The sequence below is a fragment of the Podarcis muralis genome, chromosome 8 (assembly GCF_964188315.1).
Source record: "Podarcis muralis chromosome 8, rPodMur119.hap1.1, whole genome shotgun sequence".
Taxonomy (NCBI): Eukaryota; Metazoa; Chordata; class Lepidosauria; order Squamata; family Lacertidae; genus Podarcis; species Podarcis muralis.
In genome coordinates this window covers 54,040,507-54,112,595 of record NC_135662.1, presented here as the reverse complement: position 1 = coordinate 54,112,595, position 72,089 = coordinate 54,040,507, and the positions used below count along the sequence as shown (strand labels likewise).

At 43.0% G+C, this 72,089-nt stretch overlaps 1 long non-coding RNA gene across 1 annotated transcript; it reads right to left on the bottom strand.

Annotated features, from left to right (window-relative positions):
- Nucleotides 1–60,578: 60,578 nt before the first annotated feature.
- On the bottom strand, nucleotides 60,579–69,064 carry LOC114592456 (uncharacterized). Its single transcript, XR_013393964.1, has 2 exons — nucleotides 68,103–69,064; nucleotides 60,579–60,939 (listed from the first exon to the last, which is right to left on the bottom strand). It is a non-coding gene; the product is annotated as an uncharacterized LOC114592456 (long non-coding RNA).
- Between the last annotated feature and the right edge of the window lie 3,025 nt (nucleotides 69,065–72,089).

Below are 72,089 nucleotides of genomic sequence, written 5' to 3'. Positions count from 1 at the left end.
GGCTTTGATCTACAGGGGCACTACAGTGAGATGAGATTTAGACTTAAACCTCTGTGTGGAAAGAAGGAAGGTTGTTCACCCTTTTGTTTGTCCATCTGAGGGTGTGTCTTGCGGTTCCCCTTTTTTGGTCTGCGATCTAGAGTCACTAGTTTGTCTCCAGCCACCTTCCACCAATCCTACAGAAAATGAGTTTTTTAAAAAACAAACAAAAACCAAACAGCTTTTCTTACCACCATGACTTCTGGGACTCTGCTGGAAGAGCTGGCTTCAATTGATGGTTGGGAGCTCTTTGGAGAGACCTGTGAAGAGACCAGCAGAAAAGAAAATGAGAAAAAGGAGAGACCAATATGGAAAACATTGTCTTGAACAAAGACCACTGAGTGGCGGAATGTCAACTTACCTAAAGCAGCATAGTCAAAATGCAGGTGACTCTCACCTCAGGTACAGTGAACTCTGGGAAACCTGGAGAAAAGAGGAGCTGGAACAAAATAAGAAGTGTTCTCCTACCTGCAAGTGAGCCTCATTGTGGTGACACAGAATAGGGGCTCTTCTGACAACTGAGTCACCACAGAGTCTAAGAAAGAGTCTAAGCACAAATTGTTGCAGAAGGAACACAACATAAATTTTCTTCCCAGCCAAGCAAGGGATACTCACTAAGATGTCCTTCAGGCATAATGTATACAACTATATTGCTGCTATCATTGTGATGTAGCGTTTAGGGTTTACTTGTGAGGTATCTGAGCCTGTCATTGCCTCTGAAAATACAAGAGTACTTGATAGTTACCTTCCTTCAGCTGCGATGGTCACTTCAAAGTGAGAAGTTTGTATATTTTTGTTTGTATAAAGTCAATGCTTTGTGCTGTCTGAGCTGTATGCTAAATAGCTGTTCCAAGAAGACACTTAGCAAAAATCAAATAAAATCCCAAAACCTTGGTTATTACCACCAGAGAGTCACATTACACATCATGGGTAATTTTGCCTGGCCTGTTCCATAGTTACCTTTTGAGCTGTATTTCCCATATCTTTTCATAATCTTGCTGGTTCTGTTGGAAAGGCTTAGTGGAGTTGATGTTCTAGTCTGCTTCCTCATTTGATCTTCACAACAACTCTGTGAGGTAGGTTAGGCTGAGAGATAGAGAGTTTAATGGCAGAGTGAGGATTTGAACTCTAGTCTCCCAGTTCCTAATGCATCACTCTAGCCATTCCACTCTTTCAGGAACTTCCCTCAGAGAAAGCACTTTCCCACAGGATCCTGGACTTGCCATGTCCCTGAGCAGTCACTCTTCAGCCGCCACCAGCAGGTTCATCCTCAAAATACTTTATTTGCCTTTTCAGCAAGTTTTTATCTTACCTGTCTCTCTCTCCTTCCAAGGCATCCTGAGCCAACATGAAAGTAGAAGGAGCGGTTTTGTCCTCTCCCTTATTTTTTGCTTCCTGCCCTCTCCACTTGCACATTTCTAGCTTCAGCAACAAAACCCCCCAACTTGCCTTTTAAAGGAAATGCCTTCTATTTTCCCTACTCATTTTCTCTCTGCTTTAAGCAGGCTTCATATCCATGTGCTCCTTCTTTTCATCCGAAGACTAATTAGTTTGAAAGGTAAATAAAACTTGATTTCCCCCACTTCACATTCCTTCATTTAGCCTCATTTTCTCTTGGCTTTTCCAGTTAAGTTTTTTCAAAAAAATTTTTTCTTGATTCTCTTTAACATCTCAATCTTGGTATTTTTCTGAGTTTTCAGTTTAAATTTTGCTTGGCTAAACTCTTTTTGGGGGGACTTTCTCAAGGTCCACCATCTGTCTACAATTTACTGTCCCTGTGTTATTAAGATTAAGTCTTCTTTGATCTTCTATTTTCCTTCGGTTTCCTTTTAATTTAAAATTTAATGCCTCTCCTAACACTTTTTAGGGACAAATACCTGATTAAGATATATGTGCATGGTATTTGAAATCAACCACAGCAGAGATCACAGGTGAAAATTACCTGTGTCCCTTTTTAAAGTTGTAAATGATGAATTTCAGCAGAGTGAAATCTCTTCATTTACTCTAAAAAAAATTAAAAATCCCAATAGTTTTGAAAAACAATCTAACCTAAGCTGGTTTGTTGCCTTTTCAAACCTGTTTCATCTTCCCCAGCCTCCCTCTCCTAATCCCCCTGCCCATTATATCCTTCTGCTCTGACTAGTGAGAGGGTTAAAACCAGTACTATAGCCAGGGACAGGCTCACTCACTGGAATGCGGCTCGCTCCTTCCACCACCTGTTGGTCATAAGAACACATAAAAAAGTCCCTTGCAGCATTAATACAGTGGTTGTAAATGTCTTTTTTTTCTTTTTAAAATAATTTTTATTAAGTTTTGAAGTTTTATGTTCATCACAATAACATTGTCTCAAACAGAAAAATAAATAAAGTTCCCTGCCCGCCCCCCGCCCTGCAACTTCCCTCAACTTCCTCTTCTGGTTTGTTACGCAATAACATCTCCTGCTTATTTTCATACTTTACATTCTTCCAATTGAATATCTTATATTCTTATGTTTCTTTTTCCCCGTACTTCTTTTTAAATTACTTCTAATATTTTTTCTATTTTCCAATTCTTACATCTTATTCTCTATTTTTGTTTTGTTGATTGTAAGTGTTTACTCAAACCGTGCTAGTGAGTCCACTTCTTTATAATGTTTCTGTAGATACAACATAAATGGCTCCCAATCTTTTAAAAAGTCTCTATTGTCCTTATCTCTCAGTTTTCCAGTTAGCTTCGCCATTTCAGCATACTCCATCAGTTTTTCTTGCCATTCTTTAGTTGGTACCTTATTGTCTTTCCATTTTTTGGGCTAGTAATATCCTAGCCGCTGTTGTGGCATACATGAATTATAATTTCTTCTGATCTTTTGGCAAGTCTTGACCTGTGTAGTCTAGCAGAAAAGCTTCTGGTCTCTTAACAAAAGTTATCTTAAACATTCATTTCATCTAATTATAAATCATTTCCCAATTTTTTTTTTATTATTTTACAATTCCACCACATATCTTCTTTTTCTTTACATTTCCAACACTTGTTGGAGCTTGTTTTATACATTTTGCCATCTTTGCCGGTGTGATATACCATCTACACACACACACACACACACACACACACACACACACACACACATGATACTGTCAGCTTCCAGTAAAAACAAAACAAAGCCTTCTTTTGCAAAAATTAGTAGGTCTTATCACTCTTGTTCCAAACATTACTTTTTTTAAAAAGAAAGAAAGATATAATTTGTGCACAAAAGTCATTTGTGCCTAGAACTGTACCCATAAAGGGTGATCTGAATTCCAGAATATGGATAGGAACTTGATAAATCTCCAGTTCTCACCACAATACAGTGGTACCTTGGGTTAAGTACTTAATTCGTTCCAGAGGTCCGTACTTAACCTGAAACTGTTCTTAACCTGAAGCACCACTTTAGCTAATGGGGCCTCCTGCTGCTGCCGCACCGCTGGAGCACGATTTCTGTTCTCATCCTGAAGCAAAGTTCTTAACCTGAAGAACTATTTCTGGGTTAGCGGAGTCTGTAACCTGAAGCGTATGTAACTCTAGGTACCACTGTATTTTCTTTGCCCGTTTGGCTGCATGCCAGGGCAGTTTTGATGCCATAGCTTCTGCCTCATAGTTGCATATTGTAAACTATCTTACACTGTTGCCTCACAGTTTTCCATTAACTATGTGTGAGAATGTTGCATTGTGCTAGCACTGGGCTTTGATCTCAGTTCTATCCCACTAAAGCAGTGCAGCAGGCCGATACCGTTGTGACTAGATAACCTTTCTTGTGCTAAGTAGAAGCTTTGCGCATTGAAGGCGGATTCATTCATTCCTGATAGTGTGACATTGCTGTGCAGTATAATTTAATAGCCTTTTACTATGACTGAATCTGGTTCCAAGTTAATGAAGTTCTAGGAATTCATAAAGATTCAGAATTCACATCCTGTTTGCTCTAGCAGATTTATTCAAGTCAATGAGAGCCAGTGTGGTTAGAGTGCTGGTCTAAGACTTGGGAGACCTGGGTTCAAATCCCTATTCAGGTATGAAGCTCACTGGGTGACTTTGGGCCAGTCACTGCCTCTCAACCTAACCCACCTCACAGAGTTGTTGTGGGGATAGAATGGGGAGAAGCTATGTATGCCACCTTGAGCTCCTTGGAGGAAAGGTGGGATATAAATGTAATGATAAAATAAAATAAAATTGGTTCTCTGGAGTAAATGAGTAATTGATCATTATGTAGATGTACAAAGTAGAATAATCAGTATGGCAGGCTGCTTTTTATTGCAAACAATGACAAATGACTATAGCGCACATGTGTCCTAGCAGGAGGGCAAGTGAAACCATAGAATCATAGACTTTTTGGAAGGAACCTCAAAGGGCATCTAGTCCAACTCCCTGCAAGGCAGGAATATCAATGAAAGCTTTCCTTTGATGGTGGTTTTGAGATGATCCCCTGCAGAAAAGGCCCATTCCTGTGTTGCCACCCTCATTGTGGAGAAGGCACATGCAGAAGGGCCTCAGATGATGATTGCAGGATCCAGGTCGGTTCATATGAGGAAAGGTGTTCACATCCCTGTCACATGGCAGGACAGTTTTAAACAAAGATGTGCTCTCCTAAGCCCACCTTCCCAGCACTGTTGTCTCTGTGATGTCTAAGCTAGCTTGTTCGTGTCCACAGAATGGAAGGTGGCAGGATCCCCAATGATGTTGTCTATGGGGAGCTGGCTTCATGTACCAGATCTGTTAGAAGACCAACTCTGCACTACAAATATGTCTGGAAATGTGACATGAAGGCTGGCAAAATCAACCCCACCGTATGGGAATCCCTTGCAGATGACTGCAGCATCAGGCAGACAATCAGTCAGGCTGTGTGATATGTATTGGGTTTAACACAATTTATGTTACAAGGCGCATTCTAACCAATCGTATAAGCGTTGGTAGTCAAACATTCTAATGGCAAGTAAGCGCATGCACTTTCAACTGTCAACTGTCAACCGTCAGTTCATGCTCAGCATTATTATTGTGTTGTCCAGTCAGTTTGGTTCTTGTTTTCCTGTGAGTGAGCTGTTGTCACTGACAAATGTTGAATAAATGTAGCTGAGGAACTTATACTGCCTTGGGCTTCTGACTTTCCCCGAACATTTAACATTAAAGTTCCCCTAATCCCCAAGAAGTAGGAGGAGTGGGGGGGAGTCATGCTGATGGGATGAGGGAGTTAATTATTGCCTCTGGAACTATAACACACCTTAGGCCTACTGCCTGCAGCTCTACTGGGCTTGGGCCCTCACACCATCTCCATCTTTTTTGCCGGGGGGGGGGGGGAGGGATTCTTGACAATCCAAAGATGCACCTGTTCTTTTTAATCACCATGGATATGTCGGAATGTGAGTGAGTTAATATTAAGACTACATCTCCAAATGCGGTGTGTGTGTAAAATTACATTTCTTAGAAGAGGGAAATGAATCTTAGTCCTTTTCATTCTTCAAAAATGTTGCGATAAAAGCTTTGTGCTAGAGCGAGGATGACTCAGGTTTAAATTCCAACCCGGCCACTTAAGCTTATTACGTTATCTGTGCTAGGCACTTTCTGTCCACATAGTCTACTTCACAGTTGTTATGAGGTTATGTGTGTGTGGGAGGGAGACCCATGTATACTGTACTAGCTGCTTGGATGAATGGAAGGGCTCCACACGTAGTCTTATTCAATGTCTAGTTTAAGTTGATAGACTCTCAGTTGCTATGAGCCACAATGGCTAAGTTCTGTGCCCACTGTCAGAGTCAGTATTCATCTGAATATCAGTTTCTGAGAAGGGGAGGATTGCTGTTGTGCTTAGGTCTTGCTTTTGGGATTCTCCTAGGCATCTGGTTGGCTGCTGTGATAATAGATCTGGACTAGATAGGCCCTTGGCCTGACCTAGGAGGGCTCTTCTTATGTTCTTAATCCATCCAATTTCATGCTTTCTCAGAATCTTGTGCCCTCTTCTGTCACTCCTGCCCAAAGACTGTGTTTTCCATTTACTGCCTATCCTTCCCTCCCTCCCTCCAATTTGATCCTGTTTGACATCAGTGTTATGGGATGTGTACACTTACAAACCCACACACCTTTCACATCATTTCAATAATAGGCAACCTCACAAAATCCATGAGTTCCTTAACCAATAATGCCATGTAGCACTGAACCAAGAAGTATCATATGGCACTTATTTTAGGGCCAGTGCTTGGATTACACCAGCTACAGTACAAACTTGTCAAGGAGCTAATTTTACAGGGTGAGCATTTTGCATATTGGGCTTCCCACAAAGATCTGCAAATATTTTTCCACACCAAAATATGTTAAAGAATCCCCCAATGGAGAAAATAGGGTGTGGGTGTGGGGGAGAGGAAGTTCTTTACTGGGGAAAGCGCCAATTTAGGGGCTGGGAGTGGAGGAGATCTACTTCACTGATGTTGCAGTCTTAATTTCCTCTGCAGAACTGGACAGTACACCTTTTTTAGAAAGGCACAGACTATGTTTTGTTAAATACCTAAATAAATACTTAAAAACAAAATCTGACAAACGTTACTTCAACTGAGCATTTGCTCATTCACAAGACCCCTGTTACCATATCACATTGTGGATCGGTTTCCAAGATAAAGAAAAAATAGATCTATATCTTTGCAGTGGAATTCACCTGATAACCGTTTGTCAGCTGCTGCATATGAATTCTTTTCTGTTTGGTGACATATTGCAAGTCTGAGTGAGTCTTGTGGATCAGCTGTAATTTCTGCATCAACCCTTAGACTTTTCTGAAGGAGAACTTTTATATTTGGCTTTTTTCCAGAGTTAAATCGTGCCTACTTCATTCATCATATGAAACCTCTTGCATGGATGCATTTTCACAACTGTGTATAAATTATCTTGCGATAAGCCTTAATAGCTCTTTAAATCAGGTTTAAATCAGAATAAAACCTTGGATCTAATAAAGTTGTGCCCTGGGGAAAATAAATAACTTTTTGAGACAAAGAACCTATTACACCAATCTGACTGAAACAATTAGCCTTGAATAGAGCAAGTAAATCTTTAACTTTCAAGAGAAAAAGAGAGGTGTTTCAAGTATTTTTTTTTGAAGAAATATGTTTCTTCCTATGAACATTTATTAGTTTTCTATCTTAGTTATTACCCAGTCATCATTATGAATAGCTAAATGGGAAGCCATTAACTTTTTCACCTAATGATTTTGATCACAACATTGAACATGCTGTACAAGTTCCTCCTTTTCCTTCACCATTCAGTGGCATTCATCTCTTCATTGCTTATATCAATGTGCCAACCTTTTTGGGTCACAAAATGGCTCTACCAGTGATGTGGTCCAACACAAAAGGGCTGCCACCTCCAAAAGACTAGAAAAAGAAAAGAATCAGGAACATAAAATGGTTGAAATATGGGAAAATCTATTTAAAAAAAATTTTTTTTGTAACAAAAACTGGAAAAAACTTCATTTCCCCCCAAAACATTGTTTAGTCTTAGTTGTCAAGTTGGCTGTTGCTGGTGTGCTGCTGTAGTAGAGCTTCCTTCATATGACTGTATTCACAGGGCATGGGTGACTGTTTAGACCTTTGACATTTTATGTGAAGGAATAGCAAAGGTTTAAATCTATCTATGTTTGGATGACCCACTGCCTCAATGTTATTGTACGGAGTCCTAGCTAAACTGAGCATTTCCTTTCTGGTACCAATAGCTAACTGAGTAGTTAGGTGTGGAGAGTGTTGTTGCATTCAGACAACACTTTATTCTGTTTCCCCAATGTTTCCTTATCTGATCACTTTCATGTTTAATATGATCTTGACATAAAAGCCACTTCTGGAAATATTAGTGGAAGTTTAGTGCTCATTTCCGTGTTAATTGCTCCTTGAAAAAAATCTGTTTGCAAACCTGTTAATCTGGAAAATGTGGGGCGAAATTGGGGGTGGTATACTTGCCATGCAGCCCCCCCTCGCTGCTTTCATTGGTGAATCATGCACACATGCACATAAATAGTGTGTGTTGGGGTGTTCAGTGCTGTCTACTGTTGTGTCAAACCCTACCCACTGGTATGAATGAAATTGAAAGTACATACGTAGAGGTATAGCCATCAAAAATATACAGTTCTATAACGCAATAGGTAATGCATTGTAAGAGGAATGTTAGAAGCTAGGACAGAAATGCTGGCATTATAACCAGGAAAACTAACACAATAGTTGCCACATCTGAATGTATCCTTTGTCTCCTCTGTTCCTGTTGCCAAGTTCCAAAAATGAAATTTGACCCACGGCTTCTATATCAGTGGTGGGTGGGATATTTTACTATACATACTGCACATCCTGAATCCTGGTGTCCTAAAACTCTGAGCACAATCCAGCAAATGTGCTATCAAGACCAACTGATCACAATAGGCCTGCCATTTTGAATCTCTGCCTGTGATTCTAAACACTTACATGGGACTTAAGTTCCATTTTTGTGAATCAGGTTGTTTGCACAAGCAAAGGGTGATTAGGTAATGTAAGTTAAAAGTTCTGTTTTTATTCATTCTGAACCCTCTTTAACTTTCATCGAGTTTCACATCCATGACGTTAAAGAGGAAATAGATGGGTCCCTAATAGCTCATTACCGCTATAAATCTAAAAATGTGACCATTACAGAAATCCACCCACAAAATGGTGACATTTGGTTATTACCTCTAATAATACCAGGCATTTTAATGATTGATCTTAAGCCCTAAGGGTAGAGTATAACCATTTATTAAGGGACCATTAGGAAGTTATGAAATAAATGAACTTATAAAAAGGCTCTTTCAGGGCCAACAATAACAGAAATGAGTGATACATTACCAGAAGCTATATTATTATTTTGATAAGGCACCATTATAATTTTACAAGTTAATGTGACATATTCCCTTGAAAAGATAAATGTTTCCATTTATTTTGATAAAAAGTAACATAAAATGTGGAAGCAATGACTGTCTAGTCTTCTCAGTCAAGAATTAAATATGACAAATAGAATTGTTGCTAAAGATACCAAATGTTAAAAGACAACAACCTTTTAAGTGCCTCTGCATGGATGCACTGCCCCTTGTTAAAGTCCTCTGTACACATTAGTTATATATAAGAAGAATGCCAGACACCTGTTAAAATAAATGGTCACTTTATTGTATTTAGACAACTTTATATACCTCTTAATTACAATTGTCTCTAAGCGGTATACAAGCAACTTAGTATAATAAAGATAAAAACTTTAGAATTCAGTTTAAAAGCCTTCTGAAATAAAGTGAGTATCCAGCAGGCATTGCAAATTCAGTGGGGAGGTTAGCTGAGCAGAATCCTTGTATTTCTTGCATCTAGCACAGCCTCTTCCCCTCCCATCTGCCAGCACACCACAACCTGGTCCCTAAGCCTGTGCCTAAGAAACAGACCCCCTTTAAGTTCCAGTGTTTCAGAAGAGTCAGATCTGGAGGAACAAACTGGACATTAATCTAAATGTATCATTTTTCCAAGTGATACATTGAGTTTTATGTCCTATCTTGGCCCTGAGAAAGACAGCAAGCTACCTGTAGGGTTACTGAGATCACTGTTGGAACACTATCTCCATGCTTTGGGTTTGTTGTATCCAATGCTACTCAGGCAGAGGGCCGATGACTGGGCATTGCCTGGTAATCAAACCTTCATAGCCCTTCTCCCCAGGCAAGAGATTTCCTGGTTTATCCTGCATTTTACATCAAATGTCTGGCATCTTCCCTTCAATACTCTAGATGTTATCTAAATTCTAATGTTCATTAACTTCTAACATTCCCTAACTCTAGCAGTTATGACTGTCCTTGAACCTTAAAGCTCTGTTACCCCAGATCTGTAATAAAATATATTAATATAAGCAGTCTTTATGCCCACACAGATATCCAGACAAGGTTCACAATTATACATTCAGTGTAGAAAGGCCGGTAAATTCTTCAGACCATGGAGTAATGGGTGGTGGGTGTTTATCCTTGCAACCTTGAAATGTAAGTCTCTTTGCAGAAACCGGGGCTCACAGGATCCACTTTTGTTGTCCTTCATTGTCTAGGGTTGCCATATTTTGAAGAGCAAAAAAGAGGACAAATTTGCCAACTTCTACTTTTAACTGTAGACCACTATGATGACTCTCATTTTACATACCCAATAAAAAAGGAAAGTGTCCTGGAAAAAGAGGACATATGGCAACCCTATATTGCCCCTCTTGCTTTTTTGTTACTTTATCCTTTCCTTATTTCTGTGTTTCTGCTCCTAATCTCTTATGCATTGTTTAATTACACATACCATAGCAAATACCACATTTATGATCTTATTACTTCTAATTCTGAACCTGCTGCAACAACATTTCCCTACTCATATTAACTTGTATTACAGTGTCTCGAAATAGCTCTCATTCCTTCTTTTTCATGCAGTCCCTACATGCTGCTGTTCAGGTATGAATGAGCAAGGGATCCTTTCAACCTCAAACATACAACAATGTCCCCAATTTGCAATTCATTAAATAAGTCTCGGAAAATGTTTTGTAATGACCTTGGGCTCTGTAAAAGCAGCAAAGATTAATCTCTGAGACATGAGGGGAAAGGCCTAAATATGTTCAGTTAGGCTCAGCCAAAATGATTTAAAGCTCCCTTGGTGACCTTGAACAAGTTACTTAACCTCCACACCTGCAAGCTGACAAACATATGGTTACAGAGTTCTCACTTCATATAATCCCCTCCCTTAAATACCCAAGGTAATGTTTGGAGCACCAATTATGATATTTACCCCTTTCTACTTTTACCACAGAGAGATATACAATAGAGGAAAAACAAGTCTTTAAAATAGTGTTTGAGTTATGCAACCCTTTTTCTGATTTAACCTATGCTGGGTTTTCAGGTCATAGAACTGTAGATTCGAAAGGGACCTCAAGGGTCATCTGGTTGAACCCTCTGCAGGAATCACGATTAAAGATTCCCTGACAGGTCTCTCTGTTTAAAAACCTTCAATGAAGGAGATTCCACCACCTTCCAAGGTAGTCCATTCCGGTGTTGAACAGCTCTTACTGTCATGTAATTCAGATGAATGCACTTAGAATTGAACCTCAGCCCCTGCTCTCTGGTCCCATCCACTCCACTCCCCAGAATACCCATTTCTGATGGCTTACACCAGCTTCAGATCTGCTAGGCTTGGCTCAGGTAGCAGGGGCCTGACTGAGCTGGGATGCGAGGAATATGTTGGCGTATCTTTGACTGAATGAGGGAGTTATGCCAGCATAGCTCAGTTGGAGAACCACTGGATCATAACCTGCTCGTCCTGGGAGATCTTGTTACAGGATTGCTCCATAAGTGACAGAAGAGAAGTGTGGGGACAAAATAGAAGCGAGCAGCTAACAATGACATGTGGCATAGTAACATCATTGTGCAGTGGGAGATTGTGCAATGTTTGGAAAAGGGTCTGTCATTATACTGAGCACCATTTTGAAAAATCACTTTAACTTTTAGGCATGGTATATAAAAAGAATCCTTAACTATATGAGTATTTTTTATTAAAAAATATACATTAAAGTTCAATAGTACTATATACATTCAAAACTAATTAAAGTGTCTTTCATCAATAGGTAATAAACAGCAATATTTTTTGTATGTAAATACGTATTATATTAGTTCAGTGAATTCGTTCTCAACCTTGACATTAGAACAAAAAGCTGCAAGCTGCAGGATATGTTCCTTGGACTGTTGTGGCAAACACAAAGAAAGTCCTCAAATATCCTACATTTCCCATAATTATTTGGGGAAAGTCACGACTCTCTAAAGTGGTATGATACTGCTTTAAACAGATAGTGCAGATGGGGCCTAGGACTGCAACCTAAATGATGCAAATTGATTTGGTACCCAGGTAATCCTCTGTTTCTGTCCCAGCCTTGGGAAGAAGAATCATGAGTGAGTTCACAAGGAAATATCAGTAATGGAAATTAAATAACCACAATAACTTTCAAATGAATTAGAGAGTTTGCTTTGCTTCCTCCTTCCGTTGTGTGTGTGTGTGTGTGTGTGTGTGTGTGTGTGCCCCTCAAAAGGTATAGGGCTTTCTGGCAGCTGTTGACTCTGAAAAATACAATGAATCAAATATCAATACCTGTTTAAGCATCCCAGAAAGGTCAATGGTTAAAACTAATTTTTACTTCAAGGTGGCTAGAAGGTTGGGGTTGATTTGGTACTTACGTGTAAAATGTATAGTTCAGTCATTTAATGTCTTCTATTTCTGTGATTCCAATCACAAGTAGCAGAGCAAGCATGAATGATGTCAGGGGTATTCAATATAACTCTGTTTAAGAATACCTCTCTTTCCATAGGATATAAGGCTTTGTTTTGATTCTGTTGTTGATCCTGTTGTAGTTCAGTTATGGTAATATTCAAATTGCTTTTCTTGGGGCAAAAGGCAAGCAGTAGATTAATGTTTTTAAGAAAGTGTTTTTTCAGCGCAGTGTGACTTGAAAGAATTACTGTTTTCTTGTGGAGCTTAAGAATGTCACCATTTGATTATTCCTGCCAACTCATCAATCATATAGTGAGCTCCTGCAGAGGGGAAGAGAAAAGTGATCTCAGGGAAAACAACAAACATCCGGTGTCCCTGATAAGAAACATGACATGATGTCTCAGATGTCAAAGCTAATTTACACAAAAGATGTTAACACCCCAGTAAAGAACATCACAACCATTGAAAGAAATCCTCGCCTCTGAATCATGCATGCACACGTTTCTATGGCTTGCTTTGCATGAATAATCACACACACACACACATTTTAGCTGTATATCTGTGATAGCTTTGGACATGCTTATGTATATATTTACTGAGTCATAAAGCCCACCATATTGCAAAGGCTTAAGAAGATATGTAGCAGGATTAAACAGTTTTAGAAAGAAACAATGTGCTGTCAGGATCCTCACAGTCACTGAAATGTTGAATAGCATTTAAGTTTCTGTGTACAACAGATAGGCTTTATGACACTATTAGGCAGCTATTCCTTTGATTTATGTAGGGATGTGTATATAAATTAATTTATGGATTAGAAACTTACCCACCTGATCTAGAAATTCAATAGGTGATTACCTAGTCCATCTGTGTGCAGCAGCTAGCAATTTCATTTCCTCCAGTTTACAGGAGGTTTTACAGTGAAAACAAGCACCTGACAAAAAAGTACTAGAGTTTAATCTATTAGCATGAAGACTGCAGCTCACTTAGCAAGGAAAACCATGAAGTTCAAGCTGTCAGGTCTCAAAAGTATCCCTCAAGAGACTTGAACACTCCCCTGGAGCCAATATCTATCAACTAAACCCCACCACCATGTTGAATTTGGCTTGAAAAAGAAACACTGGGGCAGAAATAAATTTGTGCCTAACATTTCCAGTTAGATGGCTCTACAGTAATTCCCAGGGCAGGTGTGAGAGATGTCAGAAATGCTTTTAAATCACTCAGCAGACACAAGCATTGCTTTGGAAATCCCAGGTGTGGTACTACTCCTTCCGTTACTCCTCCTGTGGAAAAAGTCATAGCATAAGAGGAACTACCTGTTTGCAACCATGTGCCCTTCTGTGCTGTACAGTAGCAGGGATGGGGAACCCATGACTCTCCAGGTGTTGTAAGACTCCACCTCCCATCAGCCTTAGTCAGCATGGCCAAAGCAAGGGATGATGGAATTTGTAGTGCAGGGCCATGGGTTTTCCCTCTTCTGAAGTATAATTAAGGGACTTGATGGACGTTGCTTGGCAAGGCATTTCATAGGGCAGGAACTGAAATGGAAAAGGCCCACCGCACATATTATGGCCTCTTTTTAGTGTCAAAGGCATAACTGCTGCTTGGACACATTTATTATCCCCTCAGCCATATGTGTATTGAATTTATCAGCTGGGATGGGCTAGAATCAAAAGCACAGGATATTGGGCAAAGCTTTTGCCCACTTATTCAGGGCTAACTAGCTAAAAAGTATACAGTAAAACAGGACAGAAAAACAGCCTTGTCTCCCCTACTGGCAAACTGCAGTAATTTTCTCCCGTGAAGTGTATTACAATGCAGTCTTGGCTACATGGGGATCCAAACAGGTAACAGATTTGTAATGTGCCATTCTGAGTCCTATTTAAGAGATGTGCATAGGGGGGGAAAGACTTATTCAATGGTAAATGTAGACATTTAACTCTTCACTTACAAATGTTTCTCAGCTCTATCTGACAACACGCTTCCTTGCTTTTCCCACCCACTTCCTATAACAGCAAATTGCTTTTCTGCTCCATGGTACTTGAATTAGAAATGCCACCAGACTGACTTAGTAGGCTATGGTTACGCAGATTTGCAAAGTCAACAAATTATTAAAAGTCAGCGTCTGCTTTGCACTTTAAGGAAATGGGAATTGGAGGGTAGCTGCAGAAAATGACACCTATGTGACATTAATTGATACTACTTGGTGAGTTTAAGAATCAGAATGATCTGTGATGATCTGTTTACAAGTGCATTCCTGAGCTCATCACTAGGGGGAAAAAAATATTATCTTTACTTTCCAGGTTTTTTAATCGCATCATATAATTTTTTGCTCAAAATCAACCATATGCTGAAAACTGTGATACAAATTGTTAGTGTTTGCCAATATCAAATCACACCAACGGATAAGGAAGGCTACCACTAGCTTATGTATATTTCATACTGCAGGAAAAGATCTGGAGTTTCACCGCCCAGTCCTATGCATGTTTACTTAGAAGTAAATCCTATTGTGTTCAATAGGGCTTACTCCCAGGTAAGTGTGTGTCCCAGATGCCTAATATTTAATAATAATAATAATAATAATAATAATAATAATAATAATAATAATAATAATAAATATTTGAATCCAAGGACGTTTAACCCCCGACTCCCCCACCCCCATATCATACCAATTCTTAACTGAGTTTTTTTTTATTTAAATATTCGTTACTCATAGTTTTATAGACCATTTCCTGTTATCTTCTACACTTGCAAAGGTCATTTCCCTTGCTTGTCACAAATTACTTTCTACACCATATACCAGAAATAAAGTAGGATTTATGGTTGCACAATGAAACTTTTCCCCATCTTCTCCCATTGTGTGCCCAATCAAAATTTGCTTGGGGTAATTGGAGAACCTGTAGAACATATTTAGGGGCCTGCGGTGAAAGGAGAGGGAATGAATTTTGTTGCACAAGCACAAATCCTTGTGCTGATGGGACACATTAGTTGGATACCACCCAAAGCCTTGGACATAACCACCAGCACCAGATTTAGGGTGGTGTAGGTGGTTCTCCCCCACAGGGTATCAAGATGAGTGGGTGCAAAACTGAGACGTATGCCAGAGATAGTTAAAACATAACTATCCTGTTGTGCCCATGTAACCCCGTGATTAACTTGGTGTCTGTTACATCTGACAATGTCTTTGTAACAGATTTACCAGAACCCTGCATCCCTATGTTTCATAGGTGCCGGCTCTTGGAGGCCAAGGCAGTTTTGTCCCCCCTCCCAAGTTTTTTTTTGGGGGGCGGGGCCCCTCAATGTTTAGAGGGCATTCAGATTTGCACCCTAGCTCCTTGCGGTGTCAGGATATCGCATCAGGCCCCCTCAATCAACCAAAGAAGATGGTGCCTCTTCTATGTTTCCAATAGGCAGTAGTGACCCTAATGGAGTGAAAATGTTCCTCTGAATGGTGTGTCTGAATGGTACTGACTACTGGTTTACTGTGAAGGTATACTGCAGTAAGCAACCACTGAACAAATGGCTGTCTATAACAGCCACAGCAATTCAACACTTGCACACAGTATAGCACAGATGTGTATATTCTTAAGCCTATTATTTTAGCCATGTTTGATTGTGGCCTAAGATTTAGTTTTTCTTTACATTTCTAACCCACTTTTCCTCCAAAGAGCTCAAAATGGTGTATATAGTTCTCCCTTTCCCTGTTTTTATCCTCACAACAACCCTGTGAGGTAGGTTAGGCTGAGAGACTGTGACTGGCTCAAGGTCACTCACTGAGTTTGGTGGCTGAATGAGGATTCGAACCCTTGTTTCCCAGGCCCTAGCCCAGCACTCTAACTACAACCCTACACTGGTTCCTTTCATCCATTTGTTTAACCTATAGGCATTCTCCAGTGCCAGTGTTAGAAGTAGAATCTCACAATTTTGGGAAACTGTACCAGCACCTTCTAGAGCTCATTGCAGATTCCGATGAGTGCCCTTGAAAACACACACACACTATTCAACACAAACCTTCTAAATACAGCCCTGATATGTGCTAGAGAGCAGAATTTGATGACAATCTTCGTTTAAAGGCATTTTCAAAGCATTTATCTGCTAACCGAATAGTGGGATGTTGTATTAGATTCTTTGTTTCACACAGATCTTGTCTGTGTTACTGTATCTGCTATGGACACATGGGAATGCTAATGAACAATCTGCCATGTTGCTCTGTGACTAAGCTGAGTTTCAAGGAAGGACTGGGATACACGTTACCCACAGAATGAAAATAGACTTTTCTGAGTTGGGCAGCTGGTGGGTTTAATAACAATGATAGTACGCAGGGGCTGTGATGGAGAGCTTCTGAATCGCACAACGCATTGGAAACAATGCATCTAATAATTAATATGCTATTTTAACAGTATTTTCCTGCATTGCAGGATTACAGTGGTACCTCTGTTTGCGAACGCCTCTGGTTGTGCACGCTCCAGGTTATGAACTCCACTAACTCGGAAGTAGCCGCTCCTGGTTGCGAACTTTGCCCCAGGATGAGAGTGGAAATCGCACACCAGAGGCTTGCACGCGGCGGGAGACGCCATTAGCGAAAGCGCGCCTCATGTTATGAGCGGTTTTCGGTTACAAATGGACCTCCAGAACGGATTCTGTTCGTAACCAGAGGTACCACTGTAATTGAAAAGCTCAGGTTAAAAGTGCTCCAGTTTACTTTTTAAAAAAAGGATAAATGTAAGTGACACATTTGAAAATCAAGGTCTTTTCAGAACTGCTTTAAAACTGATGCTGTCTTAACAGCTTTGTTCACAGTGCCAGTCGCTTGGCTGTTCTAAGTATTCTTCTAGAGTAGAATCTGCTTTAAATCAGCATTTAGGTAGCCAATTTGAAGATGGCAGGTTGCCAGTGCTAAGAAGTGGACAGGTGACTTGGCTGCAGATGCTGTTATAAATTATTTTGGTATTTATGGTAACTATTATCTACTATTATGGTAAGATAAGATCTGTGAGATCCAGTCAGTACGGTCAAGCCTTGCACAGGTTAGCTGATCAGACTGTAATTTATGATTATCAGTTTTCCAGGTCTTGCAGATCAGAGAGAAATTGAAATATGCAAGGAAAGGTTGTACCTAAACTTTCTGCAGAGTAATAGAACTGTACTTATTGTTATTATTGAACAGTTAGGGCAATAAAAACAGCAACAGAAACTCCCATTGAACCCCCGTAAACAATACCAAGCATCTGTTCAGCCACCTCAGCTTTTTGTAGCTGGAGTCAGTCAGGGCCCTGTCCTCCCAGGCCAGGTGGAAAAGGCCTGCAAGGCAGAGAGCAGGTCATCCAGGACTCACAGCAAGGTGGCATCAAATGCTATTAAAGCTATAGTAAGAGTGAAGTAAAAGCCATTTATTTTTTCTGTTAAATATTTTTCAAGTACTCTGTTCCTGAATATTGAAAGTTTCCCCCCTTTTCCTTTCTGCAGACCTTCCTTTTCAGCAACAGATGACTTTTTCTTAGTATTATTCACCCAGGTTTGTAGAATACAAAAGAGGAAGGTTTCACATGTTTCTCTGCTTCCACCACTACATGTCCAGATGCAAATATAACAATTCTGATCTATTCTGCTGCACAGCTTAAGCACTTAAGTGTGACTGCCTGTCAGACTCTTGAACTCAAGTCAAACTTAATTTTTCCTCCTGCAAAACAGGATGGGTGGAATACAAATGAAGCCAATTTCATTTCTTGAGTTAGTGCAGTCCTGGATAACTAAACGTATTACAATAGTTACTCACTTCCACCATTGCTCACCGGTGCATGAACTTCTGAACAAAACTGTATCTTCTGCCATCCTTAAACCCCTCAAGTTGATTGAAAATGTGTCCCCACTGGAATTTAATATTGTATATGCTGGAAAGGATGCATGCTCTGAGAAAGTATGGCATGAGTACTTTGATTAAAGAGAAGAAAGCATATCTTTTGATATCACTCTGTGAATGGAATCTTATGAAAACCCTCACCTAAAGTTCTGCAGCCTCCAGTGTAAATAACAACTTGGTTAGAGAGCCATGCAAATGCTACAGTGAGTGAACTGTTGCCTCTGTTGCTACTAACTTATCCTGGTTTTCAACCAGGTTCAAGAACGAGGTCAATGTGGTTAGCCAGTGCTCACCTGGCTCATCAAATAATGTGTTCACTAAAAAACTTCAAGCAGCTCCTGGAGTAACCACTATGTAATTTGACCCATGATTCCAGGAGGACAGGTTCCACAATCAGGCACATGGGAGAATTTTGAATAAAATATGTACAGGAACATTCTGTGCATTTAGCCCTAGTGTCCTCCTTAGCAAGCTGGCCAGGAAAGGGAGATGGTGTCAGGACAAAGAGGTTATCAGACTCCATAGAACGAGCCTCATGAAACCACTATGAGCAAACAGGCAATGACCAACCAGAAGATCCAGGTGAGGATGATGAGAAGATATACCTCTGCAAGGTATGTGTGAAAGTGGAACTGTAAGCAGAGCTCCATGGTCCCACCAGTTACATATTGCTTGGGGGCAGGAGATGACTAGGATCATTTTGAGTCAATGGCACACAAAATGGAGAATCTGGCCTTCAATTCACAAAGATGCTGTATAGTACACTCCCTCTCCTGCCCACCCAGAAGTGTGCGATCAATGAGATCATTCAGCACTGCTGTTAATGTTAATAGCAAACAAGAAATGTCACTGGTGCCATCAACTGTGTAGACACTAACATTTATCAGGGAAAAATTGGAGCTGCGCTCCAAGGGATTTTGTACCTGAGGAAAAAAGCTGTAGACCTACAGTAGATGTGGTGGGTTTGGAGGAGCCAATACAGTAAGCAGCATCCACTGGAGAAGAGGAAGTGCTAGATGTGAAGGAGCATTTTGAAGGGGGCAAATAAAGAGATCTTACCAGGAGATATGAAAACTCTGCACCCTGTATTCTCTGGTAGTCCAAATGAATAGAAGAGGATTGGTGGTGCTCAATAAGACAAGGAATGCTAGGTGACCTGTGGAAATGCCCTTGACCCCATCCCAAGAAGAAGAAGAAGAAGAGTTTGGATTTGATATCCCGCCTTTCACTCCCCTTCAGGAGTCTCAAAGCGGCTAACATTCTCCTTTCCCTTCCTCCCCCACAACAAACACTCTGTGAGGTGAGTGGGGCTGAGAGACTTCAAAGAAGTGTGACTGGCCCAAGGTCACCCAGCAGCTGCATGTGGAGGAGCGGAGACGCGAACCCGGTTCCCCAGATTGCAAGACTACTGCTCTTAACCATTACACCACACTGGCTCTCAAGGGCAGTGAAGCCCCAAGTAGGGGAACTGGCTGTGGGGAAAGGCATTCCTGATCTTCTTGTTGGCAGCAGCAGGGTGTGGGTGGCAATCAGGAGCCACACTCTCATTATTTCAAACTCATCAGTTGCCCAATTCAGGAGAGTATCTTTTCATTCTGTAGATCATAGGGCTTCAAGCAGTGGGTTGGGACTCCCAGCTGGGTCATGAGGCCATCCCAAGAGGGTCACAGCAAGGTTGTTGCTGCTGAGGTTGGTTAAAAGCAAGGAGTACTATATGCTGTGTCTGGGCTAGAGCACTTTTTTTAAAAAAACAAGACACTCATTTTATTAATTTCCATGAGTGGCAGAAGAAAGGCAAGAGCCTTTCAACAAGAAGGAGAATTCTGACCAAATGTATGCCCCATGTTCCCATAGCTCTCAGCGGGTGAGGAACACTCTCTTTGCTTTCTAGTCTGCTTCTATGGATCTCTAGACTTTATTCTAGAGTGGAAGTATGCTGGGGACTAGAATGCAGAAGGGTTCACAGTAGTGGGTAGTTTGGTTGCCCAGCAGTTATTATCATGGCAGCAGCTGGGAGCCCAGGAAGTAACAGCCGAAGTCTGGCTGTTCTTTAACATAGAAGTACTTCACCCTTGCATCTTCTCCCCTGTCCCCTGCCTCAGACCAGGGATGCTGGAGCTTGAATGAGAGATGTTGCTTCCGCAATGAGGAAATTCAGACTGGAGGCTCCACCTCTTCTTGGCTTTCAGTCAGGCCCTGGCCTAAGCAGTTATTTCCATGTGCTCATCCTCACGGGCTGTTAGACAAGCACTTTGCACTGAATCTGAAGTCTCTACATGAACAGGGATGTCCAGATCTGATAGCTCCTCAGGATCATTGGTGATCCCTGCTCCTCTTTTTTTTTAAATAACATATTTATTGAAATTTTCAAAAAAATCCAGAAAAAGAAAAAGAAAAAAGAAAACATTTACCATTTAAACCTTATTTTCAATAACATCTTTCCAAGACTTCCTCACACCTCCCCTTCTTGTATTCCATTTCCATTTATTTAGTTCAACAAGTTCTTATCTCTAATTTTGACCTTATTGTATTTAGCTCATTATTCAATTTAGTTCATTTTAAATAGCCACTTTCATCTTATAATCCACAGTCTTTATACATTAAAATCTTTTTCTAAGGCCGACCCCAATTCCCTTCCACGAATTCCCCCTTTTTATACTCATAGCAAAACAAAATAAAGAAATAAGAAAAATTCAAAATATAATTGTACACCCTTTGGATTCCCAAGCTCCAACCCCCCTTTCCCGGTTTCGATCCCCAATATCCATCAGTCTATCTGCTATCAGCCTGGAGACCTCACATCCGAGGCCCTTAATTCTCTCTCAGTTCCTCTTTGCCGTTTTTTTTGATAGTCCTTTATACCAAGCACCAAATCTCGGAGAAGCTCTATCTCGAAAATGTCCATTTTTCTTCCATCCAGACCTCTGTATCTAAAAGTAGAGCTCAAATCTTGTTTCTTAATCCTTTTAAGTCTGAATGTCCCAAATGCTCCAACTTCCATCTTAATCAAATTTATAATCCATAGGTCTTCAGATCTCCACATCAGGAGATCTCTCCAATCTTCCTTGTCCAATTCAAACCAAATTTTCATCATCCAATTCTTGTTATTCTTTATGTCCTTCCTAACAGGCCTCTGGCCTTCCTTGATCTTCTGCGGCGTTGTAGCTCCTCCTTCATTCCCTTCCAGATCATCATGTATCTCTTGTTCCCTTTTATCACATTTCTCAGGTTTCTCTTCCTGCTCAGCTGCAAAAACTTTTGATTCCGCTACAAGGGGTTTTTGTTCAGGAACAAAAACTTGAGTCAAGTCCCTTCCAATTTCAGTAAATTTATTTACTGTCTCATTCAGTGTAGAGGCCCTTGTAGTCAAAATATTGCTTTGTTCTTGAAGCTTTCCCAGGAGATAAAAAGTCCTGTTCAGCTCAATGAGTATTTTTCCACTTACAGCCATTCTTGTAGTGTCCCAAAACCCCCTCTAGAGGGATTATGGTTACTTAGTATCCTTCCAGTTTCAACCCAAAAGTCAAAATAACTTGTTCTTCCTTGTTTTCAACAATTTATATCCAAATTGTAACAAATCTAGCCGGCAAAGGCACCAGAAACAAAGTTCTCTTTTTATTCCCCAACTTTGACAGCTACTTTGACAGCTGTCAAAATCTTTGTATCTCTTCGCCAGGCTCTCTCGCGGATCACTCCCGGTTCCCGGGGGGTTGCACTTCAATTCTCAAAATCAACTCTTATCCTCCAGTCCAGCAAAATTACTTGTACTTTCCAATCGTGAAATTAATAACTTTTATCCAATAAGGAAAAGGATATTCTCTCAACCTTAGTTATCTAGTCCTTGCTTTAAGTTGTTTACAAGTCGGGGAGACGGACTTCCTCTTTGCGCCTTCCCCGATCGTGCCAAATCCAAAAAGAAAATTTCCCTTTTTAAGTCCAATTTCCGTATTACTCACGGGTTGTTGCTTTTGATCCAAATGTTCAAAGGAAGAAGTCAGCGCTCTCCATCCATGGCATGCGGCTTCACTCAGCAGGGGGAGCAGAGGACTCTCAGCACCGCACCGCTCCCCGTCCCCCGTTCCGTAGCCTTTAAAAAGGCTCCTTCACGGGTCGGGGGGCGCAAATGGTGCCCACCGAGTCACCACGTCCACAGGCTTCCGCACCCGTGGTTTTTAGGGGTCCCCGCATCGCCGGCGCGGCAGGACCCGACCCCTGCTGAGCTGATTCCCTCCGGAGCTCGAAGGGAATCCGCCATTAGGCTATGGCGCTAACCCGGAAGTCCGATCCCTGCTCCTCTTGCTCCTTATCTGAGGAGACCTCAGATTCAAAGTCTGGGTAGGTCTGACCTCTGACAGTTCACTCCTCCCACAAAAAGTTTTGGAGTTAGACTTTAAGAATATATGGCATGCTCTTCCTTCTTTATAAGAAAGAAGCAAGCATTTGAATGGGATCAAATTGTAATGCAGCATGCGCTTGGCAAATAATGAATGACACAATAATTCTTCAAAGAAAGAAAAAATAACAGCATATACACCACAGTTTCAGTGCAGTTCCTTTGGAAGTCAGTAATATTCTTTGAAATGTGAATGTCAGAATAATGCAGGACTACACAAGGGACTAATGTTTCTCTCACTTCCCCAGTTCCATTATGCTGTCATGTATGAGGTGTTCTGAATAGATTTGCTCGTACTACATGCCATTGCTGAAATTTGACCTTGATTCTCTGTAAGCAATGCAGTCTTCAGCAGATGGCCCCATCTGGTACCCAAGGATGTTGTAGAACGTGTAGTTTCTGTCCCAAATATGTTCCAGACTAATAGCTGATTTCCTCATCTGGTACCCAAAGATGCTGTAGAACTTGTCATTCCGGTCCTAAATATGTTTAGACTAATAGCTCTAAGTGTGCATTTAGCATTTAATTTTTGTTTTGTAACTGGATGAGAGCAGTAGGGCAGCGGACAAGAATTACTTACAGTTCCCTTTGCCTGCTACAGATTATGTAAGATTGCTTTTCAGGGACTGATGGTGGAGTGATTAGCAGAGAAGAACAGCAGAGGCTGGGGAGGGGGGAGAGGTCATGAAGGTTTAGTCTGTGACCAAAGCTCACTCAGCCGTGGTGTAAGGCTAAATGAGTTGACTGCTAATGCTGGAAAATCTCTGTGCTAGCCACCTGTCCGGAATGTGAGAGAAATGGTACATGGCCTCAGATTGGGTTTGAAAGCAGAGTTGGGATTCCAACACAATATGCTTGAAAGTCAGACATCACCGTGGGGCAGTGAACTGAAATAAGGAAAATCCTTGCCCCTGCCCCATAAGAAATATTCATTGAATTTAACATTTCTGTTGTAACAGAAAAATGCTACTACTATTGCCTGGGGGGGGGAGGGGAGAGAAGAAGAAGAAAACAACGCATGCCCCTGCCCCCTGGGTTATATGAAATCCAAAGAAATAAAACAAACAAACATGTCTTAGTTCACTGACCTCAATAAGACTTCATAGTGCTGAAGGTCACATAGGAAATGTGAAAAAGAGAAAATAAACACTGGAAGGGATTAAGTGTGGGCGCAGCCGGTCTTCCATGTGCAGTAGGTACCATACATTAAACATTTACCCTGTAGAGAAGGTTCAAAAACAGACCAACTATATACAAGATACTCTCCCTATGAACACATTCTTGTGTAAATCAGGCACTGGGTGATGCATATGTTATAAAACCCTGTGAAGTGTGATTTTGGTTTTTCTGAAAGCTGCACAGTGATGTAATTAATAATAATAATAATAACAACAACTAATATTCGCCCCCCCCTCCCGGTTTCTAACCTAACTTTCACCATAGGGTCCCAAAGTTGGGTACAGCAACAAAAACAATTATTAAAACCAGTTAAATAATTTACAGTCAGAAGAAGAGGTGAGTCCTAAAATAGACATGTATCAGATGTCAAAGGTCAAAATAAAGTGTTTTCAGCATATGGTGAAAGCTATTCATTGAAGGTGCCAGGTGCACTTACAGTATATGGTTAGGGGACTTCACAGCCCAGGGAATACTTCCCACAAATTATTCCTGATCTTATGCTGCTACCACAGCAAATATCAGAGTGTGACAGAACTACCAAGAGGGCCCTTGATTTTAACTCGGTGCCACCACTATTTAAAAAAGTGATTGCATTTACAAGATCTAAATGATTGTATTATTAGGAGAACTGCCTAGTAGTATTGTTGAGGTTCCTCACCCCACCCCAGTAGCTACTTCAGTGTGATATAAAGTGCCATCTTAGTGACCCAATGCACACCATTAATTATAACACTATTCTCAGTGACATGATTGAGCTAAATTAATTTTTGTTTTAAAGGTGTAAAATCTGACATTTATTTTGCAGAACAACAGATACTAGAAGCTGAAGCAGAACGGCATTAGGAAATTCACTGCTTTGCGATGTAATTTTATTTAGACAAAAATATGTCAAAAACCTTTACATTTCTTTCTTCATGAAATCATTCAAATGCATCCACAACTCCAGCAATACTGATTTTTTTTGTGGGGGGGGGGGGGAGTCCATTGAAGAATTTCTTTGTATGTTGACCTTACATCATCCACTTAAGCAGATGGCTGTAAAGTGTGTGCCCAAAATCTTTCCCCAGGAATTTAAGTATATACAGGATTAAGACTTTAATCTAAGTTGTTTAGGATTAACTACAAAAAATAATCATGATCATTTTATCCAGTGAATAATGGATTTCCTTAATCTGATTTTAAAACTGGATGCAGTGGCAGGACTTGGAGTATTTTTACATATGCCAAATGTGGTCTCTGGAAGGGTGCACTGACTGTGTGACTTTCTCTCTTATGTATGAAGTTTAATATCTTCCCATCCCCTCTTGGGATTGTACAAATGGATGCATAGTGTCAGGTGCAGTAAAGGTTGGCTGCTACAGAGCACCAACCACAGGGTAGCAGCTTATCCTTTTCCTCTTTTTTGCGAGTGCTAATAAAACACTGATACATTTGAAATTGCACCAGGGTTGAAAGAAAAAAAGGGAAAAGAAAACCCTGCCAGGGTTGTCTGAGCGCATCTGCTTAGCTGTTTCTTGGTGGTCCTGAGAAATACATCAATATTTAGCTGCTGTCTTTGAAGCTGGAATTTGGCTAGTCAATAAGGTGGCTGGGGAGGGGTGGGGAAGGCAAGCTCAGTAAATCAGCTAAAACACAGTTACTGGAACATCTCAAAGTCAGGTTGTCAACGAGGCACTTTTCACATCAACCGGCTCTTATAGCGTGATCCCCAACGCCTTACTGAAATCTTCCAAATCCAATGGCTTTGCTAAGAAAGTCTGTATTGAATGCATTCTTTTAAAAAAAGAAAATCAGTTAAGTGTGTTTCATAAGAAAGATGACCCAAAACATTGGATAGCAAGGATTGCTCAGGGAGCATTGCCTGTAAATGCCTTTAATTAATCTCTCTCTCGCTTTCTTTTACAGCAGTGGTTTCTGGTCTCCTAGGGCCAAATCCACACATGACCTTAAGGCTACAGGTCGGCCTCTGAGTGCAGGTGAGGAACCCAGTCTGGATCAGGACCATAGTACGGCAGGGCCTTTTACTCTTTGGCTCCACTGTGCTCCTGATCTAGGTCAGAGTCCCTACACCCATTGGAATGAATGGGACCTCTTTGCTTTTTCTCTCTCCAATTTTTGCAGTGGAAATAGCATGTGTATCTGAATTGGGACCACAGTGGGAAGTGATCGTTTAAACCTCTAAAACCTATACATTGGGATTCTGATGCAGAGTGCTCTTTTTTTCTTAACAAAATTAAAATCACACGTTTGACTTTTAGGCTGCTGAGGAAGCTGGGAAAATACCTGAGATCCAGGTGTTGTAATTACAAATTCACATTGCACTGAGCGTGGGGGGAGTCAAGCCAAGCTCAAAATCTGCTCCCTTCTCTTCGAACAGCCACAACAGAACAGTGCAACTATTATACACGGTGTCCATCTAATGGTGGAGATGGTTGGGGCAATTCTCTCTCTCTCTCTCTCTCTCCCTCTCTCTATCTCGGTATTGACTATTATTTGAGCTCTTTGGAGATGACTTCAATTTAAGGCTCAAAACCAACATTGCAACAGCATCCCTATCAGGCATGCGTGTTAATTCAGACTGGGTTACTGTCTGAAAACATAGGAAACATCCAGTCAGACTACTGGTCCATCCCAAATGGGGATGGCAGCGATTGAATCTGGGATCTTTCACATGCAGAGCAGATGGTCCACCACTGAGCTATTGCCCTTCTACACAAATGGTTTGAAGAAAGCTCTCTCATACCAGGTCAAAATAATTGTCTACCTAGCCCAACATTGTTTACTATGATGGGCAGTGGCTTTCCAGGGTTGTCCAGAGAGATCTTCCCAAATAGCATCTCCCTTTTTAAAGCTGGAAATTGGCAGAGATTGAACCTTGGGACTATCTGAATGCTCGCAGAGGTCCCCTCCTGCCCCAGAGTGCAACTGCTTGTCAGGAAGGATTTCCGGATAAGCCAGCACATAATTCAACATTTTACAGCTAGGGTAGTTATCACTTACCACAGAGAGACTATTTCTGACAGTTTCACTGTGCTACTGTGACATGTGTGCCGCCCCCCTCTCCTACAAAATGAGGTGGGTTTCTTCAGAAAAAGGCCATGCATTTCCTCTACAAAACTGAAAGGTTTGAGCTCACAAAATGGCTCAAGGAAAAAACCTCCCATTGACAGATCTACTGAATAGTTGTTTTTGTTTTATTTGAGAACCATTCTTATATTTGTGCCTGCCTCTGCTGGATTCCACCCCCAATATTTTGTAAGGTTTGTGGAGCTTAAAAATAAACCTCTATTTATTGCATCAGATTACAGAGGCTTTAAATTAAATCTAGGAAATAAACTTGAAGATACTCCAGGAAACAATTTACTGGAGTTTTTAAAAGCTTGTGAGTTTATGCTGTTTACTCACTGGTGCCCCAGTTCAGTGGAGCTAAAATGATGCCTTAGGCTTGTTGTGAAAGGCAAGTCTTTAGATGGAAGAAGATTTATAGCAATTCAGGCAGCTGCAGAATAGGAAGCTTTTAATAAAATGGATAGAGATCAATATGTCACTAATAATAATAATGATAACAGCAGCAGCAAGTTTGTATGCCATACTTCTTGTGAAGATGTTCACAACAGACAAATACAAAATAAAACAAAAACAAAAACAAACAAATAGTCCCCATTTATTTATTTTTTTAAAAAGCCATAGTATGTTAATTGCCAAATGCCAGTTGAAGAGAAATATTTTTGCCTGGTGCCTAAAGTAGGTAATGAAGATGCTAGGCAACCCTCCCTGAGGGAGATCATTCCACAAATGGGGAGCCACCACAGAAAAGACCTGTTCTTTTGTGAAGGGGATACATGAGGAAGGGCCTAAGAAAATGATGGCAGGGTTTGGGTTGGTTCGTGTGAGGAGAAGCGGTCCTTGAGATATTGTAGTTCTTAGCTGTTTAAGGCTTTATAGGTCAAAACCAGCACTTTGAATTTGGCTTGGAAAGTACCGTATTTTTCACCCTATAGGACGCACTTTCCCCCCTCCAAAAATGAAGGGGAAATGTGTGTGCGTCCTATGGGGCGAATGCAGGCTTTTGCTGAAGCCTGGAGAGCGAGAGGGGTCAGTGCGCACCGACCCCTCTCGCTCTCCAGGCTTCAGGAAGCTATCCGCAAGCCGTGGGAGCCCGGCACGAAGTCGCGCAGCTCTCCCAAGGCTTGCGGAGAGCTGCCTGCACCCTGAAGCCTGGGGTGCACTGAGCTCAGCGCGCCTAGGCTTCGAGCTTCGTGCAGCTCTCGGCATGCCATGGGAGAGCTGCATGACTTCGGACAGATATCCACATGCCTGGGGAGACCGGTGCGACTTCCCACCGGGCTCCCTAGGCTTGCGGATAGCAGTCTATTCTGGGGGCTGGGGTCGGGGGAAGCTCGGGCTTCCCCCGCCCCAGCCCCGCGCCTGGGGGGTGAAATAATTTTTTTTCTTTATTTCCCCCCAATAAAACTAGGTGCGCCCTATGGGCTGGTGTGCCCTATGGGGCGAAAAATACGGTAATTTGCAGCCAGTGTAGTCGGGCCAGGATCAATTTAATGTGCTCAAACCATCTCTTGCGCAGGTGAGCAACCTGCATGATGATCAACAGGTGGTTGATGGAGGGGGAAGTGCAAGGCTTGGCATTTTTAAGCTTTTGACCCTAGGGAGGAGAGCTCAGAATCAAGCAAATTCCAGGTTAATAGGGAGAACTTTGGAGGTGCCAGCCCTTCTATTTGCTGTCCCACTTCTTCACACAGACCTATTCAATAGTCCACTTTCTCAATGTGCTGGTTTGACCCTCTGAACCATACTAAACAGGGAGGTAGAATCTGCTGTGTGATGCACCTCATCACAAGAATTAAATGGGGGAGATTTACTTTCAAATCCTATTTTAGCAACAAGACATTCCACGGACGAGGCAGTTTGCATGCTAAAGCAGAGTTCTCTAACCTAGACTCCCCCAAACTTCTTGGATTACAACCTCCAACATCCCCAGTCAGCTTTCCCAACGGTCAAAGAAGACTGTGCTAAATATAGTCCAGTGAATGCGCAGATTTTGTACAAGGCATGCCAAGTGTGCTAGGTTATAGCGTATGCTAAGGTTTTTTTTTAAAATAAAATTATTTTAGGTGTTGATCATCTATCTGGTTGTATTATTTTGCTGTTTGCTGCCTCAGGCTCCATTAGGATGAAAGATGGGATAAAAATTTAACAGCCGAAAGGACTTTCTTTCTTTTTCTGTATTGGAAAGGTAGATAGCATGAAGAAACTGCTCCTTTTAATTTAAGATATTAGCAAAGCATCAGCCAATTAAGAGCTTAGCTTGTTCCTCCTTGGTCTCCTGGGACAATACGGCCTTTTGCTGTGAGTTAGAGCACCCTGCCAACTTCAGCACCCTGCTGTGTCAATCTTTCAAAGTCAGATACTCTGTGATGTACTTGCTGCCACCTTTTATCAATACCTCTAGATATCTGGCGCAGTGGAAATTGTCCTTGATTGAAATGCAAATATTGTAACAAAAATAAGAGAAGCACCAAAGAATCACTTTGTGGTATGGCAGTATCAGTAAGAAACTATTGCTTCACATGAGTCATGAATCCTGAGGCGATGACTATGTTGTTAAACTTCTTAGAGAATACTTTTCAAATGCAGCTTGGTTAGATATATTCTGCTCTGCTAACTCCCAACACAATACAGAAGAGCCTAGTTCTGACAGAACTGAAATGCAATGCTACAATTTAGGAAGATATTCTTTCTGTGGTTATGAACATGCATAGATATGGGGGAGAAATTTGATTCACATTGATTCACATTGACAGGCAAATCTACCTGATCCACACTTTTCAAAACAAAATGCAAACTGAAGCGTAGCCATCCTTCAGTGTTTGCACTTCTCTAAATTTTGCAATGCAGTGCTCCAGCCTAGTAATGTGAACAAAAATGCATGCGCTATAGTGAAATGCACATAAAAATGCATTGTATTAGGGGAAATTGCCTTGGAAAAAAATGTGTAGATTGGGCAAAAGTGCATACAAAGATGTACCTATTAGGATAAATTTGCGCTAAACTGCTGCTTAATTTTCATGATGACTTTAAACAAAATTGCAAAGTGATGTGGAAATGTGAACTGAATTTAAGAGCAGAAAAATGAGGAAGTGACATATACAAAAAACCAACAGATCTGCCTACCACTACATCTGTGAGAGGCCTTCCCATCTCTCCACTGCAGCTGTATTCCAGGTTCAAGGAAAGTCTTGTTTTCCCAGGGTGCCTGAGCTTATGCTGTTGCTACTGTGTATGTAATTAGGAAAAAATGGGGCTAGTGGGAAGGGAGAGTTAGGGAAATTGTGTGCATGTTGAAAAGCTTGCAGGTGGGGTTTGGAAGGTAGCATATTATCCCAGTGTTGTAAGCAAGAGGTCAAAACACTGGATTTGAAACTGGCTCCTGGGGAAATTGAAGTAATTTCTGATTTGTTGCTGCGGCTGCTATTGATGATGCTGTGTGTGGAAAATAGATTGTGACCTGAGCTGGGAGATGAGGAGGATCTTGCACATCAATACCAGGGAGGAAAGAACTTTCTTTCCCCACAATTTCAAACCCTTTGTTCTTTGAACCCTAGGAGGGGGCAGCAGAGAAAGCTACACTCAGCAAGGAGACAGCACTGCCATGAGTGAATGCAGAAAAGTCACTCATAGGGAAGGCTGTATGGTCCTCATTTAATTAAGCCTGAGCTGGTGGCTTTATTTGTGATAAGCTCTCCATGCCATTCCCTTCTTTTTCTCTTTCACTTAAAAGCAGAAGCTTCACACTATGCATGGGGTAGTTCAAAGGTCCCTATCACTTTCTAGAAGTCCACGCAGAATCCTGAAATTGCTCTTTCTATATAAATATGATCAGGTTGTGCCCTTTGGCTTTTCCCTTTTCTCTGTAGGTTGATCCCAAGCACCTGGCTACAGCCCCCCCCCCTTGCCACAGAGAGCAACAACTTTCAGTTCATCACGAGAGAACGTGGATTATTGTGAAGCTGCAAGGGTGTGTGTGAAATTGCAGCCCCCTTCTCAGGCACATGCTCTTAAACTTGTACCATCTTCTCACATACCGGCTAATTTATTAAGGCAGATTTAGAGACCCTCCCCCCATCTTTCAAAAGGCATGTAGACGCTCCGGTCAGTTAGAAAGATAAAACTGCTTAGAAGCAAATGCATTAGTTTATTGAGGTATACTTCCTGCATTTATCCCCTCCCCTTGATAGTCAGTAGGGCAACATAGGCTTCAACAGAAATTAGGGCTAATAAGGTGAAAGTGATTTTTTAAAGAGCAAGCTGTATTGCTAACAACCAATTCAAGAGATTGCCATCTCTTAATTCTGTACTGTGTTTTGAACGATCAATACTTAGCCATCGCTGTATCCTAAAGATAATAGCTTTGCTGAGATGCTTTCCCAGTCTGTTACTGAAGTACCTACCTCATGCCAGATGACTCTGCTAACATGAAACAAAAACAGGCTTACTTAATAGGTTTAAATGGACATGGAGATAAGTTTCCCCCACTTCAGGGGAAAACAGCTTTACTGCGCACAGCACAACTTGATTGGGGGGGCGGGGGCGGAGAGGAGCTTTGCTTAAATTAAATTAAGTTGGTTCTTTTAAATTAATATTGTTGCACTATGTATATCTAGCAGGGCTGTGCAGTGGCTTTGAATTAATCATGCATCTCTGAACTAAAATGGAGTACTCTGGGCTTGTCTGAGGGAAAATAGGATCTGTACAAGGTTTGCTGATTTGAAGCAGCTTGGAGCCCCTCAAGTGCCTTGTGGTGCCGCCGCGATGTTCACAGTTTCTAATAGCCTGCCTGCAACATTACATCCTCACTTATCTTACCTCCTCATGACACCTCCCCATGGAAGGTCTAGAAGAAGTGTGGTAGGCTTTTAATCGGTGCCTAAAATGAAACAGGGGACGTGGGTGGCGCTGTGGGTAAAAGCCTCAGCGCCTAGGACTTGCCGATCGCATGGTCGGTGGTTCGAATCCCCGCGGCGGGGTACGCTCCCGTCGATCGGTCCCAGCGCCTGCCAACCTAGCAGTTCGGAAACACCCCCGGGTGCAAGTAGATAAATAGGGACAGCTTACCAGCGGGAAGGTAAATGGCGTTCCATGTGCTGCACTGGCTCACCAGATGCAGCTTGTCATGCTGGCCACGTGACCCGGAAGTGTCTGCCGCCAGCGCTGGCTCCCGGCCTCTAGAGTGAGATGAGCGCACAACCCTAGAGTCTGGCAAGACTGGCCCGTACAGGCAGGGGTACCTTTACCTTTACCTTTAAAATGAAACAGAGTAGGGACCAATCTGTAGGGTTTACTTCTGAGGAGACGTGTATGGGATTGCACTTTTGTGCATATATGCATTTATATAACCCATATTTCGCTCTGAGTTCTGCTACAATCAATAAGAGCTGTCACCCTTAGTAAAAGCACATGCTGATCTTTCCCAGTTGTTTTCAGTGCTTCTGAAAATCGAAACAAATCCACTGCAGCTGTTGGCTGGCAGACATATATGTACTCATTGTGACTGTTGGGAACTTAGTTGATACAGACAAATTGGTCTTTTATGCACTACCTGCTGTGGTAATGTCTACTGTCCCTTGCTTTGGTTTCTCCTTTTCAATGAACTGTGTAGATATGACTGCCTTGGTCTGAAAACTGGAGGATGAAGCCTCCTCCTCGCTCATTCAATTACCAAGGTTAGGAGAGACTGCTGTGTCGTTTCCCATCCATATGCAATGTGACATCCTATTTCCTGCAACTGCCAGGTACTTGAGTTGGGTCCAGAGGACTATATTTTATTTCGCACACTGACAAAACATTGACTGCTGTGATTAATGGACATGCTCTGAGGTTAGGGGGAGGGAAATGCAAAGGGGTTGGGCAGATTCCTTGGATCGTTTGCTGTAATTCTGAGCCAGATAGCTAATCTATGCTTATTACTAGCAGGGAGTTTTGAAAATAATATCTGTGGTATCGCAAAACAAAGCACCAGCTGCATTTGGTTCTTTGAAAATGGGTGAGCATTGCCACCAGAAGAATCTGCCAGAGCAGCCTGATGGCTGTGAATCTGTTGGCCATGTTGGCCCAGCAAAGCAGTCAAGATTGTGCTTATATCTTAACCTAGTAAAAAAATAAATTCATTGTTTATTTTAGCTACAGATACTACTACGATAAGGGATGGGGAGCCAGTGGTCCTCTAGCTATTACTGTACTCCAACTCCTATCATCCCTGACCATTGGCTATGTTGGTTGGGGCTGATGGGAGTTGAACAACTAAAGGGTCACCAATTCACCATCCCTGATCTTTGCCCATAGAGAGCTGGGCAATCTTGAGAGATCTGGGCCTGCTCCCTAAGGTCTAGTGGAGTGGTCTTTCTTTGTGCCCTCTCTATGGTGAAGGCGTGATTAGCCAGGGCTTTCTCAGCTATTGCACCTACAGTATGGAATGCCTTGCTGCACAAGGTTTATTTGATCCCCATCTTTGCTGCTTTCTTTGGCAAAAGCTTTTCAATTCTGGCAAATATTTGGCTTGCGAGGCAGATGGTGTTTTATACAGTGAATCATGGGCTGTATGGGCTGTGCCTGCTTTCATAAATAAATAAATAAATAAATAAATAAATGAATGAATGAATGAATGAATGAATGTATACGCTGATTCGGGTTTGTATGTGTGTGTTTGCATTATGGGAATGTATCTTAATTGTGGTAAGCTACTCAAAAGCACTGGAAGAATGTGATATAACTTTTAAGATAAAATCTGCCAATCACATCTTGTTCCAAACACCGTCCCATTTTACTCACCCTAACATTTCTCAAAACCCAAACAGGAAAAAAAAAAAAAAGAGCAAAGCAGGAGTAGAAAGGAAGAAAATAAGGAATTGGTCTTATTTGGATAAAGCAAGCGGAAATCTATAAGATGGCAGAGGGAAAGAAAAAGAAATACCAAAGGGTGAAGACAATTCAGAACCAGTGGAAGCATGTGTGTTTCATAGAATTATTGAACTGTAAAGTTGGAAGGGATCTGGGGGGGGGGGCACACAGTCCAACCCCCTGGAATGCAGGAATCGCAAGTCAAGAATTTATATCCAGCTGCCTTTTTCAGGTTTTGCTTTGCTTTTTTAAATCAGGACTAACCTGAGAGGTGTTTGGTAAAGTTGATGTTCCCCTTGAGGTCCAGTCCTGATCCTGGTTGGAAAAGCACAACTGCTGTGGGAAGTCGCACATGACATTCTCCAGTTCCCCAAGAATAGGGCCCAGGAGGCTGAGTTCTCTCCACCCAGGCTGAAAAGGAACTGGATCCTCTCTCAGTTGTCCTGCAGTTTGATTAAAATCTTGTGTGATCTGGTGGACCTTTGTCAGGCCCAAATAGAAGTCACTACACATATTCCCAAATACGTTCCTATATGCTCCTCAAACCCATTATGCATTGTATTTAGAAACTATCCATAAAGATGGAGAAAAACCCAGTAGCAGAAAATTTCAATAAATGAAGACAAAGCAAAAATTCAATATATGATGACAAAGTAAAATTAATGAGACACTCTGTTCTTCTTAGCATGTACCTGTTTTGCAGAGAATGTAGCATTTGGCTTGTTGACTGCATGAAAAACCCAAAGCATTGCATACCATTGCTTATGTTACATGGATGCTGCTATCCAACAAGAGGAAATTTGCACACTAATTGGTGCTGTGTGTGGACGAAAAGCTTGATTTCGTAGCCAGAGACCCCCCTCTAATACCAGTAAGGAATGAAAGCAGAGAGAGAACAGAGGCTGGATTCAGTTGTCCCAATTCTTGCCACCCTCTGAACAGATGGTTGGAGCTACTGCAGAGATGCTGAGGGGCTGTGTGATTTCAGGCCAGCTCTTGGACTGAACTTCTCAGATGGGAGGAATCTACATGCAGCACCCATTTGTTTTATGTGTTTTCCGCTTTTGGATCTGAAAACGTGAATTAACATTTATGGAAAACAGCTGTTTCTGCTAATTACATATAAACCAGGCTGTTATCCATCAGTTGGGAGATATCAAGGCAGGAAGGAGTTATGGCCAGTCATTGGGTAAACTGGCCTTTATAGGGCTTAAGGGTGGGATTGTTTTTTATTTCTGTTTTTGCACATCTTCAAAGCATGCCTGGAAGTGTAGGCCCCACAATGGAAAATATTTTATTTATTCTGGGCTCCGTACTGAATTTCTGCTAAAGCTTTCCTCTTTCTTATGACCACCGTAGGCACAATGTATCTGGGGGGTTGCTGGTGCTCTGTCAGGTCTTAATTGTACTAATTTCTTTAATTATCTGCTCTGGTGAAGTGGTAAAGCCTTAAATGAAATGTTTCATATCTTCCCTGGGAATATGCTTTGGAGATCCTGATACATGAAATGTTCAGCAAGTATTGGTTTCGTTCATTTCAATGGGGTGTATACGGGAGGAGATGTTGAGGACCGTCAAGGAAATATCTTTCAGCTTGATCCACTTCACCTGTTTATTCTGTATTGTTGTGAATGACTCCACTATTATGGTCCTTCATTCATGTGTGCCTTTCTAAGAAACTGTGCAGCAGATCTTACTTTTATGCTGAATTTGAGGAAGATAGAGAAGGCAGGGAAATAACATCAAGTTGGACAACGTATACTTGTGGTGAATTGTTGCTGGTAAAAAACAAACAAAATTCTGAAGGATAATTTCAGCTAGAAATTTGCTCCACTTCCCAGTGGGGAGGAGTTGCGGTGGACCACTTGGCCACCCACTCTCCTCTGGGGGCAGGGGATGAAACCCTGCATCACCCAGAGGTCCCCAGCCATGTCATTTCCAGTCAGCCAATCCGCTGGCTGGGGGACGTGTGGCTGGGCCCATTTAAATGGAGGTGCAAGCCAGAGAGCTTCCTCTTGGCTCACTTCCTTGATCTTCTGCCTACCTTCCCTATTTTCAGGTTTTGACATTGGCCTTGCTATGGACCTCAGTTAGTCGCCATTGAGGGGCCCGGCAGGAGTTTTTCCACTTGGCAAATTGGCATGGGCCATTTGGTTTTCGGCTACCTCATAGCAATCACCACAACTTTGTAAGGTTTGGCGGTTAGGCATTGGTTGATCTTATGCTGGGGGAGGGGAGATGTGGCCATCACCTGCCCCTCCAAGCTTAAGGGTATTCCGTTAAAGGAATTCGGGGGTGTGGATCTTGTCTGAAGCCCGAGGCGGAGCTAGGGCCATGCCATGACTCCATCAGGAACCCAGGGGGAGCTTGAGTTGGTTTGCATCGATGGGGCTCCCCCTACCAGTGGTTAACCCTTACAGAGCACCCTGCGTGACAGGCAGGAGTCAGATATAGTTGGGTCAATTCCAATGCCTAAGCCAATACTGCTCACATTCTGTAACCAATAAAGTTATGGCCTAAATTTGCCCAATAACCATTAATATAACATCCGTGTCCTTATGTCTTATTCATCAATGGGGGGGGGGGGGCTTCAGGGTCTCAACATGCAACAAGATACATTCTGGGTATTTGGTTTCTGTTACCTAAGAGCCAAACTACAGGCAGTGACCGATTTGTGTGGGGGTTATGTTCTGGACCCCTGTGCCTGTTGGCAGGGCCTGCATAAGGCTGCCTCACCCTGTTCTGCCCATGCTCTGCCCCGCCCCTTTTGGTGACATTTTTTGGTGATGTGTTTGGGTCACTTCTAAGTTCAGTCTGATGTGCATATGCATGGTTACACACATAAGCATAAAACAGTTGTCTGTATAGCATTAATTGAAGGAATTAATCAAGATAGCATTTTAAATAGCATCAGGACCACAGGGATTGGGAAGGAGAGCTTAATCCTTCCCCTCTGTGCCACTGTCTTGATAAAAATCACATACGCGCACACACATACATACCCCAAGGCACAACTTCCACGGAGATAGACCATGGAGGATTTGGTGTCAGGGGAATATGGAGCCACACAATTGAAAATTTCAATGTCCACATGAGCCTAATCTTCATATCGAAACATTTGTTCATTTCTCAATGTGAAGTGCCTCTTAGGTGCTCACAAACAAAATCACAGGACGGAAAGTGAACCGTGTCAAGTACAAACCCCTCCCAATCTATTGTCACATCCTTTGGTAGGTTTTATCCACTTCTGTCATCTTTTAAATAGTTTTTTGATTTCTTGGCTGTGAATCTGGGTTGGGAGGAGCGATAACAAAGCCTCATCCCCCCCCGCCTTGAAATGGATTTGGACTTGGACCTCAAGCCAAATCTGGCAGCCTGAGACCCACTTTGGAGCAGTGCTCAACTGAGGTCTTGACTGAAACTTGTGGTCAGTGCACACCCCTAGTAGTAACAATGATATGACAATGGAGATTGTGAAGTAATTTATTGATTATCCAAGGCCGATTAAAATAAAAAAGCCAACTTCTCCTTCACTACATAGCCAATCTGTGAAGCAGAAACAAACTGAAGATGCCAGCATTTCCCATGAAACTAGATGCAAAGCGAAAGTTTTTCAAAAGACCTTTAAAGGTTGGATAACTTTTTAAAAAGAAAAACCACAATTATCACTTGTTAATTGGGAAAACAAAACAACAAACACAGCAGGTTGGATATTTGATTGGGATAATATGTTCTGCTGGTAAAATTGAAATCTTCACATCTTTGTTCTTTGTGCTTTAGCTCTGGCATCAAGCACAATTCTTGTGCTTTTCACACTTGTCATGAAAAATGCTTTTGATCTTCGTTGCTGCTGTTAGTATGCATGTGCAAAAAGCAGAAAGCAGATTCAAAGGCATTTATTATTAGGGCTTTTAATCAAATGTTAGCCATTCTGGAAAGTCAATGTAAAAGTGTATTTCAAGTTTCCAGTATCATTTTCTCTCACAGATATGGACAGATCACAGCATATTTTCCCAGCATGCTGTCCTCCAAATATTACTGGGGTCTAACTCCCACCAACCCCAGCCAGCATGACCAAAGGTTAGGGATGCTGGCAGTTGTTGTACAACATCTGGAGGGTGCCAGGTTGGGGAAGTTTGGGTGATATCTTAAGTGCATTTCCAGTCCTCTTCCTATTTTGTTTTCCCCATTATATTTTACTACATTGGTTTTTTGCTTGTTATTTTTATTAGGGATCCACCCCCTTTTGTACATCGCTTTGATGCGTCTAATATAAAGTGATAAGTTCTGCAAGTAATAAATAAAATAAATTGATCATATATTTGTGGGTGGTTTTTCTTTTTAAGGAGCAAACCCTTGATTCAGCAGTTCCCAACAAGACCTACCACCCTACCCACAATGGTGCCATCTAACTGGGCTGGGGGGGGGGGAAGCTGAGTTGTTGCAGAGTCATGACCACCAATGCCTTGAGTCCTGGTGTGCCAAAATGGTGGGATATAAATTGTTGTTGTTGTTATTATTGGAGTAAAAATATGTCATTCATTCTCCTTCTCTAGAAGGGGAACAACAATGTACAAAATCTTATTTGCCCAAGGTGTGACATTGCATGTTTCTTTCTGCCTAGTGTGAATCTCTTTCCTATGAAAGTGGGCATATTCCCCCACCCCACAATATAGTAAAAACAGGCTAGGAAGGGATTTGTGGAGTGATGTATTTGCATGACAATCCATTCGAAGCAGAAAGCCTGTTTACAGTGGGCCCATGCCTGAAGGCAAGCAAAAAGCAATGGCTCATCAAGTTGGTAAGCCACCTTGTATATGGACAATTAATTCCAGGGTGAAAGATCACATTGCTAGGAAGAGAGCTTTGTTTTATGGACTGCATGAATGCCTCTGTGTGTTTACAGACTGTTTTGTTGATGGTTTACTTTTAACCATTTCGTGACTTTCTTGGTCTTCAAAGTTTCTCAAAGGCAATACAGACTTCCAGGCTGAATTTCCCCTCTGCGTGAGTAGTTGAAATATGACACCCTCCCAGAAAATCATAGCAGAAAGGGTGAAGATCCTCCTTGTTTCTTTGCCCCCCCCCAAAAGAGTAGGTTTCTGATTTCTTTAGGTAAAGGTAAATGGACCCCTGACCGTTAGGTCCAGACACGGATGACTCTAGGTTGCAGCGCTCATCTCGCTTTACTGGCCGAAGGAGCCGGCGTACAGCTTCCAGGTCATGTGACCAGCATGACTAAGCTGCTTCAGGCGAACCAGAGCAGCGCATGGAAACACCGTTTACCTTTCCGCCGGAGCGGTACCTATTTATCTACTTGCACTTTGATGTGCTTTCGAACTGCTAGGTTGGCAGAAGCAGAGACCGATCAACGGGAGCTCACCCCGTCACAGGGATTCTAACCGCCCACCTTCTGACTGGCAAGCCCTAGGCTCTGTGGTTTAACCCACAGCGCCACCCGCATGAAACCTGCAAATTTTATTCTTGTTTTTTTTTAGATATCCACTTACAGCAGCAGAAGACTCTCTTTTCAGTTTCCCACTGGCCACACTTCCTGGAATGCCTTTGTTGAAAGTGATGCCATGCCCTTGTTGTGTTGCTCCCAGTGCATTCTAGGAAATGGGTGGGGGTCTTTCTACAGCTGCCTCTTGACTGCTCTTCTTACTAAGACCCAGTAAGTGGAGATCTGCTTCTGAAAAGTTCAGAGAAGCTTCCAAGTAAGCAGTGGAATATTGGCCCCTGGCCCATACTCAAAGGGGAGAATATTTTTAGCAAATGGTGCTGGTGGTGGCCCCAGCTTCCTGTAGAGTCCATCTTCCACTGAAAGCAGCTGAGTACCCTCTGCTCAGATATTAATGTGTTGATGAAAGTAGGGCTTAGAACAGCAATGACTTGCATGACCAGATCAGTCATAGTCAGGGAAGAGGATAGCCCCATCCAGCAGCAAAACAGCAGGCTAAAGGGAAACTTTTAGTCCTCATGCACTTCCTGTGACAACATTATATGTGTGTGTGTCATTATATAATCTACAAATATAAATGCAGAGGCAAGGAAAAGACAATATTAACTCAGCTCAATGAATTTCCCCTTGTCAATCTGCATTTTACAAGCATGTTAATTACTTTGCACCAAAGTGACTGTTTTAACAGAGTAAGCTAAATTTCAATAAATGGAAATAAGTTGTTAGCTTTGTCTTTTAAATGGATGCAAGAGGGGATAAAGTGTTTCAATTTTGTGTAAATCACTTAGTTCATTTATTTAACAACCTCAATCAGTGGAGTTTTAAATGAAGCCAAATTCTGCTAAAGGAAACAAATAAAGTCAATGAGGATTGGCCTAGGTTGCCTTTTTCATGGCAGCTACCGGTGCATAGCATTGCATGATTGCCGAAGAACCTAATCTGCAAGGGAGCTCTAAGGATTTCTTCCATCAGCTGTTCTTTTTCAGTTCTTTTCTGGAGAAACGCAACTCATTTTCATGAGCATGCTCTGATTCATGATCATGCCACTAATGTCAGCATCTGAAGACTAGTCCAGAAAATTCAGTTTGACCTGTTCAGCAGCAGACTTTTGTAATCTTTCATGCAAGGCCTGTGCAAGGCCAAAATTTGGCACCCCCAAAATGAATCTTTTCAATTATGGATCCTTTCAATTTTGCACCCCCCTCGGCTCAGCCTCCTGTGTGGGAGAACCACTGACCAGAACCTAAATCCTGGGCTGACCTGTTACTGTAGTATAGATGAGTGAAATGATTCAGTCTGCGATCTGCCTGGTGTCCTTGACTGGCTTCCTGCCTCCAGTTTCTCTGTATTTCAAGGAACAACATTTTACTTGTTTTCCATGACACTTTATCTTACTCCTTGTTGCCTCCTGCATGACACCACCATAACACTCTAGTAGACTGTGAGCTGCTCCTGAATCCAGATAATATAAACTATATTTTTAACAAGATAAAGGTTTCTAGCTATGTAGGATACTTAGAAAACATCTCATGGCCACGTCTATTTCTCCTAAGGTTTGGAAGCGATTGGTGAATGTAGGTGAGATATTGTGTGCTGACCTGGAAAGATGTGTGTTTATAATTCTGTTTGTGGATATTTTCCATGTTTTCAAGTTGAATGCACCTATTCACTGGCATGTACTGTCTCTGCGCATTTTCCACTGCACTTGCATTAACTATAACATGTACACAGACTGAGCTGCCTGCTTTGGAATATGTTTTGATTCGTAAACAAATCCTTCATTCAAATTGTTGCACCTGTAGCTTGCAGCAAAATACAGGCTTAGACAAGACAACAAAAGGTAGCGAGGATATAATCTTTTAATGCAAGGCATTTAGTGTGATCCTTGTATATAAAACAAGCTGGGGAATTAGCATGCATATATTGTAAATATAATAGGATAATAGACTTTTATTTTTCTTCTTGGAGTCTATTACTTAGCATATCCCACATTATTATGAATACTTTCTTGGGTCATTCTTAATATTTTGCACTAGAAAATCAATGACACAAATGTATCTTTTGCTGTTTCTTGGGATTAACAACTGAATAATTATATTTGTAAGCAAAACCTGACTCTAAGGTATTTAGCTTTCGGAAATCTGTCATAACTTATTAGGTTCAGAACTAAATAGAATAAATAACAAAAACTATGGATAAAAATAAAAGCCTATTATAGTTACTAAATATACATGCCAGAATTAGAGTGCGTATGGAAACTATATTCTATTTTCCTTTCAAAGTGATAATAATAACGTATAACACCATTTTTTGCCTGGTTCGTCTGGCTGTCAATTCATTCTAGGCTCAGGCTGCTTACATAGCTCAGAACTCCACATGAGCCTACTTAGACCTCAGATCATTATGAGAGACCCTTCTGTGCATGCCCACTTCAAGAGAAGTTTGGAAGGTGAATGATGAGGGAACAGGCCTTTTCAGCAGTAGGGAGCCTATGGGATGCTGTCCCCAGCCTGGTGCTGAAACTGACATCTTTTTGGAACCAGATGAAGACATTCCCATTTCCCCAGGCATTTGAGTGAATACTGTTATGGTCTTTTTTTTCTTCTTTTGACAAAGTAATATCATAAATAAATAAGAATACTAATGTGCACCCCACCACTGAGACCATTCCAGTGTAACTATCCAACCTCCCAAAATTTCAACACCTCTTGCAATGGTTTGACCCCTTTCCGTTTTAACAGTACAAATTCTAGAAACACCTTCCATATCTCCCCCAAATCATTTCTCCTGCGTATTCCCTGTCTTACCTTAATGGCACATGCCTGTTATGATCTTTGAGGCTATTTGAGGTAGCATTTTGGGGATCATCTTTTGTTCTGCTAGTGAGGAGAGAGAGAGAGAGCGTATTCTTGTTATTTTTGTGCAATTCCCCCCCATTTGATTTTAATGCTCTATTTGTTTGAATTTGTATGAATTTTTCTACAATGCTTTGAGACCTTTTTTGGGGTAAAAATAACCAATACATCAAATATTAAATATTATTTAATATCTATCTAAAATATTTTACAGGCAGTGACCATTTTGTGTGGGGGTACCGCCCCCCCCCCCCCCATGCACATTGGTCCTTGTTTAGGGAAGCTTTTAATGTTTAACAGACCACTGTATTTTAATACTTTGTTGGAAGCCGCTCAGAGTGGCTGGGGAAACCCAGCCAGATTTGGGGGGCACACCCCTGCCCCGTTTTGCCCTCTTCCTGGTCCAAAAGGACAGTTGGCGATTGATTGATTGATTGATTGATTGTTAGTTGGTTGTGCCAAAAATGACCCACGACGTGCCAGATCCCTTGCGCAGCCGAGCAGTCAGCCAGCCTCATACTTCACTCGACTGGAGAAGTCTTAGCCGGCTACACCGTGAGTATGGGGGGGGAGCTTACAAAGTCCCAGAAAGTGCATGCTACTGAACTGCTTCATTTAGTCAGACAGAGAGGTGCAGGTGCTCATGTTTCTTTAAAGGAAATTGAACGTTTGCTATGTGAGATTGCATTTCAATGTCCCTGGTACCCTGAGGCGGGATCCTTGGGGGTAGAGGCTTGGCAAAAGATTGGAAAAACTTTTTTTGCAGAACCCAGGGCTCCTATTCATTGTCTGCTTACTTGGCAGATCTGTGCTGATGCCGTGGCAAACTTAGGGCCCCTGGCCTCTCAGGCGTCTCCCACGGCTCCTGCACTTCTAACTATTGCAGACAATCCCCCTCCTTACCCCAAGCTTTTGCCTCCTGCACAATCCTGCCAATCCCTCCCTCCTTCCCCTGCTTCCACCCAATCCATCCCCCCTTCCCCCCCACCTGCGTCTGCTTCTACAGGAGCTATGCCTCAGCCCACACCCATTCCCCATTCCCTCCCTCCTGTGTTTCCTTTGCCTGCACCTGCTTCTTCAGAAGCTGTGTCTCAGCCAACATCCACTTCCCCCCCTCTTTCTTCCCCCCCACTTTCTTCCCTCCCTCCTTCCACCCCTCCCTTGCCTGCCTCAGCTCCTGCCTGTTTCACGGGAGCTGTCTGTGTTGCACTTTCTCAAGCCAGGCAAAAAGGTCTCCTTTCCTTAGAGGAAGAATCTGAGTGGGCTGGTGAAATGCCATCAGCTTTCCCTGTCTCCAGCTCAACCCCATCAGCTTTCCCTGTCTCCAGCTCAACCCCATCAGCTTTCCCTGTCTCCAGCTCAACCCCATCTGCTTTCCCCATTTTTTATGTAAACCCAGGCACAGCGCAACAACAGGTGCTGTATGAAACCCTTCCTTACTCTGTAATGAGAGAATTGAGAAGGGCCATTGTTGATTCTGGTCTCAAATCTTCTTATGTGACAGGAATGCTGGATGGAATAGCAACTGCTTCAACTGCAATCGCCCAGGTCATTTTGCAAAAGAATGCAGAGCACCTGGCGGTGGGGCGCACAGGAATGGTGATGCCAATAAGGCTAAACCTTCCAAGAAATGCCCAAAGTGCGGTAAAGGCTATCATTGGGCAAATCAGTGCAGGAGTTCGGGAAACTCCTTAGGGGCCCCACTCCCAGGCCAGGACAAATAGGGAGCCCCCCCCCCGCCGTTAGTCTCCACTATTAAAACCATCTCAAAGGATACACGCTCTGATTTTACCATCGACTTAATTAATCAAAAACCAAAGACACTGTTTTACCTGATGAAATTGTGCTTATGACCACCCAATTACCTCCTAAAGTCGCAGGCTTAATCTTACCCAAATTTTCTGCGGAAAAAGAAGGAATCCAGGTTATTCCTGGCATTCTGGATCCTGACTATGTAGGCACAATAATGGTTCAGTTTTGGAGCCATATGCCCATGCAATTAAAAAAGGGTGAGTCTTGGGCGCATTTGGTGGTGCTCCCTTCTCATCCTACTGCTTCCATTATGGATATTAATTTGCACGAGCTTTCTTTTATCCCTCCACAGCTTTTAACTGTAGTCCAGAGGATTGGTGAGAAGAAACTTTTTTGTAAGTATAAAATCAATGGAAAAGTTCTGGAAGGCTTGATTGACACGGGCGCAGACATTTCTGTAATTTCCAGTAATTGCTGGCCCCTTGAGTCTGCTTCTGCAGTCTGGGGTGTGGGTAGCCCCCAAAATTCTTCTAAAAGCGTACAGTGGCTGCCTGTTTCTCTGCCTGATAGTTCTGAAACCATTGCATACATCCAGCCCTGTGTGCTGAAAATCCACCTCAATCTGTGGGGACGAGATTTATTGCAACAATTACAAGCTACCATTCAATTTAATGAGTAAGCTTGCACTTCCCCTCAATTGGAACTCTTCTGGTTGTGTCCTGGCTATACGTTTAATTACATTCCAGCAAACATCAGCCATGGCACACCTTGCTGTTTAAGCCATTTGTCCATCATTTTACCCAAGAAGCATCATTTATCCCGCTCTCGAAATCGCCGCTCTGAAAAATTGACTAACAATTGTGATGCTTTTGTTTCTCTTCTCAGTAGGTCTGAATATATCTCTTCAGCTTTTTCTCTCCTAGGAGCCCCTGGATTGGCTGTACGCAACAGTAGAAACATTAATTCTTCAGCTTGTTCTGCAGCAAAAGCCCTGAATTTTACTTCTCAAGTTCTTCATCTTCTGAATAAAGAACAGAGTGGACTATATAATGGACTTTTACAAAAATCGTGCTATCAATTATTTGTTCATGTTTCATCATTATGGCTGTGAACAAGTGGCCGACGTGTTGTTTTAACATCACAGATAATTCTAAAGCCATTCAAAGCCAGATTTCTCATTTGCAAAATCTTACACACCACATTAAACAAGACGTTCGGATTTTCTGGCCTCTGGGATTCTTTTACCCAGTGGCTTACTGCTTGGCTACCTAATCTTACTTGGCTTCGTAATCTCTTACAATATGCCCTTGTCATTATATGCATCTTAATTTTGTTATGTTGCTTCCTTCAATGCGTTCCTGGCCTCATAAGCCTTTTCTCTCGGCTTCTCTCTCCCCCTCAACCACCTAATAAACTTCACGCCGCCTACTTTGCGAAATGGCAACACCAACAGTAAACCTAAGGTGAGATGTGGACGGGCTTATTTTGGGCATGCGTTGGCAAACCACGTATCCCGAAGTATTCTTGTCCCATCGACCCTGGCGAACTTATTTTGGGCATTTGTTGGCACACCACTAATCCTGAAATATTTTTGCCTTATTTACCCAGAATGCCTCGCAAACAAGAAAAGAAAGGGGGAGATAAAGGGAAGTCTTCTTTCTGCACATAACTGTTAGTCTCTTTCTGCACAAAACTGCCCCATTTTGGGGAAGCCTTGCTCCTCTTTTCTCTTGCTTTCTGAGAAGTCTTGCTCGTAGGTTTTTCCCTGCTTTTGCACACACTGTACGAACCTGCTCTTCACGCCTAGCTGACCACATCCACAGAACTTGATTGTTACATTGTCTTATGCTATGATCAATCATTAGTAACAGACATCCCAAGCTCATGGAAAACAAACTGTACCTGCTCTCCATGCCTAGCTGACCGCATCTATAGAACTTGATTGTTATATTGTTTGTGCCAATTAATCCCTAGTTACAATTTAATTAGGAGGCTTCATGCCTGTCTAGTTCTACCTTCGATTCCCAGCCGATTCCCAGCCTTTAATCCACCGATAATAAATGATCATACGTAACCCCCATTTCTCACATGTAATTCCCGCCTTATGCTTATGTTAACCAATCAGCAACAAGTTTCTTTGTGTATGTATGTATCAACCAATCAGCGACAAGCACACCTGTGGCAATGCTTGTAATATTCAATAAAACAGGCTCCCAGGGTCCGCCCTGGCCAGACGCCTCATGTTGCACCTGCCTCTCTCGTCTCCTGTGATTTTTCATTCCTACAATGGTTGCCACCTGTATCTCAATCCTGGTTCAATCTCTGTCACTCTGTTTCTGTGCGGAAACAGCTGCATAATTTTCTGTGTAATTTTGTGTTTCTGTAAGTCCATGAGCTCTGCAAGAAGTGAGGCTGTATAAAATGTTTCCTGCAGAGCACTCAAGAGCTCAGGATTGTTGTTTTTTGTTTTTTGTTAAAGCACAGCAGTGGAGGATTTTTTTAAAAAATTAAAAGGTTGCAAAAATATCCTACATGGCTCTGCTTTAACAAAAACAAACTAACACAGACCCCTTTAGAACTCTGCAGGCAGTATTCTTCACAACTTGTGAGAAACCTGTAAGGCAGGGCTTTCCAAACGGTGTGTTTAGTGTGTTGGCTGCAGTGTGTAGGTGTGTAATGTGAACACTGGAAAGGGGGTTAGTTTAACCTCTGGTTTGCTAGTAAAACTGAATTGCTGTGTTGCAAAATGATGCCTGTCTAAAAAGTTTGTTGCCAGCATGAAAAGTTTGGAAAGCTCTGCTGTAAGGACCTATCAGGAGGCCTTAAAAGCATGTCTGAGGGCACAAACAACCACCAGAAAGAAAAGTTGGTATGAGACTGTAAATATATATTTTTTAAAATGTACAAGCAATAATGCACACCACTTGGTCTTAATAACATTATGGTAAGAAATAAACACCCCCCCCCCTGCTCTCTCTATAAATGCCTTTTCCTGAAAAAATCCTTGACTCTATTTGTTTGCAATTTGACAGGGATAATCCACTTTGAAGAGTCTTCTATAAATTTCATCTACTTTGGCCAAAAAAGGAAAAAGTATTTTCCTTTTTTAGATTTCCTATTGTAAGTGAAAGGTGCAACACTGTGGTTTATTTGAAATTCAGCCCAGTTTGGAAAGCCGTTATAAGGATATGCATGGAAATTCAACCAAGGGGAAGCGAGGAAGTCACTTAACAATGTCAATAAGTGTAATTTTAATAAGGTTATGATTTATGTTTGTTTGTTTGTGTGTTTTGTTTGTGTATAATTTTGTGAAACTTAATAAAAAAAATTGAAAAGAAAGAAAGAAATTCAGTCAAGAACCTGAAACAAAGATCCAACTGGAGAATGCACTGAGTGACTTAGAAACAGATTGGATTTTGTTTTTTAATGCAGAGCTGCAGGTACAAGTTGAATATTGGGGCCTTTATGTACACCCTCACCTGATCTATTCTTCATATTGCCCAGCTTTAACTTACCTTGTTCCTAAGACTATGCCCCCTTACCTAACCCCAGGGGACTCAGCAGGAGTCATCTGTGACAATAGTGGCCTGTTAAAGTTAGGCTGGGATTTTATCTTCAGTTTTGAGCAGGGAAAGACCCCCCTTTTTTTAACTCAGTGGGACTTTTTTTTTTCTGTGTAAAGGTGGATAAAACTGTCTTATTACCGTATTTTTCGCTCTATAACACGCAGATTTTTTCTCCTAAAAAGGAAGGGGAAATGTCTGTGCGTGTTATGCAGCGAATGTGTGGTCCCTGGAGCCGAAAAATGAGGCAAAAATCAAACCGCGCTTCAGGGAGAAGGGAGCTCCGTGAGAGAGGAAGTGGTGGCTTTCCTGCATTCTGCCTCAGGGTCTTACTGCCCACCCTGCTCTGTTTCGTTACTGTGTTTGCTCAAACGGAACAAAGAGCAGGGAAAGCCCCTCCCCTCCAGGCAAGTAGAGGGGAGAGCAGAGCGTCCCTCGTTCTATCCTCTCCCTGCTCCGGAGGGAACAATGTTTGTGAAGGGAAGAGAGATTACAGGTTCGGCTTAAAATTCTGATTTGACTTCCTGCTTTTTGTTTTTGGAGACACACAGCATTCAAATATGCTTTCTTCCATTTAAAAGGATGAAATCCTTAAACAGTGTTTTGCCTGTAAATTCATGCGATCTGGAAGATTACAGTGTCTGTACCTCTTAAGGGATGGCAAAGCTTAGGTTTCGCTGCTAAATAGTTCTTAATGCAGTTAAAATGCTTTCTTCTGTCATGCTGGTGGGAGGGAGAGGGAGAGAGAGAGAGCGCAGGCTGGCTGGCTTGTGTGGGTGGGTGGGGGGAAACTTTTGCCTTCCTTTCCTCACGTTATAGCCCTCTCCTGCATTCTTAGCCTTCTGTGTTTTTCCTTCCCTCCCCACTTAAAATGTGGTTACAAAGCATGGATCCACATGGATCCTCAGGATCTTTGCATTGGGTCACCCCAAATTCACCATCAGAGCACACAGCATGTCCATGGCTACAGCCTGCCCCCCCAAAATCACACACCCATTGTTGCCTGGGGCTGCAATGGTGCAAAAACGTGGTTACAAAGCATGGATCCACATGGATCCTCAGGATCTTTGCATTGGGTCAGCCAAAATTCACCATCAGAGCACATAGCATGTCCATGGCTACAGCCTGTCCCCCCCCCCCAAAAAAAAATCATGCACCCACTGTTGCCTGGGGCTGCAATGGTGCAAAAACGTGGTTACAAAGCATGGATCCACATGGATCCTCAGGATCTTTGCATTGGGTCAGCCAAAATTCACCATCAGAGCACATAGCATGTCCATGGCTACAGCCTGTCCCCCCAAAAAAAATCATGCACCCACTGTTGCCTGGGGCTGCAATGGTGCAAAAACGTGGTTACAAAGCATGGGTCCACATGGATCCTCAGGATCTTTGCATTGGGTCAGCCAAAATTCACCATCAGAGCACATAGCATGTCCATGGCTACAGCCTGTCCCCCCCAAAAAAAATCATGCACCCACTGTTGCCTGGGGCTGCAATGGTGCAAAAACGTGGTTAAAAAGTATGGGTCCACATGGATCCTCAGGATCTTTGCATTGGGTCAGCCAAAATTCACCATCAGAGCACATAGCATGTCCATGGCTACAGCCTGCCCCCCAAAAAAAATCACGCACCCACTGTTGCCTGGGGCTGCAATGGTGCAAAAACGTGGTTACAAAGCATGGATCCACAGGGATTCTCAGGATTTTTGCATTGGGTCACCCCAAATTCACCATCAGATCACATGTCTGTGGCCACAGCATGAAGCACAAAAATGATACGTCCACTGTTTCATTCAGAATATTTTTTCCCTTGTTTTCCTCCTCTAAAAACGATGTGCGTGTTATGGTCAGGTGCGTGTTATAGAGCGAAAAATACGGTACTTGGCTAGAGGAGCTGGCAGGATGCTTGTTGAATTTATAGATGGTAAAAAACTGAGTGATAATGCAAAAAATAATAATCGAGGGAATGTTCAAAATGTGCTTGATGGACGGCAACAAAAAGAAACTAAACAAGGGAAAATAAAAATGCTTTCGGATTTGGCAGTAACTCTCTTATGTATAAGATGAGCACTACTGCCTTTGCATTATAGTGTTTTAGGAGTGGGTAACATGCTACACTTGTGTTAGGAAAGACCAGTGGTATTTTAGGTTGTGGTGAGAAATTATATGCAAGTACACTAAATCGGCATCATCACAGTGTGATTTGAGCTGATTCATGCACAGCTCATTGTGTGTTACATCAGGCAGATATTTGCTTTAGCAAGCGTTCAGTGCAGATTTCATTTATTTCACTTTTGCACAGTGACTACAGGGACGCTGGTGGCACTGTGGGTAAAACCTCAGTGCCTAGGACTTGCCGATCGCATGGTCGGCGGTTCGAATCCACGCGGCGGGGTGAGCTCCCGTCTTTCGGTCCCAGCTCCTGCCCACCTAGCAGTTCGAAAGCACCCCCAAGTGCAAGTAGATAAATAGGCACCGCTTTATAGCGGGAAGGTAAACTGCGTTTCCGTGTGCTGCGCTGGTGCAGGCTCGCCAGAGCAGCTTCATCACGCTGGCCACGTGACCCGGAAATGTCTCCAGACAGCGCTGCCCCCCGGCCTCTTAAGTGAGATGGGCGCACAACCCTAGAGTCGGACACGACTGGCCCGTACGGGCAGGGGTACCTTTACCTTTTACAGTGACTACACATGGTCTGAGTGGTAATGCAATAAAGATGGGTTAAGATACTGATTTTTAGAACACTTGCTAAGGGGTAAAGTCCACTGAAGATTGAGAGCTCATTCACAGTGTTGTTTAATGTGGATAGTAAGCTTTCTGTATCTCCACTAATTCTTCATTGTCTATGCCAGTGTTTCCCAACCGGTGTTCCGCGGCACACTAGTGTGCCGTGAGACACCGGCTGGTGTGCCGTGGGAGGGAGGCGGGCGAGTCGGGCGCCTAGGAGAGAACAAAACCAAGTGAGCAGCGCGCGAGAGGGAAGCGACCCGAAAAAGAAGCGCGTTCGGAGTCCGGAGGCACTTTTGGGGCTGCGTACGAAGGGAGGGGGGGGGCACGGACGGCGGAAGGGGGCGGGGCGCGGTTGCAGAAACCCGCCAATGCTTCCACCTCATTGGGAAAGGGAAGGGGTTGGGCCACCTAAAACTCTCCGCCGGGGCCACATCCTGCCTCCCAGCCCCCTTTCCTCCACCCACGGAGGGAGGGATGTTTTTAACACACCCCCCCGCTCACAACCCTTTGGTAGCGTTTCTCCAATCTGAGGCGAGCGCCCGCCGACGCCCCCTTCCCCTGCTCAGTCGCGCAAAAACCGAAGTCTCCTCCCTACCCCTTATTCCCTCAAACCCCGTTTCCATAAGGGGGGGGGGAATAACCCCTTCCGTCGCGCGCGAAGCCCAGCTCCCTCCGCCCTTCGCGGTCTCCTCAGCACTTCAGCCAGCCGTTTACACTCTCGGAGCCACTGGGCAAAACTCGCTCTCAGAAGCGCGCGCGCGCAGAGAGAAAGAGAGAGGGAAACAAAGTTAACTTGTGGGGAGAGAGAAAGAGCGAGCGGGAGCTAACTTGTGTCCAAAGGCAGATACAAAGTAGCCCCCCCCGCCCCGAAGGCGACCTCTCTTGCTCTGCTCCTCTGGGGTGGGGAAACCAACTCCACCACGCGGAGCAGCCCCGAGGCGGGGAATTTCGCCCCTTCGTAATGTATGCATGTAAATGAGGCGGGCGCAAGGGGTGGGCGCGGAGAGGAACTCGCGCCTCTGAGGCCGCCGCCTCCTTCTCCTCCTCCTCCGCCCCCCCCCTCAAACCCAGGCGGCGGCGGCGGCAGGAGGCAGCAGCGGCAATAACAGAAGCAGCTGCGCTGACAACAACACGTGTTCGCTCGGGCACCATGGAATTCGAGGAGCTGGGGATTCGGGAGGAGTGCGGCGTGTTCGGGTGCATCGCCTCCGGCCTGTGGCCCACGGAGCTGGACGTGCCCCATGTGATCACGCTGGGGCTAGTGGGGCTGCAGCACAGGTAGGGGACACGGCGGTGGGGGGGGGAGACGGTCTGGGGAAGCGGGGGGAGGGTGGGTTGCTTGCGAGACAGCGGAGGAGGAGGAGGCCGGCATGTCCGGGCAGCAGCAGCAACAGCAGCAGCAGCAACTCCCGGCGACGGCTCCTCCTCCGCCCGCTATCGCCGCCGCCTCAGCTGCCGCCGTCCCTCAGTCCCTCGCTCTGCTGCCTCCTCCCACCCCGGCAAGGGGAAGGGAAAAAACTTTCACTTTTGTGCGTCCCTCCCGGCGTGACGCTGCGCGCTGACGTCACGGGGCGGGGCTTTAATGGTGGTGTGCCGCGAGATTTTTTTCCGGTAAACAGGTGTGCCGTTGCCCAAAAACGTTTGGGAAACACTGGTCTATGCGACATTCTCCTCCAAATCACTACCTTCTCACACATCCTACCCTCCCTCAGCCCACATTTTCTCAAACCAGGTATCCTGCAGAAAGGAGACATTATGAGAAAATCCAGATTGAGGAGGGGAAAGTGAGAGAAGACAATGATTTGGTAGAGAACATAATATGTAGGGGTAACAAATTACTGTCCAAATTAAATGACTGTGTGGATGAGTCCTGAGTAAACATGCATAGGTTTGAGCTGCAAATTTGTAAAGTGGACATATGTATTGCAGGGGCATTGGAACAGAAGACACTTTCGTTCCCTTCCAACTACAATTTTATGATTTTATGAAGTAAAAAACCCATAACCATCTACTAAAAGCATATTATCAGCCCAGAAAAAAAATATGTTTAGGCTATAAAGAACTGTTTACTGACAGACAATTTTTATTTTATTTTCATTTTTAAAAATATCAATATATAAAAATATACAGTGGTACCTCAGGTTAAGTATTTAATTTGTTCTGGAGGTCCGTTCTTAACCTGAAACTGTTCTTAACCTGAAGCACCACTTTAGCACGATTTCTGTTCTCATCCTGAAGCAAAGTTCTTAACCTGAAGCACTATTTCTGGGTTAGCGGAGTCTGTAACCTGAAGCGTATGTAACCTGAGGTACCACTGTAAATGGTTCATTCACTCATAAGGCAAGAAGCAATGGGTTTAAGCTATAAGAAGACAAATGTTGCACTTCTTGCTGAAGTGTTCTTTTATCTGCTGACTTACTTAATTATACTGTTTTGCCTTTTAAAACTATAAACTGGAATCAATTTTGATGAAGGGCAGTGTAGGAAAAGTGTTAAATAATAAAAGAGTAAACATTAAGACAAATCCTCCTGAGTGATAAAACAAGGAATTGTGGCATGTTGTAGAATATCATTTTTCAAGAAAACGCTAGTTAAGTATGGTGTTTACATAGGAAGAAAAGTGGTCATATTCACAGTGCCCAAACCATACAGTGTCTTACATTAAATCATGCTCAGAGTGGAATAGAAATACCTTTAATATAGTGTTAATCTATTTCAAATTAAAGTAAGTAAGTAGGCAGGCTGGTATGTCTTTTCCCCCCTAAATCCCAAATTGCAGCTCCTTATCATCCTCATTATGGCAAGGATATGTGAGAAATCTTTTCATAGACAACTGACTCTGGAGAGCAAAACTGAGTCTTTAAAATGACCAATTTACATATAAGATGGATTTGGCTTACTGTAGTGATGATTTCACGGTCCACAAATGTGAAATCCTACATCAAGTACATAGGTCAACAAGTGGAGAGATGATTTCCAGAGCCCATGGGTAAAAAATTTACAGCTGAAAATAACGGCAATGGGAATCTCCCCATCCAAATTACTAGAGCAGGACATAGTCCCAGCTAAAAGAACAGTAACCTGTAAGCTAGAGGAGATGGACTTGCAGCAGAAAATGATCTTGGGCAATGGTACCTGCTCACCTCTAAATCTTGGTTTATTACCCCTCTTAAGGCTCCCAAACTATTTGAATTCCCTAACTTCCTCAGCTCATAGATATGCCTTTGTAAAGGCAAGATTCAACACCTTCCCATCGAACGTGCTGAGAAATAGATTCTCCAATGGACAGATATCACTCTTATGTGATTGTAATAGTGGGGCACCGGAATCGTTGCATCACATAATCTTTGACTGTGCTTTTCACTTACCGGCCAGGAGCAAGTTTCTTGCTCAATATCTTAAGGGAATTGCCGATGATACGATTGAAGCCAAACTGAGATATCTACTAACTGATGATGACCCCCTAAAATCACTCATGGTTGCCAGATTCCTGATCAGCGTCCTATCCCTAAAGAAGAGAAACGGTCTCCTGTGTGATTCGGATAACCCCTTTAAACCATGACCTATGTTTTAGGTGATATCACCATTGTTTTAAACCATGGGCTATGTTTTAGGCGATATCACCATTGATATCCCTGATTAATTTATGAGCAGAGGGCGATGTATAGGTTACAAATTTATTGTAATGTATGATGGTGGTTTCTGTTTTTGTATGATGGTGGTTTTTGTTTTTGTTTTGCTTCGATTATTGTTTGTCTTTTGTAAGTTTTGGCGATTTTAAATTTGGAGGTTTAAGTATAATATGTTGGTATGGGAAACTGTCGTGTAACGGGCCAATGGCCATAATAAAGATCAATCAAATCAGGTCAACAAGTACCTCAGTGGGTGACATAACACTCACTTTTTTAAAAAATGTATTTTTATTAAAGATTTCTTGGTTTACAAAAGTATGTGCAATATCTCTTTTTTCAAGTTACATTTTCTACAGATCAGTTTCATTTGTTGAGACATTAGTGTTACATTAGGAAGAAAAGGGGGAAAGAGGTGGAGGGGGGAATGGTGAGTGGGGGTCTCAACACATCTGCAACGGTGTCGGACTTACAGGTAAATTTTGCAAAGTTGGAAGCTATGTGTTTCAACATCCCTCCTCACGCCCAAAAAGAACTCACTAACATCACCAAGACAAAACTTTGCCACACCAAATTCAGATACCTAGGGGTAGAAATAACCAGAACCCTCAATAAATTATACCTACACAACTACAGCCCCTTGTGGCAACAAATTAACAAAGACCTAAACAGATGGAAGGGACGCGGGTGGCGCTGTGGGTAAAAGCCTCAGCGCCTAGGGCTTGCTGATCGGAAGGTCGGTGGTTCGAATCCCCGCAGCGGGGTGCGCTCCCGCTGCTCGGTCCCAGCGCCTGCCAACCTAGCAGTTCGAAAGCACCCCCGGTGCAAGTAGATAAATAGGGACCGCTTACCAGTGGGAAGGTAAACGGCGTTTCCGTGTGCGGCTCTGGCTCGCCAGAGCAGCTTTGTCACGCTGGCCACGTGACCCTGAAGTGTCTCCGGACAGCGCTGGCCCCTGGCCTCTTAAGTGAGATGGGCGCACAACCCCAGAGTCTGTCAAGACTGGCCTGTACGGGCAGGGGTACCTTTACCTTTTTTACCTTTAAACAGATGGAACAACGTGAACCTCACTCTCTCAGACAAAATAGCCATGATCAAAATAATCACCCTCCCAAAACTAACCTACCTATTCCAAACCCTCCCAATCTGGATAACACTCTGAGCCCAGAATTTCACTTGTGTTAAAATGCTAAGAAATTGACGTAAAGAGGAATGCTGACCATCTCATCCAACTTGAAACTGAGATCCTTATGAAATCTGTGCACATCTTGGAAGCTAGGATGTGATAGACCATGGCAAGTGGCAAGGCTGGCCAAGCTATAACAAGTGCTATGACCTGAGGCTTGATCGTGCCAGAATATTTAGGATTATAACTAGCTTGTGAGTTCATCCTTATCCTAGTTTTCACCCCTTTAGCTCCCTGAATCTGTTATTCCTTTATAATGATAGATACTGCTATGGAAACTGCACTTGCTTGTAATGTGGTCACATTATTTCAGTTCCCACAAACTCCAGATCTGAAACCTTGAGTTAGATGAACCAGTTGTCTGGTGTGGTAAAAGGAATAGCATTTCGAATAGCATTTTTTTCATATACACAAAAGAGGAAATATAGAAGTGGTTTACAGCCATTCTCTTTTCCAAAACTTAATATTCATTAACTGAGAATATTATACTCTGGCACTTATATACATGAATATGAAAATACACATGTATCACATCAGCTTCAAAGGCATCTTAAAATACTGGTCACTGCTGAAGTGGAAAAATTAGTGCACAAAATTCATACGTCAACTGGAGCTACACTGTTGATTGGGCTGTAGAAAAATTGACTGAATTCCTTACAAAAAATATTACATGTCGTTAGATAAGATAATTCTTTTGCTTTGAAACTGGATGTAGAAATAAAATTTATTTTCTCTTTTTCTTTTTTAAGAAAACAACAGTAAAGGTCACTAATGTGCTTCCAAAGTGACTTTTCAGTTCAAAATATACTGAGCCAGTGAGTGGATGTAGAAAGGATCAGCACATATATTCCGCCTTCATGATCAATGTAACACAGCTGCAGTTTTGTACCCGAGTATCCAAACTGAGGTACAAAATGTCTCTAAAGAAGCTGTAGACATTCATTACAGAACTTCTTGTACCAGTTAGAATGTCTCTAACAAGTTGTAATTATAGGATTTTAAATCTTGCCTTAACTGCTAATTATAGGATTTCACATTTGTAAACATTGGGATCATTATTGCAACAATCCAAGGCAAAAAGTACTACAATACTATTGAACCACCAAATCAATTCTTCTTGACTGGTTGTTCTATAGCTCAGTTTTACACAAAAGTTTTATTTTACTCTGATAATGGGTTAATGACCCTTATCTATTAAAATGTTTTCTTTTGATCATCTGGCCATTTTTGCTGTGAATGTGCATTGCACTGTTTAATGCTTGTAAGCTTCCCCTCTTTACATTTCACACGTTTATATTATTAAAAAGTTCACAGGGTACACAATACTTTAACCATGAAATTAAGCTAGCTCAATCTCCCTAGTACTAAATTATTATTCAATATAAAAAATAAAGCAAACCACAGAACATTTGCAAATCATAACAATGACCACTCCCCACGCCTTTTGCGTGGTCGTGCGCAGCCCCCCGGATCCCAATGCGGCTCCTGGTAGTACGGGCTGGCTTTGCCCTCCCCAGGCCAGATACCTGGAGATCTCCGCCTACACCTACCTCAGCCAATCACCCAATCCTGCCTAGGGAGATGCTGCCAGGGGATTGGCCAGGTAGGGGGAGGAACCGCCCTGCCCACACGAAGGAAGGTGAATCTAACCTGCAAAGCGTCAGTTGGCTCCAGAGCTTCTCCCACCCGGCCTTCCCTCAATTAAGCCTTCTTTTCCAGGTTAACCTCTTCTCCACAGGTACGTGGGCGCTGCTACGTCATGGAAAGGAATTTTCCTGCATTGGCAGGTTTTGCCTTCCCCATAGCAAAATGTCACAAATTTGGCAGTTTCAGGCCTTGGGCGGAATCCTTTAGTCTATCTTCCCTAAATTGGGGGGGGCATGAAGCGGTGACCCATGCCCCCCTTGCAGTGTTGATCCCAAGGTTCCCCATTAAAGGGGTCTTGAGGGGAGGCATTGGCCATACACCAAGAGGTTGTCATTGCTCTCCCCTGCAACGGCATCAAACCAGGGGGCGGGCTCTCTGCTTGAACATACGTTCTCCAGAGCCAGCCCAATCCCCACACATTCTGGATAACCCTGATGTCCCCCAGATCCCCAACTGAGGACTGGGAAGGATAAACGCCCAATGCCTGAGCCAAGGTCTCCCTACATCTGAAACTTAATAAAGTTGTGGCCAATTTTAATCCCATAGCACATTGTCTTGAGTCATTATTCCACTCAGGGGTCGCCTGGGGTTGGGGGGACTCTGCCTGTCCATGCAATAAAAGGGACAAAACCCAGCTTAAGCTTGTGGATCAAAAATTGGTCCTTAACTTTTACATGCTCATCTGCCTTACCCCCCCCCCCCCAAAGGTGCCTAATTTGCAGGTGGGCCAAATTCAAATACTCTTGGCTACGGGAGAGAGCATGGCATCTCTTGCTGACCATTAAGAAGCTGACACATAGAGCCTGGCAATGGCGGCAGTCAGCACCGTACGGCAAATGCTGCACCATGTCTTAAGGTGAACGAAGCTTGTCAAATGCTTCATATGGAGAGATGTAAGAATCACATTCTGATTTTGTGACTGCTAAAGTTGCTTGAACACAACATGCAATCTTTTACAGACTAACTGCATAATTGTATTTTGATTATGATTACTCTCTCAAGGCTATTAAAGATTTTGCTGGTTCTAGGGGAAGGAAATGAATTAATGCTATTGAATAAAAGAACAACTGCTGTAGTTACGGTGCCTGATCAATATTGAGTAGACTCTCACTGGGTGGGAGTCTATGAGTCAGGAGCCAATAAGAAGTTTAAAAAGCAACAATTGTGGTTTGGCAATGTGGTGCTAGGATTTGCTGCCAATCGTTACAATACGACATCAGGTGGTATTCTCAGCTAGAAATTATCTTTTTGTGTTCCGTGGCACTTCCTCCCAAGCAATGGTGCCCAGGATGACATCATAAATTTTGTGTTTCTGTTCCCTTGTGCTGGGTTTGCTCTAAAACTACCACACCGTCATCCGATAAGTAAAAGTTGTCATACTATCATCTGACATAATGTGACAGCCCAGCTAGGCATCCTGACATGACAGTTTGCAAAGATACGTAGATGAAATTGTTTGAGGGATAGAAGACAGCTATGCTCATGGCCTGGCATGCATTCTGATGGAAATGTATCTCTCAACTTAGGCATTCTTACTAGATTTCATATTTTATTTCACTGATGCCTGTTCAATAAAAGTGGAGTTAAGCCAGCTGCTCCCTCTGCAATGGAACAGTTAAGCAACATCTTTCTTAATATTCACTGCTTTAGGGAATGATTTTTTTTCCCATGTCAAGAGTTGTTAATAATTAGATCATGTTTAGCTCTGTTCTGAACATTCATATTCAAAAGCAACTCCCCCTGGCACAGACTCATACATAGTGAATACATTTTCTTCAATTTCTGACATCTTTTAGTAACAAATTTGTTGTTCATTTGATAGAGCAGAAGGCACTCAGTGAGGACATACTACTTCAGTCTTGAGATGTTTCTCATTGGTTTTTAACAATTCAAAATGTCTTTGAACATGGAGTTTTTTTCTTTATTTTTCTTTTAGAAAGTGTTTTATCCTGTCTCCCACCTCAGTAACCTCCTTGCCTGTCAACTTGTAGCTGGTTTTGACAAATGCAGGAATGATGTCTCAGGAATCAAGAAAAATGGAAAGTTAGTCAGCGCTTGACATGAACCGACCAACCAAGAGCAGAAATAATTTACTTTCTCTTGACATAACTGTGTCATATCCTGGAAAGCGTTTGACATCTGCTAAAGGCAGATATATTTTTAAAAACCTGTAAATTAAACTTTGAGGAAGAAATTCTAGCTTTTCCTCGATAGCTTTAAGTTCTTAACCCAAGGTACTATTTCTGGGTTAGCGGAGTCTGTAACCTGAAGCGTCTATAATCTGAAGCGTATGTAACCCAAGGCACCACTGTACTTTTTTCCAGAGCTTCTAAATTGCTTTGCTCTTTAAAAATCTGGTTGCCCTCAGTGGCGGAGAACAGGCGGGGCGGGGCTGGTGTCTATCCTGGGGGCGTGGCGGCTGCCCACAGGGGCATGGCGCCTAGCAAGGGCGGGGGGGGGGCAGCCGTGATGGCACCCCACCGGGATCACGCTGCTGGGTGTGTACTCCTAAATACACTTACGTAGAAGTAAGTCCAGTTGACCTGGTCTTAGAGCTGAGGAGATATGTACAGCATTGCACTGTTCATCTCTTTCAATTAAGGGTATGGAACTTGTGGTGTTGTTGGACTCCAACTTCCATCAGCCCCAACTAACAGGGCCAATAGCCTGGGGTGATAGGAGTTGTAGTACAACAACATCTAGAGAGCCACAAATTTCCTATTAGTATTTTAAAACATTGTGGCATTCTTAGCTTGACATTAAGAATGAACCAAAATCTAATCTTTTACTACTTGTGATACTTCATCCCTGTGTTTTTCCACATTTCTAGATTAAATTCATCTGAAATGGTCCACCTGAGTGCCACAGAATGATTAGTTGATCTGATGAGCCCAAATGTAGTGTCTTACAAGCCCATACCATGGGAGTGCTCATATTCTGTTAAAAAGGTCAGGCCGAAGCACATGACACCTTGTACTTCAGCAGCTGATGCTCATCACTTCCCACCGCTATTGATAAAGTACACATGTACACTCTCTGAGCTGCTTTTAATTAGGGTCAGTGTGACTGATGGGTCACTGAATGCTAGTTATTAATTAAAGCAAGAGCATCTGCTGTGCTTGACAAATCAGGAAGAAAAAGGCTACAATCTCAATGCTTAAATGATGAAGCAGTCACACTGTTGGATCATCAGGATTGCACCCAGATAGTTAAGTGTGGGCAAGTTTTATTTAATCTGCAAGTATTCGTGTTGTGAGAAAGTTAGCCACTGGTGGCAAGAAACACAGCGGGAGTTTGTCAAGTGTTCGTCGAAAAGAGAATATTGGGCCCAACTTTCTGGGCGCAGTCCGCTGGGAACCAATGTGCAAATATCCCACTGAAGTGAGAGATGCACATTTTCTTTTAAGTATGTGCTAGACTTCACTAGAGCTCTGCCTACAGGCCTGTAGGGAATCCAGTCCACTGAGTTATTAATTAGGCTCTTTTACAACTTGTAATATACCATAAAGGCTTTGCTGCAGTATTGTGTTCCAGAAAAAAATCCTACTGGGAAAAGCATAATTTTGTGTGGTTAATAGAGCATTAAAACAATCAACTCTATTGAGGAGTTTCAAGGAAAAAAAAGGTTGTCTTTATATAAATATCCCTAAATATAAAGTGCTATCATTCTTGTAATAGCTCTCTCTTTTCTCCTGCTGAGCTACAGAATGATGGTTGGTCAAAGATGGAATCAGAGAGGCCAGGGCCAAAAAGAGGCAGAGCATCACTCGGATAGGTGTTTGCATCTAGTTCCCTGAAGCAAAGGACCTACGTTTAAGGCTTAGACCCAGTGACCAAATGTGGCCCTCAAACTTTTCTATCAGGCATGCAGATCTCTCCCCACACGACACCTGCTCCCTAGGCTCTATCATTTTTAATTTGTATACCGCCTTTTTATCTTACAATACTCAAGGCGGTTTACAAGCTGAAGAAACAAAGAATGTGCATCTTGTAACAATCTAATGCAATACAAAAATGTGATAATAAAACGTAACTTTAAAATAGGCAACCTCCATCCAAAAAGTAACATTCAACAATCATTAGAATAGTATAAAATAATAGTATCAACATATAAAAGTTAAACAGTAATCCACTCAACAGTTACAATAATATCTAAACTGTAATCAATAAGACAATGGCAAGGCACAGTACATAAAACAATACGCTACACATTGAGAAGCAGAGCGTGGGGCAAGGCAGGTGGAAGGAGGCCTTGCCTGAGGGAGTCTCTCCCCTCACAGTTCATCAACTTCTCCTGCCATGGTTCTTTACTTGGTATTTCTCCAGTCTTCCAATTTTTTGCAATCAACATTCTTGCTGCTGTAGTGACATACGTAAATAAAGTCCTCTTTTCTTTCGGTATGTCTTGGCCTAAAATACCTAGCAAGAAGGCTTCTGGTTTTTTTTAGAAAAGTTATTTTCAACATTTTCTTCAATTCATTATATATCATTTCCCAATAGGCTTTTGCGTGTTGAGTCCCACAGTGCCACCCACCAAAAAATTCACACTTCACACATGATTTTTTGTTTAAGGTTTTTGGCATAATTTTGGCCACAACTTTATTTAAATACAAAAATGTGAGTGGTTGCTTAGGCATTGGTTATGACTATCTGTCCTTGCCCTCAAGGACAGAGCTGGCACTTCCGGACACCGGCGGAAGCCAGCGTGGGAAACAAGTATTGGGGAGAAGTGAGGCTGGGAATCAGTCCAACACTTCTCACCCTCATGTTCCGGTGGGGCTTGCACGGCCGCAGGTCCGACTCCGGGGACAAGGACAAATTGTATGGCAAGCCCCTGGATTCCTTTAACGGAATTCCCTTTCCGCATCATTTGGAGGGGTAGGCACTTACCCCTCCAAGCACCAATTTAACCAATGCCTAACCGCCAACCTTACAAGTTGTGACGATTTGCTACGTAGTAGGCAAAAACCAAATGGCACCAGCCAATCAGCCAGATGGCAAAATTCCTACTAGGCCCCCGCACCAAGGCGGACGACCCCATGACAGGCAATAGCAAGGTCAAGCGAGCAAAACAAAAAACCACCCTATAAAAGGGCGGGAGGGCGGGTGATCCGATGCAAAATGGCCAAGAGAGTGTCCAACGTCTGGCCCCTGTATTTAAGGACTCTGACCCCTCCTCCAAATTGGCCACATTCAAAACTCCCCAGCAACCCAAATTTAACCACTTAAAGGCTTGGGTTCCTCACCAAATTTGCCTAGTCACTGCATGGTGGCCTGTTTTCCCCAACCACAACACGTGCTCTCTGTTATGGAGAACACGCTTTGCGTGTTGAGTCCCACAGTGCCACCCACCAAAAAATTCACACTTCACACATGATTTTTTGTTTAAGGTTTTTGGCATAATTTTGGCCACAACTTTATTTAAATACAAAAATGTGAGTGGTTGCTTAGGCATTGGTTATGACTATCTGTCCTTGCCCTCAAGGACAGAGCTGGCACTTCCGGACACCGGCGGAAGCCAGCGTGGGAAACAAGTATTGGGGAGAAGTGAGGCTGGGAATCAGTCCAACACTTCTCACCCTCATGTTCCGGTGGGGCTTGCACGGCCGCAGGTCCGACTCCGGGGACAAGGACAAATTGTATGGCAAGCCCCTGGATTCCTTTAACGGAATTCCCTTTCCGCATCATTTGGAGGGGTAGGCACTTACCCCTCCAAGCACCAATTTAACCAATGCCTAACCGCCATGGAGCCCACAGCTCACCGCCAAACCACTCACAGCCCCAGCCAAGACCTTAGCTTGGACACCACCGCACCTAACCAAGCCTCATTACCAGAAGCAGAAAGGTGCACGCCATCAACTCGAAAAAAGGATGGCTCCTGAGAGAAAATCTCAGGATGAAAAATCACATCTCCGCCCAGCTCCACGATCTTTTTCGACACTGCGGAGTTAATGCGTTTTCTGGCTCTCTCAGTGGCGGCTGGGCAACGACTGCCCTTCCAAGCGCGCCGTTGTAGCAGCCTTGACCAAAATATTTTAGCTGTTGGCACCATTGCCCGCAGCGCCTCCAAGTCCAACAAAATTGCAGCACGCAGGGAAAAACAGTCCATAGAAACCAGGTCGTTCTCACCCAGCTGCACCACAATGGCCGATGGGGGTCCTTCCCATAGCAACTGCCTCCGAATCCGAGGCAGGAGCTCCGACCAGCGCATTCCCCGTCTGGACAGCCAAGACAACTGAATATGCGGAGGAAGGCCGAGACCTGGACCCATTCCCTACTGCCGTGCTGCGACACCAGCCCAGTGGATGATGCTGTGTAAGATAAAACAAACAAAAATTGTCAGACACCAATAATGTTAACGAACATAACCTTTGAATGCATTCGATTTCCAACGACCTGTATTTTATTTCCACTGCCTTATTAACACGCTTTCTGGCCTTCTCGGTGGTAGTTTGTCTAGGCATTGGTTCCCAACTAGCTGCACCTGACCTCAGCAGGGCAGCCCTGACGACTGGGCCCCACCATATCGTCAGTACCAGCAAACATTGTGGGGGAGCAATGCATCCCAAGGCAATCACATCCCGCCAGGTGTCGCTCCCCATAGGGGAAAGATGCACCCCATCTGCCCTAAAGAGGGGAACAGCCTTGAAGAAAAATAGCAGGGTGCAATATTACAGAACCACGTAAAGCAACGACCTACTTTATTTGTTATTTATTTACTTTATTTATTTTATTCTATTGTCCACCGCCTTATTAACATGCTTTCTGGCCTGCTCGGTGGTAGTTTGTCTAGGCATTGGTTCCCGACGAGCTGCACCTGACCTCAGCAGGGCAGCACTGACGACTGGGCCCCACCATATCGTCAATAAAAATAAACAGCGTGGGGGAGCAATGAACCAGGATCAGACTCAAGCTCACCCCCAAATGCTCCAGGGGACTCTTGCGTGGCCCTACCCCTTGAAAGGAGATGACAAAAGCATGACAAATCATTGGATTCCCTTAATGGAATATCTTTGCACATTGGAGGGGACAGGTGCTCCAACCCCCCCTCCAGACCACCTTGAACCAATGCCTTGAATTATTTTGAGTCCAGGGAGAGCTGCCATCAACTCAATCCAAGCCCTCTTGCATGCAGGAATGCAAACTTATGCTGGAGGAAGACAGCAAACATTCTCGCCCAGCTGTACCACCAGCACTGCGGGAGGACCTGCACAGGTCACACTCGACCGCACCAAAGGAAGGATCTCCTCCCAAAGCATTCCCCATCTAGACATCCAGTATAGGTTCACATGGGCAGGAAGACTGAGATGGCGCCCCAGTCCAGACTCATCAGCGCGCTTGCCAGCCCAGTGTACAATGCTGTGGCCCAAATGTGCACAGCTGCTCCTATGAAAAAAGGAAATAACAGACAAGCATCAGCACAGACATCATTGTGACACTTCCTGATATAACCCTTGTCAGCGTCAGACTTCCAATGACCCGTATTCACAATCCTGTCTACTGACAGGCCCCCAGTGTGCAGCCTTTGCAGCAGCACCTAATCGTAAGGAATGAGGCGTTCAGCGGTAAGCAAGCCGCAGGCCGTAATAACTGGTGCACGACGTAAGCACATTGATGCCTGGCTAACGGGAACCCATTTTCATGCACTAGGAGCGGGCCAACCCCCAGGGAATAAAAAGCCAAATATTCTGTTATCCATAACTGGGCAAGGGCCCTCCTCACCTGTGGCGGGAAGCCTGATTGTGGCACTCCTGCCCACTAAGTCTGTTTTGGAGTTCCCAACTCTAATGACAAGCTCCAAAGGATAAGGAAAAGTCCTGAAGCAATAAGCCTCCAGACTCTCAGCCCCGTGCTGGCTCCAACAACCATTTTCCCAACCCTCAGTGCGAAAATGCAATGGACTACTGAAAGGAGTCTCGCCTTGATCTTTAACCAGCAGACAAGTTTTAACTTGTTGCAGATACTGCATAGGTAAAATTGACTGACTTCCTGCCCACTGTCCTATGAGGTTGGAGCCTATTCCAACCTTCCAAGGCCCTGCGCCCTACAAACTTTATACAAGGGTCTCTGAAAAATAAAGCTTCAGTGTAACAGACATTGCAGCGGACTGAATTCTGATAGTTATAACCGCATGCCCAATCTGCAGCAGGTGGACCAAATACTGCTGGATCTGCTCAGAGGATGGGGGCTAATTCATCTGAATGGCCGAGAACTGCCAGCTTAAGGCTAAGAAATCCATCCAGGCCTTCCCATAAGAGGTAAAAGCAGAAGGGGAAATGGAAGCTGCTGCTCTCTGTAATCACTAATTGTTGTCAATCAATCAATCAATCAACCTTTATTGCCTTAGCATACAGCCATAGCAAGGATAAGACAAAAAATGCTAGAGACAAGCAACCAATCAAAATTCAAAGCGATATTACTGGCATTATGACATTTAAATACCCTAAGACAATAATGTAAAGATTTAGTTGCCAGCGCCGAGAATCTAAAATGCGGGTGTGTATAAAGCATATAATGGCCCAAAATAGGCTCAGTACATTAGGTTAAAATGTAGGAAGAGAATTAAAACAGGTCCAGGTCAAAATGTTGTTGTCAAAATGCCACCGGTGGTCTGGAAAAGTCTGGCAATAGCTGAGTCTGGAGCCCAGGATCTGAAGCGCTTCACCTGAAAATCGGATAGAGTGTCAGCGACAATATTAGAGGATCCCGTAATTTGGAGAGTAGAAAGCACAATATTAAACCTTAAGTGGCGCAGCTCGAAAGCATGAGTGGAGGGGCGGAGACTGTGCTAGAGCGTGAGGACTGTTTTGCCAAGACGCTCACCACTACCTGGTTATCAGACCAAAAGCAGATCCAATGGTCACTGAACTCTTCAGGCCACATGTGAACTGCTACAATGGGGAAAACTCAAGAAAAGTTATGTCACATGATTGCCTCACCACACCAGGCTTGAGGCCATAGCTTTGCACACCAGCAGCCCTTGAAATAAAAAACCAAAGGGCAAAGATCCAGCAGCACCAGCATGAACCTGAAAATCCCTGTGCGGGTTCAAGGTATCCTGCCATGGCGAACTACTATTGCATACATTCAGGAATTGCTACCATCGCCTAATATCTGCCTTCACCACACTTGGTAGGCGTACACAAAGGTAAGGGGACCTCAGGCCGCAGGCAGCCTGGCCTAGTGGGAAGATTAATTAAGTGACCCAGCAAGATCGGATCTGATGAAGCATCACTTGCTACAGAGGAAGTATTACAAAATAACTTCCTTCAAGGCAGACAGCCTCTCCATAGGCAAGTGGTATGTTTTAGCAACGATATCCAACTGGATCCCTAAATAAAATGGGAATATGGGCAAAAGGTATTGAGCTATTGCTTGCCAGCTTCCAGCCCCCGCTTGGGCAGGGGGCATCTTGTGCTGCCATCATGATAAGTAAACTTACAGGGCCGACGCTGGCCAGAACCCCTAAAGAAGTCCCAACAAAGCTGCCGCCGAGCCAGCTTCCTTTTCAGACACACACTCTGTGCAATGCAAAAAACACACTCCGTGCAGTGCACACACTCTCCCTGCAATGCAACTACACACTCTGTGCAATGCAAAAAACACACTCCGTGCAGTGCACAGACTCTCCCTGCAATGCAACTACGCACTCCGTGCAATGCAACTACACACTCCGTGCAATGCAAAAAACACGCTCTGTGCAATGCAAAAAACACGCTCTGTGCAATGCAACTACACACTCCGTGCAATGCAAAACACACTCCCTGGAATGCACACACCCTCCATGCAATGCAACTAAACTACATGCAATGCAACTACACTCCATGCAATGAAACTACACACTCCATGCACTGCACACACCCTCCGTTCAATGCAATTACATACTCTGTGCAATGCACACACACTCTGTGCAATGCAAAAACACACTCTGTGCAATGCAACTACACCCTCCATGCCATGCACACACCCTCCGTGCAATGCAACTACACACTCCGTGCAATGCACACACACACACACTCTGTGCAATGCAACAAGCCACTTTGTGCAATGCAACAAGTCACTACGTACAATGCAACAACACACTTCGTGCAACACAACAACACACTTTGTGCAATGCAACAACACACTCCGTGCAATGCAACTACACATTCCGTGCAATGCACACACACACTCCATGCAATGCACACACCCTCCGTGCAATGCAACTGCAAATCTCTCACGCAATGCAATGCAATTGCAGCCCATGCAGCGCCATGCTCTGCAACGCACAGAGCAAACTGCAATGCGGGCACGCAAAGGTGCTTTCTCCCACTTGCATATTGCAATTTGGCACCCGTTACATCCCTCACAGTGAGGTAACCACCAAAAGGACCTAAGTGTCCAGGTAGAGCAATGGGGGAGCATGCAGCTGTCCCATACAGGGACCAATCCTGCAACCTAAACATTACCGGCACTATGCGCTCACCCAGTGAAACCAATGCTTCATGGACCACATGGGGACACTATTCAGGCCGGAAACGCTTCCAGGCCATCGAATTCTAGGGCAAAGCCCTATGATCACCTGCTAGGCCAGGCATAAATGTTTTCAGTGAAATAGCAGAGTTGAGCTAGCCCACAGCTTGTCCAGGTACCCCTGCTTGCCCTTTTAGAGGGAAGCACCCCTTCAAGAAACCCAAAGTTCTTCTATTACAAATGGGCCGAACTACCCAGCAACAGAATAGCCCAAAAGGAGCAGTTTATTTTGTTTTGTTATAACAATGGCTAAGAGGGGGATATGAACCCTGTCTCCCAGGTCCTAGTCCTACATTTTAGCCACTAAGCCACAATGGCTCATCTCTAAAATGGCAGTCGCCACTATCAGGGCAAAACAAACTTAAAGAAAATAAACTTGTTCAGAAACAGCATAGTTCAAGAGCATATACAGAGTGCTCATAGTCCTTGGAGGCACAGGGAGCCTCTGGGGCCCTCTGTCTGCCTCAGATAAACATTAGCAGCAACTGGGCCTGCAAGCAGATACATTCCTATAGCAAGAATGTCATAGCAATATTAAAAGAACTCAAATTAGTGCTCCCACCCAAGGCTAGCTTAAAATTTGGCCAACAGCGCTGCACACACTCAAAATAAGCCAACCTTTGGGGATACTATAAACGAAAGTGATTCCAGCTAAGCTGGGAACAGCCCTGACTAGCTCCACAATTTCAACAAGAGAAATGGGGAAAACCTTTTTGCGAAAGAAAGCCCCTAATGGGGGCTCTCTCCCTATTGGGAAAGGCAAGCCACAGATACAGGGAGAATCTTCCCACTGGGCAGGGTAAGGGGTGGGGTGGGAAATCAAACAGGAAAATGGGGAAATTAAATTATTTAAGGGACTAGAGAGGATTAAAAAGAAATGGGAAATAAAGAAATAAAGAAATGTAACCAGACAATGAGAAGATTGTCCAAGCGCTCCATGTGATCCGATGCAAAATGGCCAAGAGAGTGTCCAACGTCTGGCCCCTGTATTTAAGGACTCTGACCCCTCCTCCAAATTGGCCACATTCAAAACTCCCCAGCAACCCAAATTTAACCACTTAAAGGCTTGGGTTCCTCACCAAATTTGCCTAGTCACTGCATGGTGGCCTGTTTTCCCCAACCGCAACACGTGCTCTCTGTTATGGAGAACACGCTTTACCTTTTTACAATCCCACCAACATATGATAAAACGTACCTTCTATTTCACATCTCCAACACTCTCTTTTCATTTTTATACATTTTTGCCAGTTTAACCGGTGATAGATACAACCTATACATCATTTTCATATAGGTCTCTCTCAATAGTATACAATCTGTAAATTTCAAATTTACTTTCCACAATTTTATCCAATCTTCAAATTGTATGTTATGGCCCATTAGTTAATCATTACCGCTTTTACTTCTTCGTCTTTGGTTTCCCACTCCAAAAGAATGTTATATGCCTTTTTAAAATAATTTTGTACTTTCTTCTAGCACTGCCTCTTTGGAATTTGGAAACAGACTATGAGAAGCCTTTCTTATTGTCCTCTTTAAAGATATCATTTAATTGTCTATGATGCAGCCAGCTTTGAAGATGTTCTTTTATTTTGTCATATTCTTTCCATTGCCTCTATTCCGGCCACTGCCTGGATATTTCGGAGACATAAAACTGAAATCCCTCCTAGGCAGATGAAGGTGAAGAAACACACATCCTGAAACCGTAAGCTATTAACACTCTAGACACAGGCTGGAAAATACTATATTGAAATATTCTATACCGTTCTAATTTCTCTCTCGACCAAAGGTGTCATGGACTTTGAAGACACTCGAACTCAGAACGCAAGGGAGAAGCGTGCTAAGAGGAAGGCATGCATGGCAAACCCCAACCATGATCAACTCCCACCTGGGAAGCTATGTCCCCACTGTGGAAGGATGTGTGGGTCCAGAATTGGCCTCCACAGTCACTTACGGACTCACTGTTAAGACTGTGTTCATGGAAGACAATCTAACTTGGCTACGCCAAAGAAGAATAATTTCTCTCTTGACTGCGTATTGAGGCTTATTATACAGTATATGTTTTTCAACAGCATTTGTTCATTAGAGCTGTGATCTGAGGGGCTATACTCTCATTGCAAAGATACTCTACCCCTCACTGGCCCTGTTTCACATCCAAATGGATTTGGACAAATCTGGCTTTTATCTTTAGGTGTATTAATAAGCCTTGTGAAGATCAGAGAGAGGATCTGATCCTAATATTTTCTGATATGTCCCATCGAATATTATTGTTGTCAAATATTCCATGGCTGAGTGTTTGAAGCATTTAATCGCACATTTGGAGCCACTTATCCAGATTTTAATCTATAAGCAAATGGATTTTCTGGCTGCACTGATAATTACGTTGTTACAAAAGGACGTCTTTCCTTTTCAGAAATTAAATCCTTACTTGCATGTCATGAAACTAATTCCTATTCTGCTGTGCCTCTGAACTTCCCTTCTTAATTAAATTTGCTTGTTGTTTTTAACAATTCGTGCCTCTTCTTTATACATACCTGAGCACAATTCATCGGCCTTGTTTGCCTTGGTGCTGCAGCTCTGTAGTTGTATTTAAACATAATTAATAAAATGCAAATGTGGTTTTTTTCCAGCATAAATGGATTTTTTCTTTCAAAAAAGAGAGGGGGGAATGGCATTTGCCATGAAAGCTGTGTGATGAAGGAACACACACATTCAGCTTAAAAGCAGTTTTTAAAAAGATTTTCATTTGCGCAGATGCTGAAAATCACATTATACTTTATCTAGTTTGTGGAGAAACAAGATAGGCAATCTCCTTTTTTTAAAAAAGGATTAGGACTAAAAATAGATTTAGTTGGAAGTGTTGAAAGATCAACTGATTATTTAAATTATGGGTCCTGACAAAGAATAATAAGCAACGTTGTTAAGGAAGCACATTCCTCTGCTATTTCCCCAGCACGCTGACTCAGAAAATTCACATTTTGTTTGAAGAGTGAGCCAGCTCTGGCCTAGTCACAAAGGGCAAGAACGTAGCAGGCATACACTGGTTATCCTCTAGTAACATGACCAAACAGAGTGGTTCCCACCTTCTCATCAGGCATGGGACCTCCAGAATGCCAAGATGGTACTGTGTTGCTGCCATCCTGACCACAGTCCCTGGTAAGGTCAGGGCTATGTGAGGGCACCAGCAGATCCAATCTGGTGCTACTATGCACCTTCAGCCCCCACCATGATACTATCCTGATAAGTGGCAGTGACAGCCACTCTGCTAGACAAGTCACTCCTGGTTCAAACCTTTGCCTCTGTTAAGGAAGCCAGGTAGCATCTCTTTTGATCGGTCCATACATCCTCTTTTCTGTAGGTGTCAACATAAGCACAGGCATTCAGGAGTCTATAACTGGTATGGTTGTATAGATAAGATTCAGGTCGCAATCCTATGGATACTCACTTAGCAGTCTCATGAAACCCCTCTCAGCAAACATGTATCAGATTGCATCGCACGTGAAAAATCTATTGAAAAAGAAACAAATGGAAAAGGGTCTAAGGATGTTAGACCACAAGTGCAGATTTTGGGTTGTTTAAAACCCTTTGTCATATTAGGCGTTTTAATATGAATGCTGTGTTTTAATTGTTGTAACCCACCATGGCAACTTAGGGTGAAGAAGAAGAAGAGTTTGGATTTGATAACCCGCTTTATCACTACCTGAAGGAGTCTCAAAGCGGCTAACATTCTCCTTTCCCTTCCTCCCCCACAACAAACACTCTGTGAGGTGAGTGGGGCTGAGAGACTTCAAAGAAGTGTGACTAGCCCAAGGTCACCCAGCAGCTGCATGTGGAGGAGCAGGGAAGCGAACCCAGTTCACCAGATTAGGAGTCTACCACTCTTAACCACTACACCAAACTGTCATCATCATATTGCAGCTGACCTGGATCCAGGATGACATGGCTGAAAAAGCTATGACCCTGTGTGTGTCAGAGAAGTCTCACTGTATTGTATGCCCACTTCAGAGAATAAATCAGAGGAACTTACTTCCGAGTAAATGACACATATAGGATCAAGCTATTATTAATCAAGTCACATTATTCTGAGTTGTGTTCTGAAAATGGAAGTGTATTCAATTTTGGAAGGTGCAGAGCTGATTTTTTAAACTTAAAATGTTAAGCATTCTATTGGAGGTGGGGTTAGGGGAGGAAGAAACCAAAATAAATGCTGCCCTAAGATTAGCCCTGGATTGATTTTTATTGAGAAATAATCCTTCTGTTTGTTCCCCATATATATCAGAGCTTACTCCTAATCTTGGAGCCCAAAGCCTCTAAAATTGCTTTAGATTTATTTTTTAATTTTCTTTTGCAAATCGCTGTGGCTTTTCAATATCCGATTCAATATTACTTGAACTGTAATTTTAACTCTAAACATCTGAGCATAGATGAAATGAGCTGGGGTTTTGTGTTGTTGGTTTTTTTTTACCTAAAAGAAAAATACAATGGCAGCATTCCCAGTTTTGTGTATTAGTCCTTTTGTCCTAATTTGAAGATTTGTTACACTCTTTGTGAATATGCTAACCGGCGCAAGCAGATGTTTGCAATGGATATGAGGAAAAAAGATATTTAACATTTCTCCTCCAGAAATATGAATTTTCCTTTGGTAATAATGAGCCAGATGGAGGTCTCAGTTGCTGAATAACTGTTGACAGCAATATGAAATAAAAGGTTTCCACATAATTCATCAGGGTTTCTAGAATATTTAGACTGTGATCTAAAAAGCATTCTGGCCTGGGGAATGACTAGAGCTTAGTGTCAGAACACAAGCTTTGCACGCAGAATGAAGGCCCAGGGTTCAATCCAATTGAAAGATCAGGTACCTTTGCCTGAGATCCTGGAGACTGCTGTTGGTCAGGTAGACCAGGGATAGGGAAACCTCAGGCCCAGGGGCCAAATGTAGTCCTCCAGAACTCTCTGCCTGGCCCTTGGGACTCTAGCCAGCTACACACCCTCCCAAGCCATATCTGCTCCTGGAACTGGGTGTGGAGAGTGCAGCTGGACACAGCTGTGGGCATCCTCAGAAAGCACCTTGGGCCTTTAGTGGATGCCTTTAGTCATGACATTTCTCTTCCATCCTTGGTACCCAGCTTGACCCCCTATGTTCTT